The following is a 53,039-nucleotide window of genomic DNA, read 5'->3' as shown; positions in this document are numbered from 1 at the left end:
GGGGGACTTTACTTCTAAATATTATTCTCACATTAAATGTCCGATTTACTTGGACAATCAAATATTAAATTCTCCTGGAGAGAATGAGAATGTACCCCCAAACGAAAACATATTACTGGAAATTGTAAGAAAATCTCAAGAAACAGTCAACACTATGACAGCTGGGATTAGAATGATTGCTCTCCTAGTTTTCAGAGGCTTCCAGACTGATCAGTTTTGCCATCATCATTTAAAATATTTACCCGATCGCCTGTGAATTTCTCTTCGCCCACTCTCTTTCTCCTCAGTAAATAAGGAAGGTGATACGTTCAAGCAAGAAGGAAACTAGGAGAGAAAAGTTATTTCCCTTTTGCAAGTTCAGAATTATGGGATTGAATCAGCATACTTCTGGCGTCTAGGTCTGTTGTGAGAATAGATAATTCCAAGTGGGATCGTGGGAACCAAGGACTTTAATAAGATTCTGATCATAATTATAACGATTTTAGAAATGCTGGCTAAGTTGCCAATGAACAAGAATAAATTTACTATCTTCATGGGAACTGAAAACTACTAACTTAACATAGAATAAATTCCATTTAATAACTCAAAATTTTGGTACAAAGAGATAGCAGACCTCGTATGTCTCCAGTGTTATTGTCCTGTCACCAGCTGGCTCAGATCTTTGTTTATAAGTGAACTTGAGATGCGCGTGAACACTAGCATCAGGTGATCGATTCTCATAACTGCAAGGAAAGTTGTGAGTGCGCTACACCAGATTTTTACTCTAAGATTGACGTATGAAGGAGGCTCCTTTTTCCTCTATGCAAAGTTCGATTTTAGATTCCCAATTATCAGGCTTCAGATACCCTACAATTTGAACAAAAATTTTTGAGTGGAAAAGATTGAGCATGAGAATTTCTACAATTAATGTTCAATAACATTTTCACCTAAAATTGAAAATAAGCTCGAAATTCGAAAAATGTTATTATCTAATTGCAAACTGTTGGCAACTGTTGATTCTATCAAATCATTCACTATGAAGAGATAGCAGACCTCGTATGTCTCCAGCGTTATTGTCCTGTCACCAGCTGGCTCAGATCTTTATTTATAAGTGAACTTGAGATGCGCGTGAACACTAGCATCAGGTGATCGATTTTCATAACTGCAAGGAAAGTTGTGAGTGCGCCACACCAGATATTTACTCTAAGATTGACGTATGAAGGAGGCTCCTTTTTCCTTTTATATTCTTATCCTTGAAATGCAAAATTTCCAAAAACCTTGTATATACGTCGACGTGCAAATTAAAAAGGAACATACCTGTCAAATTCCATGAAAATCTATTACCGCGTTAATCGTGGTAATGCCAATCTGGCATTAGCACATCATTTCATTATTGACGTAATAATAAAAGTATCATCCAACTATATCCTTCACTGAATGTGTTGGACAAATCAGCGATATACAGCATTGATCATCAAATCTTCAGAAATATCACGTTCCCAAGATTTATCTGAATGTTCAGAAACATCATCGAAATTGAATTAATTAAAACACAGGGTCATAGTTTCAAGTTGAAGCAGCAATATGAATTAATGGAAATTATAAGGAATTCTGATACGGTATTATCTCACATTGCTGACCCCTTTGTCAGATGGTAACGAGTTGGATTGGTGTTGATGCTATAATGTCTTGCACAATATTCAGATTCCTTATATTTATTCATCACTTCAACATCTATAATTGCAGAATCATCCAGAGCAACGGTAAGAATTGCAAACTGACAAAACGGCAGCAGATTGCAGCAACTGTGAGCAGAATCTTATATAAGCCCTCTGAAGAGCTGGTAAGAACACTGTGGTATTTTCATTTCAGTAGGAGTGAACGTAAAGATTCTTTGATCCCATTTGCTCTACCGATTATAGCCAGCTGGGCATAAGTACACCTAAAAGGGACATTACATAACATGGCGCATCCAACGTGGGTCAGTGATGGAGAACAGAGCTTAGAAAACTATTATATTGAGTAATGAATCAAGGCTGTATATTGCTGATATTTGGAGAACAAGTCAATATAGTGATTAAGTTTTGGATGAATGATGGGCAAGAGCAGATTATTAATAATCTCGCAAGTGGCAAGCAAGTATTATTTTTTAAAAGGAAAGGGTAATTACCTTATTATTGTTAGTTTATGTTATTTTATGGGCCCTTATTTACGGAAGTTTCATTTTTATGAACAATATCTGTTATTTTTTGGCCACATTAATGAAGAATATTCATTATAATTGGCAAGAAGCTTGTTAGGCAACAGCATTTAACCGTTTTAAAACGTTATCTCCAGGGGAAGACAGAGGAATTTTAAAATTCAATAAGCAAATCAGCATATACACTAAAAACAAGAAATCACAAGCTTTAAAATATATAATATAAGAATGTCTAGGCATACCTGAATTGTTCGTAGATATTTGTGGCACAAAATTTTTTCACTGTATGAATCAATATATATTTTTTCTTTGTTCGATTATATCACTGGCAAGTGGCACTTATTGTAAATTCCATCCTGTCGATGAACATAGATGCCTTGTTGACTAAACTTTCCACTTTCTTCGATTTCGGTTATCAACACAACACTAAAACAAATAACTCTCCAGCTAATTCTGAGATTTCTTATGTTAATAACGGTTGTCCAGATCCCAGTTTATCAACGCCTAGTACTCAGAATCCATTGGTAGATTCAATTGATACGCCCCGAGAGAGAGAATCCGGTAGTGTTTACTCTATACTTTTCGATCCCCAGAACCTCCAACAGTTGTCGTCCACCCAGGTAGAAGTGATAGACGCACCGTCGACGGCAGATGTAGCAGATGTCAATACTGAGGGGGCGTAGAAGAGCCCACAAATCCACCATCTCCAAGTACAGAACAGCATCTGGGAACACATAGCATGATGTCAACCACGGAACTAGACCCCTCAACTATAGTGATAATGGATCAAACCATTAGTATGTTCACACTCATGTTAGAGAACGCAATGAACGGATTGATGAAGCAAATTAGGATGGAGACCAAAGAAATAAAGGATTCAGCTAAGAATGTAGTGGAGCAGGGTATGAAGAAGATTAGACAGACGGTAGAGCGGGAATGTGATGAAATCAATAAAGTAGACAACTACAGAGAAGAACTTAAAACTATGATAGATTTAAAACTTGAATCTCAAGCAGAAATCATAAAAAATCTAGCGGCAAGGATGGATACATAGATAACCTAAATATTAATACAGAAAAACAAATTCAACAATTAGAGACTACAATTAAAACTGACATTCATAAGGATGTACAGGAACAGTTAACAATTGGAACACAGAACATAACCTCAACAGTAAACAAAAATCATAACCTCATCGATGCCATCAATAAAAAACAGAACAACATGCATTCACAAATAACTCAGTTAACTACTGGTGTAAATAAAATCAAAACCGAGAATCCTGTAACTCATTGGAGACAGCCGTTAAAGAACAACAACTATCTTTATCCAAATTAAGTACTGAAGTGGAAAGTAATAGAAGTTTAGCTACCGGTCAATGGCAACAAGCCCAAGAAAAATTAATACAATTAGAAACCCAGGACCACCAAATTCCACATGGAGATGTGGGATATCACACAAATGAAACAATGAATTCAGCAGGTCTCTTAAATGGATTAGGTCGGTTCGATAACACAGATTGCTACTTACAACCAAAGCCTTTTATAGACCGAATAAAATTAGTACAAACTTTGGTACTCACCGCTTGGAATATGTGGCGACTCAGATAGACCAGTTTGTTGGGCGGTGAATCTCTGCTGTTCTTCCAGAGTAGGTTATGAAAATTATAACCCACCATCACATCAAGTGAGTACTAATTATACAATACAGCATTGATCATCAAATCTAAGAAATATCACGCTCTCGAGATTTATCTTAATTGTTCATAATCATCATCAAAATTGAATCGATTGAAACACAGGGACATAGTACTTAGGTGAAGCAGCAATAAAAATTAATAGAAATTATAAGGCATTCTGATAGGGTGTCGCTTTTAATCCCACTCAGTATTATCTCACATTGCTGACTTTGTCAGATGGTAGCGAGTTGGATTGGTGTCAATGATATATTGTCTTGCACAATATTCAGATTCCTTATATTATTCATCTATCACTTCAGCATCTATAATTGCGGAATCTTCCAGAGCAACGGTAAGAATTGCAGACCGACAAAACGACAGCAGATTGCAGCAACTGTGAGCAGAATTTTATATAAACTCTCTGAAGAGCTAAAAGAACACTGTGGTATTTTTAATTCAGCAGGAGTGAACGTAAAAATTCTTTGATCTCATTTGCTCTACCGATTATAGCCAGCTGGGCATATGTAGGTACACCTAATACGGCTTTACAACTATTATCTCGGACATAACATGATATTATTTCCAAAATCCAACATTTGGATCAAAAATAGAGAAAGAAGTCAGTCGATTCGTTTATAATGGTAAATGGATGAGCGCTTATCCAAGCTCACACATCTTCGTTTCCAATTACATCAACTTAATTTTTGTTACCCATTTTATAGCTTCATTATTATTATTTGTTAATCTTTTGAGAAATATACTTCTTATTCCATTTTGACTTGTTACAACATTTTTCATTCCAGCACAAATTGAAGAAAATTAGAAAATGGTCTTAGTTCAGTTTCTTTTGTTCCCCCATTAAATTAACAAAGTCAGGTGATGAGTCTCTGCGAAAAATGTTGAATAGTCGTTCTTGTCAGCGGAGATGTGCTTAATGGGATTTGTAAACATCTAGCAGCTGCTTAGAATGTATTGTTTCTGAACAAAAGGTAATGCCTCGTGTTGAACTCTCAACCTAAAGACTTATAACTGCTTGAGCGTCTGCCACTTTAAATATAATTTCTGGGCAACGATCAAAGTTAAAATTGAAACAAGCTCTCTCGCTTTTATTGCCTCTAACAATGGGCTGAGTCGGTGATGGTGAAGCAAGGAGATACTGTTCATGGTATTGTTGGAGAAGTGAGGAGGAGTTGTGTTAAATGGCACAGAATTGTTAAACACCGTAGTGGAGAGGAGCAATGGAGGTAGACATTGTGACCCAGAGACATTAATTTGTTCCAACAAATTTGATTCAGAAGTAACAAGCAGGTAAGGAGCTACGCAATCTCAAGATGTCGCATCCTATTGGAGGTCTGCTAAGCTAAGGTCTAGCGACATGCTCTAGCTTTCTCACTAGAACCAGAAAACTTTTCTCCTTGTATTTTTTATCTGAAAACAAAACAGGTTTTGATAGGGATGCTAGCGTTCCACACCGTCAACTATGCTCCATTATCCAAGTAAACCTTATCTCTTCTTTTTATCACCCTACATTGCTTTCGCCCAAGTAAACGTTTCGAAAGCACCCTCAGTACCAGCCCGCTCAAAGCCATCCTTTCTTCGAAAAACCTTGTTGAAGCACTAATTGAATCCAACCGACGTTTCCATTTTATGGCTTGGCTAGAAAATATCCTTCTTCGCCACAACAAATAGCTTGCTTCTCCCAGCTTACTGCAACCGACTCTTGTTGTAATTTATCTTTCCAGTTGTATGTAGAGAAAAAAGACAAAAGTTGAAAGAATCTAGTCCAAGACTTGATCTCTGATTATGGCCCAAATCAGAAGAAGAATCGGCGATAAAAATGTTCCCACGCTTCCTACATAGACTACGCATATAGAAGGTTTTAGAACTGGAAACGATTATTAATCCACCTTTAACATAATGATCACAGTTGAAAACATAAGTGTAATATAATTAAATAACTTTTCTTCCATGTTTTTCGAGGCTTGAGAAATATTTTCCCGGAATTTCATTTCTTATAATTAAGAATATTGGAACTGTGGTATACTCTTCCAATATTGCTTAGAAAGTCGAGGATTGTTGTTGGAATCCTCTTCAACAGTTATAAATGGTCCAACCTTCTTATTAATTCAAAATTATCAATTGTACTTGAAATCTATAAACATAAATGGAGTAATATTTTAATATCGGTTTTGATAAGAGTTTATTCACGGTGTCTCCATAGTTTTAAAACATACAATATTCTCATCGAAGTCTTACATAATTGAACAGTTACTAATCACTATTAATTAATATTAACCAAAAAAATATATTACACTGGATGGAATGAGATTTCGATTCGATCAGATAGTTAATCACCCGCCAGCTAATAACTATGTTGATTTACCAAATTAATTTGAAATAGAAGCATGTTAATAAACTTGAATTCTCTGTTGTTTCATGAGAATCAATCGATTCCACTCCATAGGCAAATTAATTAACCGGACTAATGTACTTGAAAACGAATGTAGCTTGTAAGTTGTGATAGACCACGTAATTGTTTTTATGATTAAATTGCGCATTTTAAATTGTTGTTTCGCATGAATTCATGCATTTTCCAGAATAATGTATTTGATCTCTGTTACTGCAGAGAAAGAGAATTCACCGCAGGTGAAAAGCTTTCAAATTGCTTTATAATTAATTAAACAATTCCTGTATTGAGAGTTGAATGAGTCCATTCATTCATTATCTCTTTGCATTTGCTTCTTAGAATAAATAGTATTAATGAATCGAAATTGTTTTGATTGCAAATAGAAATAACTCCCACAGTACACAACTAACAAATAGAATTGATTTGAGCAGTGTCCGATGAAGTTGTTCAAACTGGCAAGAGAAAGTCAACTGGAAAATGGGAGTTATGACTGCTGAGAGAAATCCTCATCAGGGGTTTCCTCGCTTTTCCACTCGGAAAACCAAGCCTATATTTGAGCCTTTGCCTGACTCACTCAAACGAATATGTGAGGCTACGCTTTGAGTTACCCCCTCATCCTCTCCTTTCAAAAATTGGAGCCGTTTAATTGGTTAGATTACAGACTCTTTGAAGTAGTAAAATCTCATTCAGTTTCCCTTCATATTGATTTCTCTTCTGCTGGAGTACGATCCTTTTAGGAAAAACATATAACTTACGCTTGAGTTGAATTTTTCATGGAAATATCGAAAAAAATTCCACCTGAATGGCTTGATGGGAATCTCACATAATTATATATATATTGAATGTTTATTTCTGCCTGTTGAGGTCCAGCAGCAACTAAATAAAATATTCAAATTCAGATTAAAATAATATAAAAATTTCTCGATAAAAAAGATTCTTTTTATCGGTTCAGCACGGTTCCTTTAAAGGAGAGCAGTAGAAGAAGCCATTTCGGAAACATTTTTTAACCATTAGTTGTGGATTATTGCTGAATCGGAATTATAGTCGATACCAACCACATTGGGATGTATCTTCCACTTATCATTGCATATGATTTCTAATTGCTTCATGAATACGCAACTATCTATCGAACTACCAGGTTTATTGATGAAATAAGGTACCCAATAAAAAGGGAATTACATGAGCCGCTGTTGCATTTACTTAGTTTGCTGCGGAAAATTGAAAAGAGGTTAAGTGAAACAAGAATCGGACTTCTCCCTTCCTGAGTAAACTTTTCCAGTTGCACTTCTCAATAAAGGCTATTACAGACTATTCAACAACAGCTCTCCATTAGAGACTATCTTCACTTCACTCTTCTCTTCCTTCTTGCGCTCTCTGCTTGTCCAAGCACTCCACTCACTCCATTCGCAGCTCAAACAACTTTAACGTCATTAATTCTACTTTGCAACCAAGAACATTTGTACACCAACTACTACTATGTCCCGCACCCTTAAAAAGTGAACTATATCCTCGTGTACTATATCCTTGAGCTGTTCTCATGCAATTCACTATTTGACCGTCTGCATGATTTAGAGGTGCAGTATCTGTGTTTTCCATGTAAAATATAATTTATTTATTCTACAAATCGACGGCACAATATTATTTCAACAGGAGATATCCTCATTCCATGATCTCATGAGTATATGTGATGAGCAGATATTTATTCATTCAACAGAAAAGCAGTGTAATTTTGTATGATGAGAAAAAGCAACGAATATGTATGGTCAGGATTCGGAAGTTGAACGATTGTCAAAGAAATGAAGAAAAAAATCTTACTTGAACTTTCAAGAAAAAATCACCCTTAATACTAGCAAGACTATAACTCACAATAGTTACCATCAATACTATCAATAACTGAACATTCTTTTTCAATAGTCCAACAATCAATGGGATCATTGAGAATCCCTTATGGGGTAACTTTGGACCGCGAATGATCGACGTGAAGATTCACGCTCACGACCGTATTATCCAGTTACCGCCAGTCAAACTATTCGAAAACTTCACTCCAATACATCCTCATCTTGCTACGTATTTTATAACATCTACTTACAAACTTCCTCAACTCAAAACCACCAAATACCAAACTTTACCAACTCATCGTTTCTTCATCATTCATTGGTTTCTTGTTATGAGATTAGAGAATAAACTGTGGCATCAGGATGAGTCGGCTATTAATAAGTTTGAGATGAATAATTGGGAGTGGAGAAGCAGAGCAAGCGCGCCAGTGCTCAATGGAGTTGTTAGGTGAAGAAAGGAGAATGGAGATCGATGATTGATGGGTGCGCGAAAAGGAAAGAAAAGTGGCCCAGACATTCGGAACCTAACACTTCTCAGGCGTGGGAACTTCAGCATCGGTCACAACCCCTTCTCCTCTTCGAACAGGAACCTCCCCAGACCAGGCTCTCTCACAATGGTGGATGAAGTTGCCGCTGAGATAAATACGGAGATACAAGTACCGGAAAACAGCTCGATTCCTTTCAGCTTGCTTAGAACTTTGCTGAGGTTCACGTGCCGAGTGCATCACGGTTCTGTCATACATTATAAATTACCTGTAATACGTTATAAGTTGATATTCATTTCCTATTTTTCACAACATGAATCAACCTAAGTGATTTTCGAGTAAATTTCAATTAATTTCATGTCTACTAGAAAATGACTTTAAATTAAAAACATGCTGTGAAGAATAATAAGTGAATATTAAACGGGTACTTTGATTTCTAATGTTTGATGTTTATTCTACCCTAATATACAGAAAAGTGGAATTTCGCCGGTATCCTGATAATGGAGAAAATACTAAAATATATGATGTCATAAATAATAGATTTTTGACTTTCCATTCCTCATTATATTAGAATTCAAATTTATTGCATTGGAAATACACAATCTACAACGATATATGACAAAAGTCACGGCAGAGAAAATATAATAAAAACAAATATAAAGATCTTCGAGTGGGCGGCAGTCTATCTATACATTAGAAAATCTGGATCTCTCACAATTCTCAGTTTCTAAAGATTGGAAAATTTCTGAATTATTATACTTCTGCCAGTGAGAACAGATATAATATAAGCTAGTACAGGAAGGCGAAGAGCATTATAAGGTTTTTCACATGCTAAAATCGATAGCATAACAGGAGATATTGCATTTCTCGTGAGGAACGATCAACATCTTTTAGAACCTACGTATAAGTTCAACGAACAGTGTATGGAATCGCTTTCAAATAGATTAATTGGGAACATTCTAATTCAAAGTAATATTTGATTCAGATGTCCATATTCCTTTTTCCATTTTCTCATAAACCTATTTTACTTTGATCTTCTAGCCTCATTTAATGCTGACTTACATTGCAGTCATTACACGCTCCACATGAACTGGTGTGATGATAGAAACATTAGCAGTAAAGCCTGGTCACGGAGAGAACAATAATTTGTAGATGTATCAGTGACATGTAATGATGATTGATAACACTACAAAGCTGGATGATTAGAGGCTCTAGATGTGACTCGGCCTAGTGACTGACACAGCCAAGAGCTGTGACAAATGGCATTGCATATCGGTAATGGCTAGCTGAGTGGGAGAGAGCTGTTCCTACTAGGTAGATGAACGTTGGAGAGAGAAAGAGAAAATAAGAGACAATGAGGTTAAGGCTCGCAAGGGAAGTGCTGGAATTGGTCAGTGCCTAATTAGTTTTACTTGTATAGGAAAAATCGAACTCATGTGCAATGGATGTGCATGATAAACAAGGCAATCAATTTTGTTAATACACTATATTGTATCATGTGTCTATCTTCTGTTTTACCCCGGATATCTTATGTTTTCATTTCCCGCCTCTTTTTCAAATCCTATGTTTTCAAAAATAGTATGCTCTTGGGAAAAAACATAATTATGTTTGAAGCATTCTATAGTAAGTTTACAAAACATTCCATGTTTTTGCTCTTTATTGGAATGTTAGTTGACTACTTGATAACAGTCAATACAGATTCAAAGAGATTAAGTATTTCCTTCAATTTATTAATTATCAGAAATAGGCCAACTGGAATCGCAGAATCAATACTCTTTGAGATCAGATTATCACATCGTCACATCCATCAGTTGGTAGCTCTGCAATCTATTCGAAAGTAAGGCATCCCTTCGTTCACTTGATCGATAAGAATTCAGTTTTCACGTCTACTTATTCATTGTAAAAACAAGTGATTCATATTCACACCACTGTCCAAAATTAGTTTTCCGTAATTCCAACAAATAGATGGTTTGATAAGTTGAAATCTTTCTACTCAAGTTTCCGATATTGATTTGATAAATACAACTGACTTAGTTACCATAGTTTGTTATCCCTTGTTGAATCTCATTTCATCACTAGAGTTCAATAAAATTTTGTCAATTAAATTGAAATAGAAAATACCGGTATTCAGATCAAAATAAAGGCTTCAATTGACAGAATTGAACTTCAGTGTGGAACATGATAAAATGGGTTTTAATAAGGAATAACACACTATGGTAACTGAGACAGATGTATTTATCATATCAGATATTGATGATACCGAAGCAAATCAGTTTAAAACATACTACCCCGTGCAGTGATACAGAGTTGATCAAGAGTTGAGACAGACCAGAGGCCAGAGTTGATCCAATTCAGAGATGACAACAGAAAGGTAACTGTCGTTTGTTATGTGATGCACCTGTGGAATGCTTGAAATGAGAATTTCCGCTGCTACCTCCGATTCGAATGCAGTCGAACTTTAGTTACAGTAGTCGGGAACTTTGGACGCGAATGAGTTTGGCGCGGCGATCAGGGAGGATGCTCGATTCCCGACCCCCGGATGTCTGATTCCCGTATGTCTGAATACGGCATTTGCACTTACCACGGTACCACGGTGAACGTAAGTGGCCCTTCTAGTGAGCTGCAAACGTCAGTAGTTCAAACTTTGTTATTATTGAGTTCGATCCGGCGAACAATTTGTTGGCACTTGAGTGCACTCGCGCTCTGTACATGATTGAAGAGAGAGAGAAAGAAAAAAAATAAAGGGAGCGAGACTGAGAAGGCAAGAGAGTGAGTACTAGTGAGTGTGAGGATGGGTTGATAGAGAGCTTTTGGACTCCTCTTTGTCGATTGAACTCTAGCTCTATCGTCATCCCGCGACTTCCTCATATGACTCTGTAATTGATTGAGGTCCAAGTGCACTATATCTCACAAGCTATCACACATTGATGGGTGGGTTCAGTTACAAATATATAACTACAAGAAACTCGCCAATGAGTCTACAACATTCATCGACCCTGTATTCTTCTCAACATGATTGATACAGAATAGAGAAATCAGGGGCGCCATTTAGGGGTGGCAGGGGGCCTAGGCCCCCCCCAAGGATCAGGAAAATTATTAAAATGCGGGTCTATCTACCCGAATCCTTAGAATCTCATACTGATTTGATAGGTACTCTTTTAAACAACAATAGTATAATTCCTTCTACAGTATCAACAATGTAGCAAAATTGCCTTGAAAATATGGCTACTGGTACGGAGTAATAAAGAATATATTTTCTCTGTGTTAAAGATGAAGCTTAAATAGAGAATGGGTACAATTATTGATCAGGGCACAATAAGTTAGTGAGTTATTGCATAAATTTCAACGTGAGAATTAACAAGTTGCAAGATGTCACAGTGAAAGCAAAAGAAAGGGCACAATCAGACAATCAAAAAATGTATGTAAAGAGTTGGTGAATTATGGGAACAGCTTAATGTTTCTTTAGCTTTCTAACTGAAAGTTATTTTCCAATTAGAATATGATCCCAAATGAAATTGTTGAAATTCTCATTGTAAAAAATGTAAAAAAATGACATTTTTTGTCATTTATCTAACAGAAAAATGTATTTGTTTCCATGATTTTTAAGAAATCTGTTTCAGTGTATTCCTACTTTAGGGCCTCTCTGTAGGCCTATATTTCTAATAAATATTCCATGATTTAATAGCTAATAATGTATATGTTTGTATTGATACTTCAAACACATTTGTATAAAACTGGAAAAAATGAAGCATATATAATAACATCTTCGAATGTAATATATATGGGAAAAACCCAGGACCCTCTATCTTTTGGGGGTATTCCTCCCCCCCCCTCATACCTCATCGGTTTTCGCCCCCCCCCCTAGCAGTTTGGTGAAATTGCGCCAGTGAGAGAAATGCACAACAAACCAATGATTGTGCTTGGAATTGATTTACCAATATTTATAGCACTTGAGTTGAATACTCAATCATTACTTTTGCTGTCAAGATCCATCTTCCAATTACTGTATTGTTTGAAATGGAATACCCACCATTTGAAACAGCCTTGAAGCGAACTTCTCACTAACAGACTGTGTCAGACTGGCCTGACCTGGTTCACTCATATCCAATCTAGTAATGTGTACGATGCCTAATATTGATGTGTGTGTAGTCGTAGTGGTAATGGTGGGCCTTGGTAACAAGGTAGATTGAGTCGGGCCCCATTACTTGCAAACACATCAAATTGATGTATGTAATGATGCTATGTTGAGGATGGCGATGCACCATTCGTATGCACAACATTCGCTTGTTCGGTTACACTGTGTATCACCAATCTGGTCCGATTCCCACTAACTGTTCTAATACCAAACATAAATAACACAATGTTTGTGGTGCTAATGCGTTTCTGGTTCTATACTGATGATATTTATTAGCCTTCTTGAAAAAAAAACCTTCCAATATTCCTACCTCAATTGAAATCCACTTAATGATAAGCATATTACTAATTCGACACTTTAATAATAAGTCATTGACGTTGACCCCTCCTTTCTCACCATCACGCTTTGAAGGATATCAATCGCGTTGATAGATTTGAAAGTTGCTGATTCCATTGAAAATTATTTGATCATCACCTGACTATCTACTAGTCTACTATCTACTATCTACTATCTATCTTACTAGTCAGTTCAATGGAATCCAATTTCTTTTTCATTAAATTTGTGATCGATAAAGAATAAAAATTCATGATAATCTCCATAATAATTGTATTAATAGGAAGTTTGCAATAGTATTAATATGATCTCCAGTGAAATCGATCCATTATAGAAGGGAGAAAATAGGTACTTTGAAAGTTGCAGAATACTAATATTTTATTACCTGCAATCGACATGGAAGACTTATAAGATATTGATAACTGATGTTAACATGGAGGAAAGGAATATAAATCAAGTTTATAATTTCTTGAGAAAATGTAAATTCGATGATTGACCGAGTGAAGAGAGGTCTAAGATTCAAGTCCACGGTTTGGCATTTCTCTTAATGTTTAAATGTTTAAATGTCTAAATGTTTAAATGTTTAAATGTTTAAATGTTTAAATGTTTAATGTTTAAATGTTTAAATGTTTAAATGTTTAAATGTTTAAAATGTTTAAATGTTTAAATGTTTAAATGTTTAAATGTTTAAATGTTTAAATGTTTAAATGTTTATGTTTAAATGTTTAAATGTTTAAATGTTCAAATGTTTAAATGTTTAAATGTTTAAATGTTTAAATGTTTAAATGTTTAAATGTTTAAATGTTTAAATGTTCAAATGTTTAAATGTTTAAATGTTTAATGTTTAAATGTTTAAATTTTAAATGTTTAAATGTTTAAATGTTTAAATGTTTAAATGTTTAAATGTTTAAATGTTTAAAATGTTTAAATGTTTAAATGTTTAAATGTTTAAATGTTTAATGTTTAAATGTTTAAATGTTTAAATGTTTAAATTTTAAATGTTTAAATGTTTAATGTTTAAATGTTTAAATGTTTAAATGTTTAAATGTTTAAATGTTTAAATGTTTAAATGTTTAAATGTTAAATGTTTAAATGTTTAAATGTTTAAATGTTTAAATGTTTAAATGTTTAAATGTTTAAATGTTTAAATGTTCAAATGTTTAAATGTTTAAATGTTTAATGTTTAAATGTTTAAATTTTAAATGTTTAAATGTTTAAATGTTTAAATGTTTAAATGTTTAAATGTTTAAATGTTTAAAATGTTTAAATGTTTAAATGTTTAAATGTTTAAATGTTTAATGTTTAAATGTTTAAATGTTTAAATGTTTAAATTTTAAATGTTTAAATGTTTAATGTTTAAATGTTTAAATGTTTAAATGTTTAAATGTTTAAATGTTTAAATGTTTAAATGTTTAAATGTTAAATGTTTAAATGTTTAAATGTTTAAATGTTTAAATGTTTAAATGTTTAAATGTTTAAATGTTTAAATGTTAAATGTTTAATGTTTAAATGTTTAAATGTTTAAATGTTTAAATGTTTAAATGTTTAAATGTTTAAATGTTTAAATGTTTAAATGTTTAAATGTTTAAATGTTTAAATGTTTAAATGTTTAAATGTTTAAATGTTTAATGTTTAATGTTTAAATGTTTAAATGTTTAAATGTTTAAATGTTTAATGTTTAAATGTTTAAATGTTTAATGTTTAATGTTTGAATGTTTAAATGTTAAATGTTTAAATGTTGCGCATTTACGGCGAAATGCCGTAAATTCAGTATCAGTTTGAACTTCGAGCAGAAAGCATCGTTTGTTTTCGCTCCGTTATCGCTAAAATCCTACCGGCAATAGTGAACCAGTGAATTCGGGCGCGATTTGATTTTGCTTGTGTTTCGCCTTGACTTTATACTGTTTGTATGGAAAGTAATTAAATTTCAACTATTAAAATGTCGTGTAAAATCTGTTTTAAGTCGGTGCGAAGCGGTCATAACTTTGATAAGGTTGCTTGTGGCGTGTGTTCGGGACTAGTGCATACAACCTGCGCTGGACTTGATGCTAATGACGTTAAATATATGACGGACAATAACCAAATTTGGCGCTGTAGGGAGTGTAACTTGGAGCGACGAAAAAGTATGTCGAGTGAGGCGCCGGTGACAACCGTTTCAGTGTCGTCATTATCCGATGTAATCTCATTACTCAGAAAAATAGAGACTGATTTGGGAAATTCACTGGAGGCGTGTCATGCGGAGATTAAGGAGCTGAAGGAAAAACAGGAGACTCGTAACGAGAAATTTGAAACCTGTCTTAACACTATCGAGACTTTAACTAGGAGAGTCGTGAGTTTAGAAAAGGAGAACATTCAATTGAAGGAGCGTGTAGAAGATTTGGAACAGTATTCCAGAGTTAATATGGTCGAGATACGGGGCCTGCCTCAGCAAACTAACGAAAACCTCACCTCGATGGTTTGTAGTATATCTGGTGCTCTCGGCTGTCAGATCACGGAGGATTCCATCGACACATGTCACCGAATAGGTCGTGCTGGACCAGAGGGGGCGGCTCCAGTTGTCGTCAAATTCGTCAGGAGAACCGACAAAAACGCGCTGCTTCAAAAGAGGAGAGTTAAGCGTGACTTTTCAAGCAGACACATCGGCGGTAACACGGATCAACCGATCTACATCAATGAATGTCTATCACCATCAAGGAGGAAACTTTTCTCATTGGCCAGATCTGCACATAAAGAGCATCGATTTCGATTCCTATGGGTGAGAGACTGTAAAATTTTAATAAGAAAAAAGGAAGGTAGCCCAGTGATTGAACTCAAGTCAGTCGAACAACTAGAAAACTTGATAGCTCAAAGCCCATTGCCAATAATCAATGCTGATAAAAGTACTGAAAGCACCTCGAATGATTAACTTAGAAGATTTTGCGTTTAATTCAACTCTATTTAATATCGCTAGAGAATTTTTCATGAATTATATGAGCGATATAAGCAGCATTGAATTGGTTAGGGAATTGGTTAGGGCTTTACAGAATGTTAATAAATTATTAATTTGTCAATTTTCATTTAGGTCTGACTTGTTTTTTCTGTTTTTGCATATTTTTTCAGCTAAGAAGATCTCTTTCTCCCTCTGTTTAATTCTATTTAACGCGTTTAACTACATAATTGAAAATTGTTATCAACTGGTTCATATTGTATATAGATACCAAGCTAATATTGCGGTTGCTTTGATCACTTTGCAATCACTTTTTATTCATAATGGTAGTTTATGTAGTCAGCATATTCTTCCCATGACGTATAATTTCACAAGATGTATTAGTATTGAGTTCATACGGCGCTTTCCAGTGTATTGCCCAAATACTATACATTAGCGATATGAAAAGGTTTTGCAAAATAATTAAGTTTTCAGGTGAATCAATTACCGTGACGCTTCATAGGCTTGTTTTTGTTATCAAACTACCTATTGTATAATAAATCTTGTAACGTACAATGACTGAACTAAGTAACGATATATTTAATTACACTCAGCATAACAACATTGTAATTGTACAACAAAATATTCGTAGTCTTAGAGCTAATTTTGATGCTTTCAGCCTCCAACTCGAAGTTTTAGAAAGGATACCAGACATAATAATTTTAACCGAGATATGGGTTGACGAAAATGAGATAAGCCAGTATTATTTGACTAATTATGAGGTTCATTTTAAGTGTAATAATTCAAATAGAGCAGGAGGAGTGGCAGTGTATGTATCGGATAGGCTGTCTTGTGTTGGTCTTAATGATTGCAATATGATTACAGCAGATTGCAAGCACTTAGTGTTATCGTTATCTCACACAAAAATCGACTTACTGGCTATCTACAGATACCATAACTTTTCCGAAGAAGCGTTTACTAGAGAACTGGTCACTTCGATAAAGCTTATCAAGAACTCTAATTTAATTATTAAAGGTGACATGAACCTCAACATCCTGGAACAAAATAGGAACTCTGATTCTTATTTATTAACATGGCTAGTCTCGGATTTAAATCCCTAATCAATGAACCCACTCGTGTCACTAACACTTCCAAAACTTGCATTGACCACGCATTCGTTAGAGACAAAATTAATAGTAGACTAAGTTATAGTTCTAAAGTTATTCAGACATCTATAACTGATCATTGGATGACTGTCCTTTGCATAAAAATGAATGAAAGGGAAATCTATCAAAAATTAAATGAGTCTAAAAGAGTAGAAGAAACTAAATTTATAGCACTGATAGAAAACGTGGATTGGAGTGACATATTTTTATGTCCTAACGTTTCACAAGCTGTAGAGAAATTTATTTACAAAATTAAATGTTGTATTGATCAATCTTATAGTACACAAAAAAATAATAAAAACTTTTAAAACCATGGATGAATGTAGAGCTAAAACATGAAATTGATAAGAAGAATAGATTGTATAAATTGTATAGGCAACAGCCAGAAAATACTAATCTTAAGCGTGAATTTAACATACAAAGAAATAACTTAATAAACAATAAGATTTAAAAAACAGGCATATTACTCTGCTGAACTTGAAAAGAATATGACTAACAGCAAAAAACAATGGGCAACAATTAAAGACTTGACTGGTGAGAAGAAGATTAATAAATCTATAACACTCAGCGATGAAGCAGGGTCCCTAATAACATGTGATAATGAAGTAGCACGAATGTTTAATGATCACTTTTGCACTATAGCTGATGGTTTAAGAGAACAAATTATGTGTGATAATAATCAAATAAATAATGCATTCAAGAAGTATGAGAAAAATTTCCAAAGCAATAGAATAATTAATTCGATCTTTTTCTACCCGACGACCGAAGTGGAGATCTTGAACATCATATCAGAACTCCAAAATAATAAATCACCAGGATACGACAATATAACACCATCACTAATAAAATCTATAGCACACTATATCATTGATGTCCTAGTATTTATATTTAACCTAAGTTTAAGTACGGGTGAATTTCCTGCGGAGTTTAAAAAAGCTGTAGTTATTCCCTTATTTAAAAAAATAACAGAATGCAGGCTACAAATTATAGACCAATTTCGTTGTTGTCAGTATTTTCTAAAATACTCGAGAAAATTGTTAAGAGCCGGGTCACGAATTTCCTGGAACAGCACAACTTCTTTAGCAAAAACCAATATGGCTTTCAGAGCAGGCTTAATACAGGTTCAGCAATCATGAAACTGATGTCAGGGGTATATGATAGTATCAACGAAAGAAAGTCATGTGCTGCATTGTTTGTTGACGTCATGAAAGCCTATGATATGGTTGACCATGATATTTTATTAGATAATATGTATCGAGCAGGAATAAGAGGCATTGCACACAAATGGTTCAGATCCTACCTCACTGGTAGACTGCAGCAAACTAAGGTTAATAGCAGTGTAGTCAGTGATTTTAGTGAATTGAAAATTGGAATACCACAGGGATCAGTGTTATCGGGTTTACTTTTTTTAATCTATGTGAATAACTTATGTAATGGTACTTTCAAGGGAAACTTGGTTGCATTTGCTGACGACACTGCACTCCTTTATAAATCAAATTCATTAGCTGAACTACAAGAAGACATGCAGAACGACGTCAATGCACTTAGATGGTGGTTCACTCGGAATATGATGGTAATGAGTCCTAAAACAAAATTTATCATATTCAAACTAAGAAAAGATGTCCAATTTCCCTCCCCACTCAAGTACCATAACATCAAATGCTCCTTACTTGCTGACTGCGATTGCATGGACCTTGAACAGGTCAAGAGCATGAAGTACCTGGGTGTGTGGGTGGATAATAGAATCAGTTGGCATGAACACACAAGATATGTCAAGAAAAATTGTTGAAATATGTAAGGATATTTTATCTTCTTAGGACTGTTTGTAATGCGGAACTGATGAGAAGGATCTACTTCGCTCTCATTAACTCGAATTTTGAGTATGGCCTGGAAGTTTGGGGGGAGCATATAAGGCAGCTTTACAACCAATAATTATCCTACAGAAATCATTCATAAGAATTATGTCTTATAGAAGTAGATATGATCACTCTGCACCGGCTTTCAATGAACTCAGAATACTGCCAATCAGAAACTTGTATATCTATAAAACACTAAAGCTTTTTTCGATCGGAGTGGAGAAATGCGGTTGATTAATACGCGCAGGGTTGGGAGGAATCAGCTAGATGTGCAAGTCCCTAAACCAAACCTATCTATTTTTAAAAAATTCTTCTCTTACCTGGCACCAACATTTTTTAACAAGCTCCCTGTTATATAAGAGGATGTAGGCAGAAGACATCCTTCTGTAGTTTATTGCACAAACACCTGATTCACGAAGATGTATCAAAGTATTATGACAACATTGTGTAGTAGAGCTGCAGGGTACATTATGACTGCACTAATCAAAAATTAAAAGGTACAAAATTGTTATAATCTACTCTAACAATAATGTTTTTCTAATGGCTGTTAAGCATAAAAATCTATTGAACTTGTAATACTATATGTTTAAATGTTTAAATTTTTAAATTTTTAATGTTTAATGTTTGAATGTTTAAATGTTTATGTTTAAATGTTTAAATGTTTAATGTTTGAATGTTTAATGTTTAAATGTTTAATGTTCAAATGTTTGAATGTTTAAATGTTTAAATGTTTAAATTATTAAATGTTTAAATGTTTAAATGTTTAAATGTTTAAATGTTTAATGTTTAATGTTTAAATGTTTAAATGTTTAAATGTTTAAATTTTCAATGTTTAAATGTTTGAATGTTTAATGTTTAAATTTTAAATGTTTAAATGTTTAAATGTTTAAATGTTCAAATTTTTAAATGTTTAAATGTTTAAATGTTCAAATGTTTAAATGTTTAAATGTTTAAATGTTTAAATGTTTAATGTTTGAATGTTCAAATGTTTAAATGTATAAATGTTTAAATGTTTGAATGTTTAAATTTTCAATGTTTAAATGTTAGAATGTTTGAATGTGTTAATGTTTAAATGTTTAAATGTTTAGATGTTTAAATGTTTAAATGTTTAAATGTTTAAATGTTTAAATGTTTAAATGTTTAAATGTTTAAATGTTTAAATGTTTAAATGTTTAAATGTTTAAATTTTCAAATGTTTAAATGTTTAAATTTTAAATGTTTAATGTTTAAATGTTTAAATGTTTAAATTTTAAATGTTTAAATTTTAAATGTTTAAATGTTTAAATGTTTAAATGTTTAAATGTTTAAATGTTTAATGTTTAAATGTTTAAATGTTTAAATGTTTAAATGTTCAATGTTAAATGTTTAAATGTTTAAATGTTTAAATTTTTAATGTTTAAATGTTTAAATGTTTAAATGTTTAAATGTTTAAATGTTTAAATGTTTAATGTTTAAATGTTTAAATGTTTAAATGTTTAATGTTTAAATGTTTAAATGTTCAAATGTTTTCGCCCCACTTGGATGTAATGAGCTGGTTTTCGTGCATCATATGAAGGCCGAAAATGATTGTTTTCTGATCAGGCCGGTAAAATTTTTACGGCCCTAGGGCTGTAAAATAACCTTGAAGTCAGCTTATTCTGATTTGATGTGAACGTGTTTACAAAATAGTTTATGAAACGGATTCAGTTCATACTTCTAAAATTGAATAAAGTATTTTGCAATAAGATACTATTATTTTATTGGATGAATGAAATACAAACAAGATATTATAAATTTTTCAAATTCAATATTCAGAGTATAATTGAATCTAACCTCTAACCTCATAGTACTGCGTTTATCACGAAACCTGGTGGATAATTTTGGAACTACTTGGGCAAATCCTTGTGCTGAAGGATTTAACAAATAGTTTATAAAATTTGATCAGTTTATGCTTCTAGAATTACATACAGTATTCTGCTATGAGGTACTATCATTTTATTTGGATGAATGGAATACAGATAAGATATATTATAAACTATTCAAATTCGATTTTCAGAGGATAGAACTTCTAACCTAAACTTCTGCAGTCGACGACAACAAGCATTGTTAACGTTGACATTCAGATGGCCAAATTTCAAGTGTGCTAAAACAGCTGATCAAAAAACTTAACATTATTTGTGTTTATTGTTTAAGAATCAGAACATTCATAATAATATCATCTTATTGTCATTTGATAGATTAAAGAAGTACAAACTCAACCTCCCACATTAAAACATAGTTTAACATAATCTTTTAGGTTATTTAGACAAATCAGTAAAAAATAAAAATAATTGGACAATTTCCTGATATTCAGATTACCTCAGATTTGCTAGAGCTATGATCTTCCAGTTTTGCTCTCGGAAGTGCTTAATAAACAATATTATTCTCATATATTTATATTGTTTTATTTTTTTGTGTGGCAAAAAATAGCGTTCGCACCATGGGCAAAAATGTGTTTCTGGCTCTCAATCTTTTCTAGTCCTCGGCCTACGGCCTCGAACTTGAAAACCGATTTCGAGCCAGAAAGTATCATTTTCGGCCCTAGGTGCAAAATATACTATTAAATGTTTAAATGTTCAAATGTTTGAATGTTTAAATGTTTAAATGTTTAAATTATTAAATGTTTAAATGTTTAAATGTTTAAATGTTTAAATGTTTAAATGTTTAAAGTTTAAATGTTTAAATGTTTAAATGTTTAAATGTTTAAATGTTCAAATGTTTAAATGTTTGAATGTTTGAATGTTTAAATTTTAAATGTTTAAATGTTTAAATGTTTAAATGTTCAAATTTTTAAATGTTTAAATGTTAAATGTTCAAATGTTTAAATGTTTAAATGTTTAAATGTTTAAATGTTTAAATGTTTGAATGTTCAAATGTTTAAATGTATAAATGTTTAAATGTTTAAATGTTTGAATGTTTAAATTTTCAAATGTTTAAATGTTAGAATGTTTGAATGTGTTAATGTTTAAATGTTTAAATGTTTAGATGTTTAAATGTTTAAATGTTTAAATGTTTAAATGTTTAATGTTTAAAGTTTAATGTTTAAATGTTTAAAGTTTAAATGTTTAAATGTTTAAATGTTAAATGTTTAAATTTTCAAATGTTTAAATGTTTAAATGTTTGAATGTGTTAATGTTTAAATGTTTAAATGTTTAAATTTTAAATGTTTAAATTTTAAATGTTTAAATGTTAAATGTTCAAATGTTTAAATGTTTAAATGTTTAAATGTTTAAATGTTTAAATGTTTAAATGTTTAAATGTTCAAATGTTTAAATGTTTAAATGTTTAAATGTTTAAATGTTTAAATGTTTAAATGTTTAAATGTTTAAATGTTTAAATGTTTAAATGTTTAAATGTTTAAATGTTTAAATGTTTAATGTTCAAATGTTTTCGCCCCACTTGGATGTAATGAGCTGGTTTTCGTGCATCATATGGAGGCCGAAAATGATTGTTCTCTGATCAGGCCGGTAAAATTTTTACGGCCCTAGGGCTGTAAAATAACCTTGAAGTCAGCTGATTCTGATTTGATGTGAACGTGTTTACAAAATAGTTTATGAAACGGATTCAGTTCATACTTCTAAAATTGAATAAAGTATTTTGCAATAAGATACTATTATTTATTTGGATGAATGAAATACAAACAAGATATTATAAATTTTTCAAATTCAATATTCAGAGTATAATTGAATCTAACCTCTAACCTCATAGTACTGCGTTATCACGAAACCTGGTGGATAATTTTGGAACTACTTGGGCAAATCCTTGTGCTGAAGGTTTTAACAAATAGTTTATAAAATTTGATCAGTTTATGCTTCTAGAATTAGATACAGTATTCTGCTATGAGGTACTATCATTTTATTTGGATGAATGGAATACAGATAAGATATATTATAAACTATTCAAATTCGATTTTCAGAGGATAGAACTTCTAACCTAAACTTCTGCAGTCGACGACAACAAGCATTGTTAACGTTGACATTCAGATGGCCAAATTTCAAGTGTGCTAAAACAGCTGATCAAAAAACTTAACATTATTTGTGTTTATTGTTTAAGAATCAGAACATTCATAATAATATCATCTTATTGTCATTTGATAGATTAAAGAAGTACAAACTCAACCTCCCACATTAAAACATAGTTTAACATAATCTTTTAGGTTATTTAGACAAATCAGTAAAAAATAAAAATAATTGGACAATTTCCTGATATTCAGATTACCTCAGATTTGCTAGAGCTATGATCTTCCAGTTTTGCTCTCGGAAGTGCTTAATAAACAATATTATTCTCATATATTTATATTGTTTTATTTTTTTGTGTGGCAAAAAATAGCGTTCGCACCATGGGCAAAATGTGTTTCTGGCTCTCAATCTTTTCTAGTCCTCGGCCTACGGCCTCGAACTTGAAAACCGATTTCGAGCCAGAAAGTATCATTTTCGGCCCTAGGTGCAAAATATACTATTAAATGTTTAAATGTTCAAATGTTTGAATGTTTAAATGTTAAATGTTTAAATTATTAAATGTTTAAATGTTTAAATGTTTAAATGTTTAATGTTTAAATGTTTAAATGTTTAAATTTTCAAATGTTTAAATGTTTGAATGTTAAATGTTTAAATTTTAAATGTTTAAATGTTTAAATGTTTAAATGTTCAAATTTTTAAATGTTTAAATGTTTAAATGTTAAATGTTTAAATGTTTAATGTTAAAATGTTTAATGTTTAAATGTTTGAATGTTCAAATGTTTAAATGTATAAATGTTTAAATGTTTAAATGTTTGAATGTTTAAATTTTCAAATGTTTAAATGTTTAAATGTTTAAAGTTTAAATGTTAAATGTTTAAATGTTTAAATGTTTAATGTTTAAATGTTTAAATGTTTAAATGTTTAAATGTTTAAATGTTTAAATGTTCAAATGTTTTCGCCCCACTTGGATGTAATGAGCTGGTTTTCGTGCATCATATGGAGGCCGAAAATGATTGTTCTCTGATCAGGCCGGTAGAATAACCTTGAAGTCAGCTTATTCTGATTTGATGTGAACGTGTTTACAAAATAGTTTATGAAACGGATTCAGTTCATACTTCTAAAATTGAATAAAGTATTTTGCAATAAGATACTATTATTTATTTGGATGAATGAAATACAAACAAGATATTATAAATTTTTCAAATTCAATATTCAGAGTATAATTGAATCTAACCTCTAACCTCATAGTACTGCGTTTATCACGAAACCTGGTGGATAATTTTGGAACTACTTGGGCAAATCCTTGTGCTGAAGGTTTTAACAAATAGTTTATAAAATTTGATCAGTTTATGCTTCTAGAATTAGATACAGTATTCTGCTATGAGGTACTATCATTTTATTTGGATGAATGAAATACAGATAAGATATATTATAAACTATTCAAATTCGATTTTCAGAGGATAGAACTTCTAACCTAAACTTCTGCAGTCGACGACAACAAGCATTGTTAACGTTGACATTCAGATTGGCCAAATTTCAAGTGTGCTAAAACAGCTGATCAAAAAACTTTACATTATTTGTGTTTATTGTTTAAGAATCAGAACATTCATAATAATATCATCTCATTGTCATTTGATAGATTAAAAAAGTATAAACTCAACCTCCCACATTAAAACATAGTTTAACATAATCTTTTAGGTTATTTAGACAAATCAGAAAAAATAAAAATAATTGGACAATTTCCTGATATTCAGATTACCTCAGATTTGCTAGAGCTATGATCTTCCAGTTTTGCTCTCGGAAGTGCCTAATAAACAATATTATTCTCATATATTTATATTGTTTTATTTTTTTGTGTGGCAAAAAATAGTGTTCGCTCCAAGGGCAAAAATGTGTTTCTGGCTCTCAATCTTTTCTAGTCCTCGGCCTACGGCCTCAGACTTGAAAACCGATTTCGAGCCAGAAAAGTATCATTTTCGGCCCTAGGTGCGAAATATACTATTAAATGTTTAAATGTTCAAATGTTTGAATGTTTAAATGTTTAAATGTTTAAATTATTAAATGTTTAAATGTTTAAATGTTTAAATGTTTAAATGTTTAATGTTTAAATGTTTAAATGTTAAATGTTTAAATGTTTAAATGTTTAAATGTTTAAATGTTTAAATGTTTAAATGTTTAATGTTTAAATTTTAAATGTTTAAATTTTAAATGTTTAAATGTTTAAATTTTAAATGTTTAAATGTTTAAATGTTGAATGTTTAAATGTTTAAATGTTTAAATGTTTAATGTTTAATGTTTGAATGTTTAAATGTTTAAATGTTTAAATGTTCAAATGTTTGAATGTTTAAATGTTTAAATGTTTAAATTATTAAATGTTTAAATGTTTAATGTTTAAATGTTTAAATGTTTAAATGTTTAATGTTTAAATTTTCAAATGTTTAAATGTTTGAATGTTTGAATGTTTAAATTTTAAATGTTTAAATGTTTAAATGTTAAAATGTTCAAATTTTTAAATGTTTAAATGTTTAAATGTTGAATGTTTGAATGTTTAAATGTTTAAATGTTTAAATGTTTAAATGTTTGAATGTTCAAATGTTTAAATGTATAAATGTTTAAATGTTTAAATGTTTGAATGTTTAAATTTTCAAATGTTTAAATGTTAGAATGTTTGAATGTGTTAATGTTTAAATGTTTAAATGTTTAGATGTTTAAATGTTTAAATGTTTAAATGTTTAAATGTTTAATGTTTAAAGTTTAAATGTTTAATGTTTAAATGTTAAATGTTTAAATGTTTAAATGTTTAAATTTTCAAATGTTTAAATGTTTAAATGTTTGAATGTGTTAATGTTTAAATGTTTAAATGTTTAAATTTTAAATGTTTAATTTTTAAATGTTTAAATGTTTAAATGTTCAAATGTTTAAATGTTTAAATGTTTAAATGTTTAAATGTTTAAATGTTTAAATGTTTAAATGTTCAAATGTTAAATGTTTAATGTTTAAATGTTTAAATGTTTAAATGTTTAAATGTTTAAATGTTTAAATGTTTAAATGTTTAAATGTTTAAATGTTTAAATGTTTAAATGTTTAAATGTTTAAATGTTCAAATGTTTTCGCCCCACTTGGATGTAATGAGCTGGTTTTCGTGCATCATATGAAGGCCGAAAATGATTGTTTTCTGATCAGGCCGGTAAAATTTTTACGGCCCTAGGGCTGTAAAATAACCTTGAAGTCAGCTTATTCTGATTTGATGTGAACGTGTTTACAAAATAGTTTATGAAACGGATTCAGTTCATACTTCTAAAATTGAATAAAGTATTTTGCAATAAGATACTATTATTTTATTTGGATGAATGAAATACAAACAAGATATTATAAATTTTTCAAATTCAATATTCAGAGTATAATTGAATCTAACCTCTAACCTCATAGTACTGCGTTTATCACGAAACCTGGTGGATAATTTTGGAACTACTTGGGCAAATCCTTGTGCTGAAGGATTTAACAAATAGTTTATAAAATTTGATCAGTTTATGCTTCTAGAATTACATACAGTATTCTGCTATGAGGTACTATCATTTTATTTGGATGAATGGAATACAGATAAGATATATTATAAACTATTCAAATTCGATTTTCAGAGGATAGAACTTCTAACCTAAACTTCTGCAGTCGACGACAACAAGCATTGTTAACGTTGACATTCAGATGGCCAAATTTCAAGTGTGCTAAAACAGCTGATCAAAAAACTTAACATTATTTGTGTTTATTGTTAAGAATCAGAACATTCATAATAATATCATCTTATTGTCATTTGATAGATTAAAGAAGTACAAACTCAACCTCCCACATTAAAACATAGTTTAACATAATCTTTTAGGTTATTTAGACAAATCAGTAAAAAATAAAAATAATTGGACAATTTCCTGATATTCAGATTACCTCAGATTTGCTAGAGCTATGATCTTCCAGTTTTGCTCTCGGAAGTGCTTAATAAACAATATTATTCTCATATATTTATATTGTTTTATTTTTTTGTGTGGCAAAAAATAGCGTTCGCACCACGGGCAAAAATGTGTTTCTGGCTCTCAATCTTTTCTAGTCCTCGGCCTACGGCCTCGAACTTGAAAACCGATTTCGAGCCAGAAAGTATCATTTTCGGCCCTAGGTGCAAAATATACTATTAAATGTTTAAATGTTCAAATGTTGAATGTTTAAATGTTTAAATGTTTAAATTATTAAATGTTTAAATGTTTAAATGTTAAATGTTTAAATGTTTAATGTTTAAATGTTTAAATTTTCAAATGTTTAAATGTTTGAATGTTTGAATGTTTAAATTTTAAATGTTTAAATGTTTAAATGTTTAAATGTTCAAATTTTTAAATGTTTAAATGTTTAAATGTTCAAATGTTTAAATGTTTAATGTTAAATGTTTAATGTTAAATGTTAAATGTTCAAATGTTTAAATGTTTAAATGTTTAAATGTTCAAATGTTTAAATGTTCAAATGTTTAAATGTTAAATGTTAAATGTTCAAATGTTTAAATGTTAAATGTTCAAATGTTTAAATGTTTAATGTTTAAATGTTAAATGTTTAAAGTTTAAATGTTAAATGTTTGAATGTTTAAATGTTTGAATGTTTAAATGTTTAATGTTTAATGTTTAAATGTTTAATGTTAAATGTTAAATGTTCAAATGTTTAAATGTTTAAAGTTTAAATGTTTAAAGTTTAAATGTTAAATGTTAAATGTTTAATGTTAAATGTTAAATGTTCAAATGTTTAAATGTTTAATGTTTAAATGTTAAATGTTAAATGTTCAAATGTTTAAATGTTTAAATTTTTAAATGTTAAATGTTCAAATGTTTAAATGTTCAAATGTTTAAATGTTCAAATGTTTAAATGTTCAAATGTTTAAATGCTTAAATGTTTAAATGTTTAAATGTTTAAATGTTGCGCATTTACGGCGAAATGCGGTAATGGATGTTTATGAAATTTGACAGGTATGTTCCTTTTTTATTGTGCGTCGACGTATATACAAGGTTTTTGGAAATTTTGCATTTCAAGGATAATATAAAAGGAAAAAGGAGCTTGCTTCATAACCCAATATTAGAGTAAAAATCAGACTATAGAATTATTCATCATAAATCAGCTGACAAGTGATTATTACACAGATGTGTGGAGAAGCCAGTCTATTGCTGTATTTCCATAAGGTCTATAGTTTCAATCAGGTACTTGTGGATGAGAATACTGCGTGAGGTCTACTGTTCACAGAACTACTAGTAATTCTTCATCAGCACCTCACATTAAAGACAAGAGTACAGTTGTGGATTAGCATCTATAATCCTACCCCAAATTGCACATTGTGATTGGGTAATGTTCTAATGGGAGAGCATTCTCAAAACAATAATTATAGTGTAGTCCATGCTACACATGATATCTCCTACAAATCTACATAGATACCTTGATTCACACTCTAACATCGGGGCACCGAGCTTTGCTCGTTATTTTTATTTATTGATGAACAGAACACAATTCTCTAAAATGATCGTGTTTATATTTCACAGCATGCTATACGTCATCTTATGAAGCTCGGGGATGCGATATTTTGATTTTTCTCATACTCACTTTTTTACTATCCACAGTTGTTTCAGCCAAGGATTAATTATCCTTTTAATGTTGTTCAGCGAGTTTTCCCAAGGATGAGACCTAGAGCAATCGAATCTTTATATCATAAACCTACTATGTTCCAAATTTCGTGAAAATCGTTAGAGCCGTTTTCGAGATCCGTTAAACATAAATAACCAGATATAAAAATAGCCAGATATAGAAATAACCAGATATATGAATACAGAAATTGCTCGCTTAATATAATAGGATTATGTCATATGTTGCGAATACAGTCTTACTAGAATCACAAACTTCTCAAACCCTTGGGGTCAGATGTTTCCACATCTATTTCAGATTTCATTGGTTAAAAAAGTTAGTATACATACTATTATAGCCAGTCATCTTTTAAGTCGGTAGAAATGTTTCATACCCGTTCAATATTTGAGCACAATAAATCCTATTTGAAAAAGTCCCAAATGAGGATTGTAACATCATAAGGAAGGGAGATAAATTTGAGAAGTAGAGGAAGAAGACACATACAGATAGTAGATAGCTGTGATTAGAGTCATCTAAAATATTGAAGATTTTCAGTTATCAGATTGATAGTTTGACACCTTGTGGGACCGGTCTCTCCCCTTGTGGGATATTGAATATTTTTCATGAATATAATACATAAAATGTGAGAATACAATAAAAGTATCATCCAACTTGAAGAATTGTTGAAAATGGTAATTGCAGCCATGTAAACAAAATTGAAAAGGACACCAGTTGTGATAGGATATAAATTAAGAGAAATGATATAGAGGCTTGTGAGGCGGCTGAAGTGGGCTTTGAGGGCTGAGGTGGCATTAAGGTGGCGAGAGCTGAGAGCTGCAAACGCCACAAACCCGGAATAAATTGGATTTTAATTGCAATTTATAGTTGTGTTGGATTCACAAAACTCGCCTAATTTCTGAAATTACACACGCCTCCTCCTCCACTGCACCGCACCCCCGGTCCAGTGTTTATATCACTTGTCGGGCCACAGCAGAGCTGAGCCTGGCACATTTTCCCTGCACCTTGTTGTCTAGCACCGATGTTGTCTACAAGCCTGTGGTTATTTACACATGCTCCATTCAATTAGTGGTACAGACCAGAATTCACCAGTAAACCGTATTATTACGGCCATCACAAAGTGAAATTAGTAGCTACCTTTCCTTCCTAGGCACAGAATAATCCTCGTCTAACTTTTGCCTGATTGTTATCTGTGATGGAGTGCCGGTCGCAACATTCAGCTAATCTTATTATCGTAAACCAATAAACCGATAGTTTGGGATTTATTTTCAAACCCTTTGCAACACTTTATGTACTTCAGAGCACTACTGGATTATTTCCTCAGGCTAACTACAAATGCTTCATCTCAATACTTCTTTTCACTCTCTTTTCTTTTCTCTTTTCATCGTATTTGTGTAAGTTTCTCTATTACTAATATTATTTTTAACTCTATTTTCAATATTGAAATTTTGATTATTATATCTACTTTTCTGTAGCTATATTTTTTTTCTTATCTCACTTTGTATCCATTGCTCTAGGCTTGAACTTAGAAATAATTGTCAAATAATCAAAAAGAATAGATGAATGAATAAATGCTCAGGCTACTCCTTGTCATCGTTATTATTATCTGTATCACCAATATTTCTCATCTCTCTTTTTAAAAAAGAGATAGGCTACAGATGAGGAATAGTTCTTCCTCTTCAATAGTTCTGTATATCCTGCTATCGTTTTTCAGTGAAGAGTTGAAGCCAATCTTTCAAATTTGAACTTCGAACTTGTGTGAATTATGACTATTATCATTATTATCCCAACTATATTACTTGTGCATCTTAGATAAATTGAAATTTTTAACGATGTAGTTTATAGATCAATAAATCCAAATCCTAATCAATTTACCTAAATGTGCTATCCTTGGACCTCTGATTTTTCAATTATTTTCTGAGGGAAACCCTCTGCTGCCTTTGGTGCGACTACCTCAGAATTGATTCTGAGTCTGCTACTGTTCCTCACTGGCAATATAATATAGCATACATAATATGGCAAGATACATGCTTGATATTATGCTCACGTTTTCTATGACAAAAATTCCTTTGTGTATTCAAAGTTTCTCCAGTATAAAAAAAACAACACTGCCTGGAGGGAGTCGCTTATATGAGTAGTTCTGAGCATATGTGAAGAATGACTACAAAATAGCTCTCGGCGAAAACACTCTAGAATATACGGGAATATTTCTTTGATCTTCGTATTCTCTTGAGATTTTATGTATTATATTGAGGTGTGTGCATATCACGATGTAAGGTTGAAACCACATGATAATTTTCAAGTAGTTCAACGTTCTTCTATAAGACCTGAGAGTATGTACCACCTTACTTCTATGTTCACCCTACTAACTTCTCTGTGGGCTACTAGACACAAGACGAACATAACATAAGTTAATTGTCATCTTGTTTCAAAACTATGTACTGAATGAAGCTGTACTGAACTATGAAGCTGAATGGAGAATCACAGCACTTCTAGCTCACATAATTGTATAGATTAGATTATAGTAAAAGATACTTTGTCATTAAAAGAATAATAATTTTGAACAATATTATTGAAGTAATATTGAAAAAATATCAAATTCTCAGTTTCCTTCTAATTGTTTACGAAGTATAAGATTATTAGTTAAAGGTGATGGTTTCTTGATCCATTCCTAGCTGCTTTGTATAAACACACTTTTTTATGTATTTGAACACGACATGCAGTCGATTATTGAGTAAATATTAAAAACTTTTACTTACTGACTGAAGTACTTTCAATCGTCTAGCGATCATTTTCAACAGTGTAGACCGGAAATGTTTTGATGGTTAGGAAGATTTGTGGTGTTTATTATGTGATCAAAAAGTTTGTTGGATTTGAAATTCAGCTGTTCATTTAGTATTTTGCTACTGTCTAGGATGGTGACTTAATAAATTTATTATCTTTTCAGCTTTGGTTTTTGCAATTTTAGCAGGTCTGGAATCATTTTTAATTTTTATTTTGGCATACTTGGAGTGAGATTTGAATTTCAAAATTGCAATCCAGACCTGCTAAAATTGCAAGAACCAAAGCTGAAAAGATAATAAATTTATTAAGTCACCGTCCTAGACAGTAGCAAAATACTAAATGAACAGCTGAATTTCAAATCCAACAAACTTTTTGATCACATAATAAACACCACAAATCTTTCTAACCATCAAAACATTTCCGGTCTACACTGTTGAAAATGATCGCTAGACGATTGAAAGTACTTCAGTCAGTAAGTAAAAGTTTTTAATATTTACTCAATAATCGACTGCATGTCATGCTCAAATACATAAAAAAGTGTGATTATTACTTATTTGTACTAGCACACTACAGAGTTCGAAAAATAGGACTTATAATTAGTCCAGTCGATATAGACATAAAGAACCAATTTCTTCATGCAAAATTTCCTTGTGGTAGATGACGAAAATTTTCTGTCCGATTAACGATTTTGGCGGAAATAGCTGAAAACTGGAAAAAGAACAGAAAAAACGAGGTTTTAGGGCCACTCTGTATCTAGCACAAGGAAATTTTGCATGAAGAAATTAATTCTGGACTTCTCACATGTATCCAAATAATATTTCTAAAAATCAGAATTAGAATATAATTGCAAGCACCAATGTATATTGTGAAAACTAAATATGCAAGATGAAAAGTTATTCTGATAATGATCTTGTTTGTAAGAACGTGACTGATAACATAAATATATCCAGTAATACACTTGTACCTAATGTTATTAATATACATTTTTGTGGATTCATTCAAGTATTAGGGATAGCCCTTTCGAGATCAAGTTATAATGAAACATTGACACAAATATTCAATTGACAATGCTATTTTGAAATTGTATCAATAATCTACTGAAGTTACTTATGAATGTGATCATCTATCAGTGGAGTGTTGAAGAACTAACCACCAAACTGTTGCGGTAATGTAACCGTAAATAATACAGTAATCCACACCGGGAAAGCGATTTGTGAACTGATATGGAACTTGCAATACGCTATTTGAGTTTTAGTTTCAACTGGACACAATCTTTCCCGACTCAGTTTCTATTCGTTTTGGTTTTCCGTTCAGTTGGCAGAAATCTGAGCTGGCAAATCTAAATGGCTGCAGGGCCGTAACTTAACTCACGCGGTCGGGCGACTGCTAGCCCTTCCCACCACCCCTTCAACCCACCCTCTCTCATAACACCCCCTTCCAACCCCTCCGGGCAATAAATAAATCGCCGTGAAACGTACATTGCACGATAACGCCAGAGACAACGAATCTTGTTCAAATTCAGGAGAATAACTCCAACACAGGATCGCTGGCGTGCGAGAGCGCTCCAGCGGACTGTACTCTAATATGAGCGAGCTTGTATTGCAATATTACGTGCTTGTCTATGTGATGAAAAAAGCTGAGCGCTTGTTTTAATCCCGGCCAACAAAATGGCTACTGAGCTACAAGCCAAGCTCCAAGTTTGGATACATGCTCTGATAAGAGTGAATGGAATGGATATCTCGACACATTGACGGCCAATCCGCTCTCTCCCAATCCTCTCATTGAGAATCTCTCACTTGTGAGGAATAGAGTGTACCAAGAACTGTAGGGTCTCACTAATCACTTGAGCGAAACTTCTACTACTTATCTTAGAGTTGGTTTGGATAAGTTTCGTGTCTCTACTGTTTCCACAAGTAGAGTAATCCTCCTTGAGAAGATCTTGTGAGAAAAAACTTTTCTTTGCGAAAAACTACTCCACATGAGCGTTTTCATCAACTGATAACTTCTCTTCATCTATCAGATTCCCTTCAGACAACAACCATTCGAAAGTTAATCAGCTCCCAATTATTTGAGACTTCATTTGAATAACCGGATTCCGCCAGTTTTGCTAGGAATGTTTGGGAATATAGCATTTTGAAAAAACTTCAAAGACCAGAACAGGCAATGATGCCTATACCGTGGAAGTCAGAAGAAGAGAAAACTCTAAATATATACCTAAAGATCTGGTCCGCCATCTTGGATCCGTCATATTGAATGCAACTTTATTTTTTCAAATAGGAAAGTGGTCATGCGTTACATGATTTCGATACGGAATTTCGAGAATAAAAGAATGGCGAAAACCGCATATCGATATCTCAAACCATTTTGAAGATATTATTCACATTATTAATCGATACTATTCAGAGCAGAAAGGAGAGAAAAAAATCCGAGAACGGCTTAGTATCTCATACACAGAGGTAATTTTACGGTGGGTGTGATTGGGATCCTACTCAAATTGAAAATACTACTTTACTATGACTTTAGAAATCTGGTCCACCATCTTGGATCCGCCATTTTTAATGCAACTTTATTTTTTTAAATAGGAAGGTTATCATGCGATACATGATTTCGATACGGAATTTTAAGAAAAACTGAATGGTGAAAACCGCATTTCGATATCTCAAACCGTTTAGAAGATATTCATACTATTAATCAATACCACTCATGTATTTCATTTCTTATTTGCATGGTATTGATTGTGAATATCTTCTAAACGGTTTGAGATATCGTTGTGTGGTTTTCGCCATTCATTTTGTAGGCTTTTGAAATTCTGTATTGAAATCATGTATCGTATGACAACTTTCCTATTAAAAAAAGTTACATATATATTGAATTTTTAAAGTCATAATAAAGTAGTATTTTCAATTTGAGTAGGATCCCTAATCACACCCACCCTGAAATTGCTTCCGGGTATGAGATATTAAGCCGTTCTCGGATCTTTTTCTCTCCTTTCTGCTTTGAATAATATTGATTTATGATGTGAATATCTTTGAAACTGTTTGATATATCGATGTTTGGTTTCCGCCATTCATTTTTTCTTGAAATTCCGTATCGAATGACCACCTTCCTATTCAAAAAATAAATTTGCATTCAATATGGCGTTTCCAAGATGGCGGACCAGATTTTTAAAGTCATAGTAAAGTAGTATTTCAATTTGAGTAGGATCCCCAATCACACCCACCCTAAAATTGCTTTCGTGTATGAGATATTAAGCCGTTCTCGGTTTTTTTCTCTCTTTTCTGCTTCGAATAATATTGATTTATAATGTGAATATCTTTGAAATTTGCATTCAATATGGCGTTTCCAAGATGGCGGAGCAGATTTTTAAAGTCATAGTAAAGTAGTATTTCAATTTGAGTAGGATCCCCAATCACACCCACCCTAAAATTGCTTTCGTGTATGAGATATTAAGCCGTTCTCGGTTTTTTTCTCTCTTTTCTGCTTCGAATAATATTGATTTATAATGTGAATATCTTTGAAACTGTTTGATATATCGATGTGTGGTTTCCGCCATTCATTTTTTCTTGAAATTCCGTATCGAATGACCACCTTCCTATTTAAAAAAATAAAGTTGCATTCAATATGGCGGATCCAAGATGGCGGACCAGATTTTTGAAGTCGTAGTAAAGTAGTATTTTCAATTTGAGTAGGATCCCCAATCACACCCACCATCAAATTACCTTTGTGTATGAGATATTGAGCCGTTCTCGGACTTTTCACCCACTCTGAATAATACTTCAACAAACTGTACAGAAAATTCTCTCTGGATAACAACTTTTTTGTAAATTGATTGAAATAGGGATATAAAATACTCATGGTTTGAGTGGGATAAGAACATTAGAAATATGAGACAAGAAAAAGAACAAAACTTTTCTAGTAAATGAGACAAGAATGTTGGGAATCTTATTTTACTGGAAAGACTACGATATTTAAAACAACTACAATACTTACAGCATTCTTTCCAGTGAAATAATATTCTCATTCCTAATGTTTTTGTCTCACATTATGTTTTCTATCTAGTTATTTTTGCCATGTATTTTTTCCCTTTCCAGTAATAATAATAATAACAGTAGATAAACTCATAAACATTAATAATCAGTAGTAAATAATCTCAGTAGATTGATTGATTGATTGATTGATTGAGTACTTTATTTATGTAGATTACAATATATACTGGCTTATACACTTATATACAATAGCTTACAATACAGCAAAATTATAGATGAATTTACATAATATAGACTAAGAAAATAATTATTGAACTGTATATGATATGAAAAAGCAGTTTGTAATATAATAACTATAGATAATAATCATATTGTTATGCATCTACATAAATTGGCGGAGCTTTGGACATATCAATGTCCATTCTTCGGAAAGAATATTAAAAATATCCTCCCCACTAACTCTCTACCAAAACGTTAATTTCGTTATTTAAACTAATGATTTATTTATTAATGGAAATATTATAAAAGTTTTAATCAATATGAATATTAAAGAGAAAAAAACAGAAAATTGATAGAGTAAAATAATTATATAGGTAGATAAGATCATCATGGAACGTTTCTACAACATCGACCACAACTCAGTTGAAGTTTTAGATAAGATCAAATAATTGATTAATAAAATGAAGTAGGCTGAATGTAGATCAGGGTTATCAACTTTCAGTAATATACAGCAGTATGTAGTGGATAATTGAAATAACATGAGTTTATATAATATATATATATATATATATATATATATATATATAATATATATATATATAATATATATATATATATATATATATACAATTCGTTCTATAACATGGTTTAAAGGTTTCTATTTGTGGGATGGGTGGGGGATGGATAACAGAGGAGATGAAAATTGTCCGAATAAATAGAATGATGTTTCAATATTTCAACTAGCTTTGTAATTTACTCAATCTTAAAAGCTTGGAAAATATTTCATCTTTTCACAATAATGATTTTGTATCATAGTTACATCACGTCAGAAAATTTCGACTGGAATTTTGAACTGAGACATTTCAGCATTGATGTAACAAAACTTAATAGTGCTTCTAGTTTGAAACAAATACCCTTCATTTCAACTTGCTTTAGAGTTCACTTTATTGTTGGAAAACAAGACAGTCCGAAATTGAGAAGGAAAAATATGCATATCCTTGGCAGCTAGCTACAGCTCAAGGCGAAGCTGCCATTCTGAAATTAAATTCCGAGACTTTATTATTGAATTTATCAAGCGAACTTCTGGCCTGGAGCTGCTTTGTTCCTCTGCTGATCGAGCAGCTCTAGCTTACTGAATGCCAGTACTCAACTTGCCAACTTTGTTATCAAGTTGTTTTGATGTTTTTGCTCAAGTATAAATAACTTGTGCTTTATATTTAATAGCTTATGTTTCTGAATCCATCAAACATTATATTTTTCCTGCAGTTACCTTGAAAAGTGACCATTCCTGCACTGATTACAGAATGCAAAGAATCACTTTTCCGCTCTAGTGCGCAAAGTATTACTTTGCGTACTCTTAATACTTTGAGTATTATCTTGCAGCCATCCCAATCAGCTGTTGACATTGTTGGCGTGTATTTTGAATGCGAATTTGTTCTATCTATATTTTTTCTGATTTTCAAATAAATAAGAATGAGAACTCATTAAATTATACATTATTCATTAATTCAAATAATATTTTTTTCATTCATAAATTTATTGATTGGTTGAAAAATTATTTAGAAATTAAGATTTACTCAAAATTATTCAAATTTTCAAATTAATTAGATTAATTTAATTTTTAATTTGAATAATTTATCGATTATTAATTTTCGATCGGATTATCAAGTTTAAAATAAATTAAAGTTGTTATTAATAACAAAATCATACAGACAAACATTTGATGGATTTCAGCCATCATTTTACCCATGATCAACCACTTCCCATATTCAATGGTAACTGTAGGAAAAATTTCATGTGAAATACGTGCGCAAAGTTCCTCTGCTGCACTCAAGAAACCATTCCGCCCTCGCCTACGGCTCGTGCGTAAACGTTTCTTTCGGTGCAGCAAACTGTCACTTTGCGCACTAGTTGCACAAATAACTATTCCAACGTAGTCAAAACTTGTTTAATAGAACCAAAAGTATATGCACTATAGATCTATAGAGTGAAGACGATAAAACACAATGGAATAGAATACCATACTCTTATTTGAACTATATGAGATTATAACAAACCGTTACGCTAGTATACTTATTGGCGCTGGTAACTTATTGTGTTGTTATGAGTTCACTAGAGATAAAGATGTAACAAGCGAAACAAGTATTTGAAATTTTCCTAACAAATCAGTGGTTTGGACAATATAAGTCGTTTCCTGTCAATACTGGTGAACAACCCGTATTTCTTCTTTTATTTCACCTTAACCTCAAATATTATCTTAGAGGATGTTTGTTCAACTATCAATATTCATGACTGAGCTCTTGGTCCTTCCCAATAAAGGAATCAAAATTAAATTTCTCAGTGGAACGACCTTATACTTCTCCAATGTAGTTCACAATCTCACAAGTTAAGGTGCGTACAGATATACGCGCCGCGAACATGAGAATTGCTCATGCTCAATCTCATACGAGATTTGGCAGAAATAGCTGAAAACTGGAAAATGAGCCGAAAATACGAGGTTTTTGGGCCATCCTGTATCTAGCACAAGGAAATTTTGCATGAAGAAATTGGTTCTGGACTTCTCTTATGTACCCCAATAATATATTAAAAAATCAGAACTACAATATAAATTGCATGCACCAATGTATATAAAGACTGGACTATCTACAGATTTTCAAAATACTGGAAAAAATTCTGGTCGAGTGCTATTCTCAGTGTGCCTGAGCCACATGGAACCCTTCCAAGGCGTCTTTGGGGCGCCACTCAGCTTCCCGCTTTGGCTCCAGAGAGGCGCGCTCGATAACTACAACCACTCCCGCTCTAAACCACCCTCCCGACCCTTTGCCCACCAACCTCATCGGCGAAGTATATAACTACAAACCCATTCATACCACACCATTCATGATCCTCCTTAGTCATTACTAATATTCAAAATCTTCTACTGAGTGCAGCAAATGCATTAGTTCCCGGTTGCACAAGAACCTGTTAAATGCTAATTATTATTACTTGTTATCACTTATTATCATTACTACTAATGCTAAGTATTATTATGTTAATTATTATTTAATACCACCATTAAGAGGATACTTTTTTGTGGAGAAGGCTTCTCTGATAGTGACATTTAATCACCATAAAAATTTGAGAGGCTTTTGTGGAACTGGGCCAAAGCCGTGTTAATTAATTGCTTTTCAGGGATATCAATGATGAGAGAATTTATAATCTATTATGGTGTAGGGAGAGCTTGTAATGAAGTGAGAATTCAAACCTTTCAGGGTACCACTTGATTTCTCAAGCCACATTGACTGTCTTCTATAATCAAGCCAATAATCTAATTATTGAGAAAAAATAATATGGTAATAAAGGATTTAATCCACTGTCAATAAAAAATGAAAAACTTTTTCATTATTGATGAATAGGTCAAGAATTGAAGTGTTAAATTCACCGCATTAGAAAAATTATTTTATAAATATCCATTACATTATGATTGTAAATCGTCAAGGTAAGCTACCTCTCAACTCCTATTCTCAAATATTTGCCTAGGTCAGGTGCTTGAAAAAGGAAATAAATTATTAGTGTGTGATCCATTACTGAGCAAGTTCTTTCAAGATTCACGCTGGTGGACCAAAAATATATTTCATCCATTATTATAGTATTCTCATTCTACATTATTATTTTTTTAAACCTGTGGTTCTTTTTTTTCACGAGATTATCAATTCCCATGTCAAAAGTCGTAATGTCACACAGTAAATGATTCAGCTTTCCTTGAGACTCTCACTTGGATACCGTATCAAAATAAAAACTAAATGGCTACGAGAGCGCTAAGACGTTCCATTTATTCATTCCATCATTTGACCTCCATTATTCTAGTTCAATTCTCATGTCATCTATTCCATCATTAAAACTCCAAAACTCACAATCGATTCACATATCCACGTGGAAATCAGTGAGACGAAAATAAACCTAGAATCAGAACTAAAGCAATTAACTTGTAACACCATGAATCACTTTTGGTATTCATACCAAGTAATTTTGGAATATATTGAATTCAATTAATTGGTTTCCAATTAAATCTACATCTTAATAACCAAATACGTTGAAGTAAAAATTGTCATGATTCTAGAGACATTATGTACAGTCTAAGTGTAAGAGAATTTCTGTTCACATTCTACTACTGTTATGTACGTTTTATGTAATTTGCATGTATTTTTATCTAACAGGCAATCAATGTTGATCTGATCAAATGAGTGCTAAAAACTGTCAACAGTGAAAGAGCAGAAAGAGAGTACTTCTCTCACAAAATACCATGTTAAGCAGCACTGGAGTGTTGACAGAATGACTAAACAAGAAACCTGCGACACTGTGATGCTGAAGTGGTTGAGGATGAGAAGGCATTAATTAAGGACATTATTATTTTTAATTAGCACTCATACTGTCCTACAGTCCATTATTCTGGAAAAGTGTTATACCTCATTTCTTGGTAGAATATTTCATAGCATAATTTCATTCAAAAATTATTCATGCAAAACATATGCATTTTCAGAAAACTGTATGAATTTTCAGCATAAGTATGATTCTTCATGAATGAAACACCATTCCGATTGAATTATTGAAGCCAAAGCCTAGAGGCCTCGTGATATTTTTCCAGTTTTGGATATAATAGGTAGGTTATGGCGCATTTTATACTTCAATATTTTTTTTTCAAATATCTATGTAATGGGTAACTTGTTTTTAACTGTTATGACATCAACTTATTTTCAGGCATGAAGAATTATTGTTCTCCTATAAACGTCATAGAAGAATAATAACATAGAGAAAAGATAGCATAAGTTATCCCATGGTATTGGTCGTTTATGTTCCAAATTTCAAGCACATTTTTGTTAACTCGAGCCGATTACTATCGACAACTGTCTAATATTACTGTTTTAGCCAGGAGAGAGTGTAAGAACAACACAGTATGAGAGACTACCAGTGCTACATAGCTTCACGAAAAATTAGTATTTGGACTATCAGCTTGAGTTAACAGTGAAGTTTGGAACATAAACGCTCTATAGTATGGTATATCGTCTAATGCTCTCTTTCCGTTATGATAATACTTATTAGTGCCCCTATTGATCAATTTAGGTTGCTTCACAAAAGTTATTTATTCTATCAATTACATTTGTGTAAACATCTCCCTAGAAGAGAAAGCATAATAATTCATGCAATGAGAGCAATATAAATTCTAAATTTTATGACATTGCGATTTCGTTGAATTCGAATTGAGACATTCAAGAGTCATGATTAGCATCAGGTTCTTATCAATTTTGGGAGAAATGGAAGATTCCAAGTTGGGTTTGGAATGAGAATTATCCCGTTTATAATAATAACATGTAATGAATTTTATACAGTAGTATGAAAACTGTAGAGGGTCTAATATTCATTGGAATGCTACAAATAAAAATATCTCAGTTTCAGAAGAAAGGTGACAAGAGAAGACAAAGAAAGGGATGGAAAAATAGGTGAAATAATGATGAAGAAGGAGAAGTAATGAAGATAAATAATAAGAGAAGATTGAATGAATGAAAAGAATGTCGGGGTGGATCGTGAATGATGAAGTTGGAAGGCTGCGTGATATTACACTTGTGTGGGGCGTAACGCTGAGGTGAGGTGAATTGCACACAAGAAGAATGAACAAGTGTGCATACTTCCAGAATGGAAAGAGACTGAGATGAATGTGGAAGTATGAAAAAGCAGGCCAGAAGAAAGTGCAGGAGGTGGAAAATTAATGCTTCACCACATAAAAGATACTGGAATATTCCTTGCCATAGAAAGGAGTGTTTTTCATCATAGGGGTAATCCGTTGCAAGGCGCTTCACCCAGCGTGGAAACACTAAGATTATTATCTCTCAGTTTATCACAGTCTTCAAGATTGAGTGTGGAACCGGATCGCGTGTCCCAACTTTACCTGGTCATGTACGAAATTGCCTCAACTTTCTACGCTTCTTTACATACTCTCCTTGATTGTATGTAAACTTCGAGTGAAACTTTCTCTTGAACATACAGAGAAATCCAAATTCTGAAATATAGTATATTGGTTTTTGAAATGCGTTGCATTTAGATGGAATCTGGAGGACTTTAAAGATGAATTTATTATGGGTTGTATTTCTTTATTACGATTTGTGAAAACTATGTTTTCAAACGACTACTAGATTAGCAAAATGAGAATGAAATGATTAAGCCTAACATGAGCTTAACATGATTAATAGCTTTAACTGAGCTTTACATTACTTCACATCACTTTTTAATGGAGAGAAATGTTGGTTGAAGTAATGAGGGTTGATGGAGATTCCTCTCAGAATCACCCTTCCCTAAATTCTGTCTATAATTTGCGTTATCGGGATGACGTATATCCTTATTCTCAAGATAGGATAAAAATTTGAAATATCTATCCCATATGAGAAAGTCATATCCAGAATATATGTAAACTCCTGTTCACTTCTCAAACATTGAATCAAGTTTTCCAATCCTACTCTACAGTAATGATGTGATATAGCATGCTGTGAGCATATCACATAAACACTTGAACAACTTTTTATATTGGATCTCCAGTATTATTTTAAGAGAGTCTTCTTGAATCTGAAATGATCCAAGCACCCAATTTATGATTACAGTGGACTCATTGAATTGCAAAACTCCAAGCACAAGCCAGTAAGTTCAGTAACAAATGATGTGATCACTGTGATGCAAAGACTCCTGACCGAAGTCATAATATGCGTGGTTAACACTAATTGATTGTGTGGCAAGCCATCATCCTCTTGAAAGACTTTGTGGGCTGAGTAGCTGATATTGGAGTCAAGTGCAGTGTACATCCTGCTTCCGTCACTACTAAAGTGGGGTTGACTTCTCGACGGCCACGACCTCAGCAAAACTCAGCTCATGAACAATTCGCGGCGGTCCATTAAGCCTCCTGCATTAAACATACCAGACTCATCTCCCATCTTCGGCTTCCTGACCACTTCTCAGCCCATCGCTTCCTCACGACCACATTCTTAACTCTCTCATGAAAACGAGACAGTAGTTATCCAGTATATCAATTCACACCATAGAATAATATTATGGGAAAGATGAAAATATGACGTTGGCTATTACAATGACGTTGGCTTTAATATGATACACTGTACATGGACATGCGTAATGATAATTTAATTCTTGTTTCAAAAATATCAGAATTTTTGGCAATGATGGATGTATAACTATAGTCTCTCATCGATATACTTCGTGAAATCAGTTCTTTAGATTAAGCCTTGGATAATCAATGATAAATGTAAAATTGTTGTCTATCATCGATATACTGTACTTTGTAAACTAGTCCGGTACGTTAGAGTTTTCTCTGAATCTCTTTCAATATAAGCATCAGGTATTAGAAAATATTTTCTAATCTAAATAATTGATGAATATATCTCATCATTATATCAGCAGAATAGAATGTTTTCCATTATATTCCATTCGAATACGATTGGATGCCTGGCGATTAGAATCATTATAATCAAGCGATTAGATCGCTTAAATTTGTTATCAAAATTGTTTGGAAGTACGACCATACTCTTTAAATTTTTGAACACTTAAAACTTTACATACTCGAATGTTGCACGAGTTCAACCATTGCTCCAACTATCATGACTTAGTACGGTGGACGTAAACGACAACGGATCTTTTGAGTGGTCCTCTAGAAAAAACGTTGAAATTTCGACAATCGTGCCTGAAGCCTAATGATGTTGTCGATGGAGAATGGACGCAGATTGTGTCATTTATTTTCGAACAAAGCGCAGTTTGATAGTGCTGAGTTGGATGGGAGGAGGGGGTGACAGTCAACATCTCCTCCATCACCATGAGAACAGAGCTCGTGAAGCGCCTCCGCCCCCTCATTGTAGGCTGTTAGGCTGAATTACGATTGAAGCGCTCACAGCTTTAACGTCCAAAATAATTGTCCAACACACTTCACCTTCCCACACTCAGGCCCTCTTATTCCACTCGTTCAATGGCGATAATGATCATTATCATCATCATTGAAAACGCTTCACCAGCTGCAAATCCATTGGAATCTATTTTTTCCCTTGTCAAAGGAGAATTTGTCGTTCCATTCCAATGCAATTGCTCGTTAATGAGCATTTTATTGGCATCCGAAATGGCCAAATCTCCTTTCAAAAATAGGGTTTTATTGAAGTGGTTTTCCAATAATCATTATTGGAGCCTGTTTAACATTTCCCGATCCACTTTATACGAATATGTTTGGAATAAATTGGTCGTTCGGCTCAACTTCACATGCAGCGCAAAAGTTTTCTAGACTGAGCTTGAAAACTGATTAGCAAATCTATAGGCTTTCACTCCAATCAAATCAAATTTGTATCTGCTGCCATTGACGATTTCTCCTTTTCTATCTCAGTATTACCATTTCAGGATTATTATTTTCCAATTTAGTTTTCGAATAACTTTCTTCCACAACATTCATAGAGAGCATAGCAATGAAACAGTATACTACAGAGCCAAGAGTAGTATGTCAATCTCAAAACTATTAGTTTATCAACGAGTTCCTCAACTCGTAGGGCTCACACAATAGTGAACCGCACGAAAATAGTCACGATGGAAATTGGATCAGATGAGTGCAACGTTATCAAATAAGAGTTGGTCAACGTTATCCACAATATATGATTGGAGATGAGATTGGAGATGTTGGTACTCAGCCTTCCCGATTTCCATCGGACTATTTTCATGCACTTGACCATAGTAACTTGGTAGGATAAAATTTAACAAAGCTTTTTCCAATACTGTAATTATCAGTATTGTTACTAACAATTACAGTATTGGAAAGAGTTACTCGTATATTTAAAGCTGCGTACAGAATGGAGCACCACGAGCATACGCGTTTCACTTTTCATCAGCTGATGCTACGCTTATTATCTCTGTATCAACTCTTTCTGTACAAAAAAAAGATATGATCAACTGATGAAGAGTGAAATGCGCGTGTTCGTGGTACTAAGTCTGTATGCAGCTTTACAAATAACCTATAACATGGGAAATCATAGTTGGCTAGTGTAGTTATTTTTTCTCTTTTCATTCTATTTAGCACACCCCACTATGAAGCCTGTTTCTTGATTGTTTATTTGAAATTTGTAGTTTGATTTTAAAGTTTTTGTATTTTAATTTTATTGTGTGTTTTTATTAGATTGAATAAATTTGAGTTTGAATATGAAGTTATTATTAATTTATTCACCGAATTGGAAAATTTGCAAGCAATGATATGGAACATCAGATCATGAGTGGCTCTTGACAGTTACTTGATCTGAAATGTACTACATGTTAGCGCACACACCTGTCCTAAAATTACCAAGCCAAAGTGGACATTATTGAAATGACATTCGGCAAGTGACATGTTCTGGGTCTGCTTCATCAGCCTGTTGCAGCTGATTTACAGCGAAAGTTGTGCTTAGCTCACGATGCGACATGTCGCTAATTAATGGCAACTCATAACACGTTTCGACATTGATAGTGATATCATTATCGGGATCCAACTCCATCTGCGCTGCATGTCGAGTGTCGAGTGTCGAGTCATTGTTTTCAACGAACATTTGCCTCGTCGGAGCAGAGCAACTATTGTCGAATTCACTCATCTCGAATAATGATAAATTATGGTACATGCCATATGAATTAGCGATCTGTATGGATGAATTGAAGTGGGTTGATGAATTATTCCATTTTGAATCAAAATGAGCAATTTCAAGAGCACTAAAAAGTCACAATTATTTTGCTTGTGGTGCCATCAGGTACTTACAATAATAAAGTCATTAATGAATAATTTTATTCCATTAGGAATAAGATTAACATGATGAAATGGAATTTGTGAATTAGATAATGAATTGGATGAGTAATGATATTTTCTGTTCCTTAGAATTGAGAAGCTTTAATATTATGCGATATCACTTACTGTTCCATGCTGCAATCCTAGTTATGTAAGTCCACATACCAGGTATATCTCATATTCATTAAATATACAGATTCATGATCAACATCAAGTAATTTATTTAAATAACATGAATAGCACTGGTGGATCTTATGAGGAGAAGGGTCACAATTGATTGAAAATATTGAAATCTCCTGCTTGAAGAATGAAACTATTGAATGAATATTTTTTTTTATAGTTCTTCAAATTACAAAATTGAGCATAGTATGTAGTTTATCGTCTATAAATAAGATAGAGTCGAGAGGAGCCGGCGGCTCTCATACCACGGGAATTGAGCGTGATACTTTAATTAAAACTTGCAAAAGACGACGCAAAGATATGAACTTATTACCAAGTCCATAATTTAGAGCCACCGCTAAATTTCGAGAGCCGGAGCGTGTTTTTTCTACTTGAATCACCTTAGAGGAACTGAGGATGCAAGTAATTCGCAAAAACTTTCCTGAGAGTAATATGCTCCCACAGTTCTTAATTAGCTTACTTTCTTATGATGTGTTCCTGAGTGATCACCAATCAAGCTTTTTTTACTTAATTAATTGAAGTGGTATTCCAGATATTTAATCAAAGATATTTTTGTTGAAGCATCAACAAAAATAAAATGAATAATAGATTGATAAGGGAGAATGATGAAGGAGAGATGTATGGATAATAGCATTCATAAGAAAAATACGAAAATACTACCGAATTAATAAGAGTGATGTAAATGATATTCTAATTGGCTTTGATGAATTATCTGTCCAATGCAAGTGGACTGTATTTCAAGGATGAAAAGAGTGGGAGATAATTTTATTGAATGAGAGACAGAAAAATTCTCATAATTCAATACCGATGCACCGTTGTGCATGAACTAGCCTTGGCCAACAGCCTGTACATGCAAAAGGGTAGACGTCACCTTTGGTAGTTGAAATAAGACAGATTGGGTAAACAAAAGTTGTCGACAAAGTAGTTAAATTTGAGTACGCAATTTAATAAAAATTAATGTATCATGTAAAGTACATAATTTGAGGGACATACAATAAAATTGTAATTTATTAGAGTATGATCCAAATGAATGTACAAATTAATCCAAGAAATAGAAAACCTTGTAAAAATAATTCAAGATCAAAATATTGATTAAAATAAATTGAGGTTACGCCTATTGTTTATAGAAATTTTAATTATGAATATATATTCAAACATTATAACTAGAAAATTCTTAATAAATTTTAAAAATGAAATTATGAAAATTTGAATAGGCTTACTATTGAAATATACTCAATACAATTGAATTTCACCTTTTGAATCTCTCCTCCAACTCCTTCCCCTAACCACTCGAACATTGTTATTCACTTGTCCTTTCATACATCGAATACTACTATATGTGTTACTCATGCAGTATTATTTCAATTCTTCATCAATTAAAACTTATGCAGAGGACAATTCTTTTCAAAGGTAGGAGAATCTCCTAATATTAATCAATCTGTAGATTTGAAACGGTGTAGTGTAGATTCAACATCAGGAGATACGACGTCTAGGTCTCCCAAAAGACGTATTCGAAGCTAAGCTACAGAGGTGTGAAATAGCCTTAATTGTAACGCAGTCAAAATTTTACAAGTTGTAGGTTTCTCCACAAAGTGGATTAAAATCTACCATCAACTTATTGTCCATAACTCAATTAGAAACTGATACAGGAAAAAAGTTCGAGCATGATCCATTATTGAGGTTAATTGCGATACATCAGCAGGGTGAGAGCTTTCAACACAGAATATTCCGCCTTTTAAAAATAATGGAATCTACAGTAAGCTACGCCACACTGCTATCACAGCATTCTGCTCAATAATTTACTTCACCTAATGGAAAAGTGAGATACTTCAAACTTGTGCAATGAACTCGTAGTTCACAATGCAACTGGAGTGCTCATGCTCGTATCATCCATCACTCTTTCCACGTTCAATTCATACAGGTCACACTAATTGCGTTTCCTCACCGTCCTCGAATAACGGCAATCCGAACGGTTCTAAAGTTTCATCATCAACGAAAATTATTTGCTTTGCTTTTAGTAAGAATACAATAATGATGCAATTTTTAACTTGCTTCATTGGATTCATCAGTGAAGTTTACCTGAAAAAAATTCCGATTTTCATAAACAAATCAATGTTAAGGAGTGGTATGTTTTTTTAAGGATACATTGCTTAATCATACTATTAAAGAGATTACAATTACTAGTGCCAATGCACTTATTTTAGAGTTCACTAAAGGCTGTAAGAAGCATGAGATCATTGCAGTTCATAGATCTCCAACTGGATGTCCAGATTTATTTATGACAGAGATTGAGAATATTTAGATAATAGAGGATAATAATTCCACTAATTTCCCTCGTAGTTGGTGACATAAATATCGATATAGTGTGCCGAGCACTGTTTTTAATTCAGGCCTTTTCCCAAGTTAGAATAGAATTTCGCAAGTTAGAATTTCTCTCTAAAGGTGCGTACAGACTTTCGCTCTGCTCCGCAACCGAACGTCACTCCAGCAGAGCGATTGATGATCGACCGGGGAGCAAGAGTGGATCGACCGGGGAACGCGAGAAGAGCTAACGTTCTTCCGTAACGTTCATGATGGGTGCGACTGCAGAGCGGGGGCGGAGCGACTGCGGTGCGATGGAGGAACGAGGGCGGTACGAGGGAGGGGCGTGCTCGGTGCGGGCTGGAGGCGCGTATATGTGTACGCAGCTTATGATGAACGGCCATGACTTCGAGTTTCCAAGGATAGATATTTAAAAATTGTGGCTCCGAGTCGTCGAGGAATGTAGATTATGGAATTATCTCTCAAACTTAGCCTCCCTGTCGCAACATAGAGAGCGATAAGGAGTAAAATAGCAAGATATTACAATTATAACAAAGTACTGATTTGGCAGTTACTCTTTGGTCCTAAGGCTCTAGAAGCCACGCGACGATTGGTCAAATTGATTCCTTTCGCCCAATAGGAGACCTGTTTTTAAATACAGTAGTGGGGCGATTTCCCAACCGAAAGACCAGATTACGTTTCGGAGGACACTTTGCTAGGAGCACTACGAGAGTGAAGATGTAGTCGATTTGTTTCGCCCTTTTTGGGCAAGTTTATAATCTTATTAGTTAATGTAGGAGTTCGTTTTATTTTTATCAAAGTTTAAATTTTCTAGTAGTGCCATGTCCTGAAAAGTTAAATTGTGCTTCTTCGTCATGTACGAATAATTTTTTCTTCAAATAACCGCTAAGGTACGTAAAATAAGGTTTCTAAATAAGGCTAAGGCCGGAAAGAGTACCCTTTCCGGCCGCTAAATTTCAAGTGTGCTAAAACAGCTGATCGAAAAACTTTTTATTATTTGAGTTTATTATTCAATAATTAAGACATTTATAATAATACCATCTTATTTTCATTTGAAAGAATAAAAAAGTATAAACTCAACCTCCCACATAATTGAACATAATCTTTTAGGTTATTTAGACGAATCAGAATAAAAATAAAAATACTTGGACAATTTCCTGATATTCAGATTACATCAGATTTGCTAGAGCTATGACCTTCCACTTTTGCTTTCGGAAGTGCTTAATAAACATTCTTGAGTTTTTTCATTGAAATTAATTTGTTATTTTATGACTGATATTCTTAGGTTTTGTGACGTATTGCTATCTAAACGGAGATAGAATGCGCCCCCAAATCAGATGAAGAATGTCAAAAAAGTAACATGAAATTGTTGTTTCCTTTTGTCATATTTTAGTTGCAGATGTTTATTGAAAATGTTTGTATTTTTCAATTATTTCAAAGTGTAGTGTTAGTTTATAGTAGAAATCTATTAAATCAGGCATGGCAAGATTGATTGAGGTTTTCTTGACTCTAGCCCGTTCACCTGCATGAATTAAGTATAGACTCAGGTATTTTCTAGATGTGTCGGCCTATTTCCAAATTCTAAATTTTTTTCCAAATTATATTAGATGCACAAGTGCATCTGAGAATAACTCGTCAGTGCCAGCGCGGTATCTAGATTTTATGTATGAGAAGGGTTATATGCAGGTCACCAGTGGTTATAGACACACCAGAGTAGTGATAGGGGGATCTAAGACACGTGTAGACCATATTTTTGTATGTACTGGTGGTGACTTTCTGAGAATAAAATAAATTCGAATGAAAAAAAACATAATTATAATATTGTGAATTTGTAGAAAAAATATTATTTTCACAATATCGATCATATTGTAACAAGGCATTCTTGAATTATTCAAATTGGTCAATTTGAATCAATTTTATGAGTATTAGGTACCATACGACAATATCAAGAATATTATCCGCAATGACTTACAGAACATTATCTCAGTAAAGACAGTTTCTAGTCTGAAATACAAACTGAAGATGAAGCGATTTCGTAGAACAACAGAACGTCACCCGACTTTAATCTTGTCGATTGTCCGACCGCATAAATTATTAGCCAGCCCAGCAAAGCCGGCACCGTCATAAATCCGAGTCGCTCACAATGTTTACAGAATTACGCAGAACTAAACTCGTAAATCAGTCGCTTCATAATCCCCGTCTTCTTGTTGGGCTTCTGACGTAGCTCAGCTCTAAATTTTACAACTACAACAATGTACACCGCAAGACAGGTTTTGCTTCTAGCATTTTGGTTTGTAAAATATTGTTTCTTTAAATTCCGTTGTATTTTACTAAATATTCCTATGCACCCTGACTATGAACGACACCAATATTAGAGCTAAGGATAACATTAAATAAAACAAGTATAGCCTAAAGGTTTCCAATCAATAAAAATATAGTACAATTGAAAAGAGCATAAAATTGTCTTCACCTAAAATAGAATTTCAAGTAAGTGGGGAAGTGACTCAGTTTCAATACTAATGCTGTACGTGATTGTGAGAAACCTTTTGACTACTTGGTTTGTGGTAATTGAGTGTCACACAGAGATTAGTCTGGTTGATGGAGGACTTATTCAAGAGGCGAGTAGATTTTAATTTTGCAACAAAGATTTTTCAACGTTTCAGTTGAACATTTAATTTGAAGTTTGAGCAATGGGAAAGGGGGGTTTGTACAGGGCAGGTCCCAATGGCATGCCGACTGAAGACTGTAACAAAGACCTTTTGTGAGTTGCAGGAAAACACAGCCCGTTAGCAACTATTCGTAGCCCCCTTTCCACCGCTGGGGCTCCAACACCCCCTTCCCACCCACCAAACTCCTTGCGAAATACCACCACGCACCATCAACATTTATATCACAAGCGGAAAAGAATAGACGACTGAGAGCAAGAATTTGTTGCATACATGGCTTCCATTGTTGCCCCTGAGGTTCATGTAACAATAGACCTCGGATTCAAGCCTACGCTTGCTACAACTTTTCAGTGTAATACCTAGGGGAACAAGAAAAAGCCTGTGCGAGAGAAAGAGTAATATGGGAAGGGAAATCAAGACCAAGTGAAGAACGAGTGAATGTGCAAAGAAAGAATATTAAAACCTGCTTACTGTGACGAAATCATGAGAAGGAAGAAAGGAGAAAAGAGGGAACAATGAGGGATCAAAGACAAAAAAAGGAAAAAAAGAGTGGAAAAAGGGAGAAGGAAGAGGGAAGCAAGAGGGAATAGATAAGAAAGATACAGGGAAGGGGGATGATACTATGTAGATGATGATGATGATACTAGAAGCATGGAAGAAGTTACTATAGTTCCTCTAAGTTCAATTTCTAGGAAAATATTGCAATAGGATTTATAATAATTGCAATGGGATACGGTAATAATTGTAATGCATTGATTGATAATTGCTGATCAACAAACGACGTTCCAGATTAGGTAACAAAACACTCCTCAAATTTACAAACTCTTCAAAACAAGAGTATGCAAATCGATAGATCGATGAGTGAGGAAGACAAAAGTAGCGTGTGGGAGTGAACGTGCATGCTCAGGTGTTTGCTCATGCAAACAAGGGATGAGTAGCAAATAAAGGGATGACGCAAGGGATTGACTCCACTCAAGGCTTCTGATCGTAAGAATGAAGGGTTGAATAAGAAATTCAAGTCGGCCACTTTATAGCCTCAACTCGTCTACTCACTGCTGTGTCAACTGAAAATTTTTATTACTTTTGACATGATACCTAACGAATAAGCTTGGAGTTTTTTACATTTTGTTTGAGAAACGTTCTCAGTACAATAGCGAGCTCTTTGTAAAAAGAGAAGTATTGATAATTCAATACAATTCATAATACAGATACATAATAAGAGAGAAATAGACAATCATTCAAGAATTAAGATTTATGTAGAATTTTTAAGCAACTTCCAGAGTGGAAAAGGGCGTCCCCCTCGTATTTTCTCAATATCTGTAGAATGAATATAATTAGCGTGAATGAGTAACACCCATTATCATGAAGAGAGTACCATAATAAAGTAATATCCTGAATCCTCTTCAGTTGTTGAAACTACAGTCAGTGATTTAAAGAATTGTTGAATGGAACTGGATAATAACAGATTATTATTGTTGGTGGCAGGAATAATTTTTTCCAAAATTGCTGCCTGATGGAATTTCATATTTGAGACTGGAGGCTGCATCGATTCACATACAAACCAAACTGATGGTCGAGTGGAAATTGACTGTAAACATTGAGCGTAAGGGTTGTGGGTTGGGGCAAAACTACGAGTACCAATCAAACATAACCAAATCAGTTGGCGCACTGCTGGCCTTGGGCGGCTGCTAAAACTGGCCAGTACTTTGCTTGTTCTACAAACAAGTGCAACGCACCCCAGGCAACGGTGGCCGGCAATCATCTGAGAAGGCAACTACTGTATGCGCGTAACAACTTGACAAGGTTTGATCGCCAGTATATACAGTAGTGATTGATATACACTCTCTGTGTGTTAGGATCTGAGATGTGCCAACTAAAGGAACCTCAAAAGGATGGCGGATGACAGAAAGAGAGGAATGGAGAGTTGCTGCCAACCAGCCCAACGGCTGTTAACCAAAGAGAGAGAATGTCAAGGTATTTCACCAGGTAAATCATGATATCCAAGTGGATAAAATTGACCAGCAGATGATGTGGATGATACTTATGAATAGAACAATACTTATGAATATGAACAAGATGATATTATCTTGTAGAAAATAGTATTTGAGGTCTTGGTACCACGTGACGTTTAGTTACACAATCCAATCGAAAATCACAATTTTTTATACCTTCCACACTTTTTCATAACCAAGATGTTATTAGTGATTAAAGAGCTGTGAAGGACGGAAATTCTATTGCCCCTTATAATAACAACTATTTCCAATATCACTTTCTTATTCCATCACTTCATTCTATCATCAGTTTCCATATTAAGTTGAGAAGCTCTAATCGAATATTTTTTTCCTACTTGATTTCAAGTGTATTTCCAACTGAGACTCATATACTCTCTTCTTTCCTTTTGATATTACTTCTAGCCTCACAGGTCACCATATAGATAGATTGTTAATGCAAATT

General features: G+C 33.0%; 1 protein-coding gene across 1 annotated transcript; it reads left to right on the top strand.

Annotated features, from left to right (window-relative positions):
* Positions 1 to 14,991: 14,991 nt before the first annotated feature.
* LOC120351584 lies at positions 14,992 to 15,957 on the top strand. The gene has a single exon (XM_039429427.1). The coding sequence runs from the start codon at positions 14,992 to 14,994 to the stop codon at positions 15,955 to 15,957; it is 966 nt and encodes a 321-aa protein (XP_039285361.1).
* The last annotated feature ends 37,082 nt before the right edge of the window (positions 15,958 to 53,039 follow it).

This window comes from Nilaparvata lugens, chromosome 5 (genome assembly GCF_014356525.2).
Source record: "Nilaparvata lugens isolate BPH chromosome 5, ASM1435652v1, whole genome shotgun sequence".
In the NCBI taxonomy this organism is placed as follows: domain Eukaryota; kingdom Metazoa; phylum Arthropoda; class Insecta; order Hemiptera; family Delphacidae; genus Nilaparvata; species Nilaparvata lugens.
Note: the sequence above shows the minus strand (reverse complement) of the source record. Positions and strands in the feature narration are given on the sequence as shown.

What these genes read in the sequence shown, in the direction of transcription:
- LOC120351584 (XM_039429427.1), top strand. Translation starts at nt 14,992, where the DNA reads ATGTCGTGTAAAATCTGTTTTAAGTCGGTGCGAAGCGGTCATAACTTT.